This window comes from Heterocephalus glaber, unplaced genomic scaffold (genome assembly GCF_053883595.1).
Source record: "Heterocephalus glaber isolate CG9 unplaced genomic scaffold, H.glaber_assembly_v1.0 deba00001600, whole genome shotgun sequence".
Lineage (NCBI taxonomy): Eukaryota > Metazoa > Chordata > Mammalia > Rodentia > Bathyergidae > Heterocephalus > Heterocephalus glaber.
The window spans coordinates 42816782-42885866 of NW_028258372.1; the positions used below are offsets into that span (position 1 = coordinate 42816782).

Below are 69085 nucleotides of genomic sequence, written 5' to 3' on the forward strand. Positions count from 1 at the left end.
AATGCTCTCCTGGACTTTCTGTCTGACAGAGCGGCTGGCTATGGGATGGAACATTGTCCTTTGTCCCCAGTCAGGCAACAAGGCCATCAAGGCTGCCCGGTCAGTGCTCAGGGGACATGGCTCCTGAAACCTGCCTTCCCCTGACGCCTCCCACCCAGAGACCCTGGATCTTCCACCTTGATTTCCCCAAGAGTCTGACCAAGAAACAAGGCACACGAATCAGTTATTTTCCCGCAGTGCTCAAGTTCCTCAAAGTACTGGCATGCTCTCACCCCCGTTCTTCTTTTTGTGCCTCTCTCTTACAAAATTCTCTAGAGACTTTCCAGAGCTTCAAGATTTCCAAGTGAGTCATTCCTCTGCAGATGGCTAAAAGAAGTCCTGTCTTTTTCAGGGAAATTTGGGGCAATCCAGTGGCATAAATTTCCAGCTAGGAGTCTTTAGGGAGTTTCTTAAAGTGAGGAAGTATGGAGAGCATCCAACAGCTCTGAAGTCTCAGCTAGAGACCCTCAGCCCCCTGGGCCCTGCAGCAGATACCCCGAGGCACAAGCATGAGCCTATTTCAAGATGGCTGACACCCTTTGTCGGCTCTTCCCAGAAGGGCCCTGTGCCCCCATATCTGTTCCACAGTGGCTCCTGACCCTGAGCTGTCCCCAGTGGTCCGGTCACAGCCTCCAGAGAGCACTGCTACCCATCCCCTAGGTCAAGGGGGGGATGTTTCTTAGACTAGTTGCAAAACGCTTCTTCTGTCATTCTCTCTACACCCTCATATAGCTGACTTGCTTAAATATAATAAGTAAAATGGAAAAGGACTGGATCTACTTGATCACTTTCCACTCTGGCTTTGAGGAGGTATTATTTCTTCTTAAATTCTATTGAACACTATATTTTCTTACAAGATTAAAGGAGAAAAATAGCTACTAGTTAATGGATTGTTTATAAAATTCAGTAACAGTTACCTTGAGTTGAAGAAAGGTGAAATTTTGTCTCAAACTTTATTTTTAAAAAATTAAATTCAAGAAATAAAAGCTCTTAATAAAATTTTGGAGATGTTTCTGTGTTCCAATTGAGAGCTACTTGTTCAACACTGTATTAGTCCATTAGGAGCCCGGAGTGCACACATTAAAATCACACACTCCATGCTGCAATTTTATGTGAGCCTCAATCAAATAAGATGGCAACAGTTCACATTCTAGCACCTGCAATTAATTTGGGAAGACGGCAAGACATAAATAAGAAATTCATTAAAAGCTGAAGACTGTGGCTCAGGAAAATATTTGACTCCAAGGATACACATGTCAAAGCAGTATGGCAGACTCGGCTTTGGGACTTCCCCACCCCACACAAGATAATATAAAAATTGAATGCAATAAACCCCAGTTAATTTTTAAAATACATGGCTGAGATTGACATTAAGAAAAAGGAAATCCCCAGGTAGAAGAAATGAACAGAATATTCAAAATCAGTGTAATGAGCAAGAGCTAAACTCAGGGACCCATGAAGGAACCAGGATGGGACAAACCTCTTGGGGGCCATGGGTTTAACACAATTAGGTTCTGCATTTGAGAAAATACTGGCACCTAGAACAGGCCTTTTAACAAATCCAATCTGTACTGTGGAAGCTGGAGTCATCCTACTCACAAAGCCCCTGAGGCGCTAAGAAGCCAGTCAGCTACTCTGTGCTGTGCCAGAAAAAAGAAATAGGAAGTGTGCCTCGGACCCGTGCTGGGGTGTTACACGAATTTGCATGAACCTGTCGGTGTGGAAAAACCCCTCTGATAAATTCTTATTTGACGGAAACTCTTTGGGCCCTGGGAGAGTCAAACCCTGCCCCTCCCCCACTGGCAGACCTCAGCACCCAGCGCCCTGGACTCCCGTGGAAACGGCTCCTGTGGAAGCCGAGTCTCTAGGAAACTTTGTAATCCACAGAGAAGCAGAGAATTAGCGGAGAGATGAGATGCAATGAAATATGGGTAATAGAAAAACCACAAAAGTCCTTAAATTAAGGATATTTACAGTGTTCAAAGAGGAGACACTATTATGCAAGACTTCATTTAAAAAGGATCATACGTGTTTTAAAAACATTTTAAAAATTAAAAATACGATGGTTCACATTTCCACATCCAGCCAGAAGACATAACTAATGCCAGGCTTGCCTTGCTGTCATGAACACGTAAAACGTATAAAATACGTGAAGCAATTGTTTTCAGATACAAATAACAGCTAGAGCAGAATTATGACCCCTGAGGGCAGGAACACGAATTTGTTGACTTCTACAACTGCTGTGCTTTCGGTGTGGGTTTTTGGATCCCGGCAAGGACGCCTAGCCTTAGACAGAAGTCCAGGCCCAGTGGGACAGCAGGGAATTCTGGGAAGGGGACTCAGGGAGAGCCACAGGCAGATGGCGCTCTTGAGGCTTGCACAGATGGCCCCGGTCACACAGGCAGCACAGGCCCGAGATCCCCGGAGAAGGGAAGGGGAGAGCTTCACCACGGCAACAGCAAGACAATGGAGACAGTTGCCAGGCAACGGCGCTGAGAGCCTTATCTGTGAGGGAGGCTGAGTCTGGTGTAGCCAAGGTGGCTGGAATTTGCAGGGTAGAGTATCAGAGAGCAGGTTGCTGCTCCAGGACCTGTGGAGGGACACACTGCTGAGCCCTACCTGCAGGCCACATAATCATCTAAGGCCAGAGGAGCAATCAACGGAAACGCATAAACAAAAAGTTCTCACCGTTCAGCAAGGCCGGGATGGTTTGTGCTCTCACTAGCTAGCATGGAGAGGTCGCATAACGCTTGGGGCAGCAGGAAGAAACCCAAATGCTGTTGCCTTAGTCCTGAGTCTAAGTTAGTTCTAGACTAAAGGCTGTTCTGGATCCACTTAATAAAACTTCAGAACAGAAAAAGAAATCTAAGATTTTCCTTCATTGCTTGCTTTAAATTACATATAACATAAAGATTAGCACTTCACCCATTTTTAAGTGAACAGTTCAGTGGCATTGAAGCAACTCGCCACTTCGTGCAACCATCATCATTCCCGTCTCCAGAGCTTTCTCATCATCCCAATAGACAGATGCTCTGCCCACTTGACCCCCTCCCTCCCTCCAGCTCCCGTAACCTCTATTCTCTGTGAAGTCGCCAGGCCTAGGGCCTCATGGAGGTAGAGTCACACAGTATTTGTACTTTAGCAACTGGCTTATTTCACGGAGCATATTATCAATCAGTGTCCATCCATGTTGCACCACATATCAAAATATCATTCCTTTTCAAATGCAGGAGATTCCATAGTGCACATGTGCCACATGTTTTAACTCCGTTATCTACTGATGCACACTTCTTTTCATACTTTGGCTATTGCGCTGTTGCTGTGAACGTCGATCGGTGTTGGAGTCTTCAATCCCTTGAGCGTAGACTTAGATGTAGAATTGCTGGGTCATGTGATAATTCTGTGTGAACTGTTTGAGGAGCTGCCATAGTGCTTTCCACAGAAGCTGCACTATTTTACTTCCCCACCAGCTAGTTTTTCCCCTTAGGAAATAAATTCATGAATTTAACTTAAATTTTTAAATCCTTCCTGCATTGCACTTCACCTCTTCTCAGGCTCCCACAGTCACCAAGGCAGCAGCTAAGTCCGAAGGACTAACATAGGTGCTGCTGCTTAGACACTTTGTTCCCCACAGTTGTCACTGAAATGTCCTTTGCCACTGTCTGACGCCTTCAGGGCTGGCAGGTCTCTGTGGCTTCCATGCCGCACTTACGTCCTGGGACGGTGCTGTAAGGCAGAGACCCCAGCACCTGTAAATTATTCTCCCTCGATGCAGGACACTGCCATTTCCCTCTGAGGTTGTGCAACACCCAGAACTATCAGAAAACCCATCATGATCTGGACAATTAGCCCTCTGTATCTGTGGGCTCTGCAACTGTGGACTTAACCAACTCTGGATCAAAACTATTTGGGGAAAATCCATCTATATTGAACGTGCACAGAGTTTTCTCCTGTCACCCCTAGGCAATATAGTATGACAACTATGTGCATAGCATTGACAATGTACTAGGTACTATAAATAATCTAGAGGTGACTTGTAGCCTACTGGGGATGTGTGAAGGTCATATATAAATACTGTGCCATTTTCTGTCAGGCACTGAACGTCTGGAGATTGGATTTCTTTAGGGGTTTTGGAGCAATGTCCCATGGATCCTGAGGGACCCTTGTACTCTAAAATGCACAAACTCCCCACCTCCAGGAATCATTTTGTTCTCTGGAAAAAGTTTCACTGCCTACCCCCTCCCCCTTTAAATAGACTTTCAATTTAAGAAATTACAAACATTATGCCCTCAAATAAAAGACCGGAAGTCTTGTAGCTGACTCCTGCTCTTTTTGCCATGTGGTTTCTCCTACCATTTGAGAAACCATGAAACAGGTCGCAGCTAGCTATCTGATCAACTGAATAGAGAAACAGGGAAATTGGGGGGGGAAAGAAACGGAACTGTTAAGGGAAGGAACAGGGAAATGGCCGGAGAAGACAAGAGCTCTCATTCACACTTCAAAAAACTATCCAGACAAACCATCAGATTTAAAACAAAAATAAAAGCTGATACGTGTTCAGGGGGAAAATTTGACAGATGCAGGAAGTGTAAAGAAAAACGGAAGTTATTCATAAGCACACCAGCAAAGCTAACATTTTGATGTATATTTTTCCAATCTTTTCTCTCAGCCCAGACACGTGCTTTACAACTTTATGTTCATACAGTATGCTCATATGTTATCTTCCAACATTCTAGAGTCCTTCTTTCTTAAGTAGCAAAGTAAAATATTCTAAGCTTCTATCTCATTTGATTTCCAGAGTCTAGTGCCCTCTGTGTACTTCTGCATTTTCTGAGTGAGAGCACGTGCTTATACTTTTCTGATTGTTCATTTCTGACCCACTCTTTCTGGCTCCCTGTAGATACCTTGTCCTCTCCAATATGATAGTTACTAGCGACACGTGACTATTTAAATTTATGTTAGTTATATTTAAATAAAATCCATTCCTAGTCACACTAGCTGCATTTTATATATTCCGCGAGCACGTGTGGCTAGTGGCTGTCCCCTGGGACAGGCAGATCTAGAGCCTGTCATCGCACAAAGCTCTGCTGGACAGTGGGCTCCAGATGACCGGAACGGGCCCCGCTGTCATTCCCTCGGCACCAGCCCCCACTCCTGCGTTCCCCTGCACACCACAACCATATTCCTGCTGGACATGTCTAAAAACATTCTTTACAAGATTCACAACAACAAAGGTACTGTTGAAAACAAAAAACAGGGCTGGGGATGTGGCTTAATGCTACAGAACTTGCCTAGCATACACAAAGCTCTGGATTTGATCCCAGTACCACAAAAATTAAAATTTTAATTTTTTTAAAAAAGGAAGACATTAAAAAAAATCAAATAGCAGATGCCACTGCTACTGAAGTTCACTAACCTGGACTTTCCAGGTGCAATCCAAACAGCAGAGTCAACTGGCTGGGCCTCGGTTCTGTAGCAGATTAATAATTGGTTTTATTATGTTTGTAAGTACCAATAATATGTACAATGGACTATGCAATATAAGCATACAATTTAAAGTTTAAGATTATGATCACATATTCTCCTCCTTCCCTGCTGTTCTTCGTATCCAAGAAGATGGACTTGGGAACAGTGCCCAAGGACTGGCAGCATCTGCAGGCCTTCACTGCATTCTCTGGCCAAGACTATGGACCAGCTGGAGTAAGATGGTTGTGATAACTGTGATGCACACCTACTAATGAAGGGTGCCTGAAAGATGGCACACGGCTGCACCAGCCCTCCCTTCTGTGGGGTCATTGCCATGATGGGTGCGGAGGAGCCGGGTCTCCAAGGGGCAGCGAGTCAGTAACTAAGCCGGGTGGATATGCGGCTTCAGTCACTGCTCGGCTGCCCTGAGGAATCGTGCAGAAGCTGAAGAGTCGGGGAGTGGCCTGCAAATCCAGAGACACAGCTGTAAAGTGGTAGCAAGATGCAGGGCCACCAGCATCTTTGTTCTCCACCTCCAGCCTCTACTTGTGTTTTGGTTGTTGGACTGAACAGGCTTCAGACAGTCCCTGCCCTCCATCTAGGAGGATCAGCAGGCTGCTGAGAGAGCGGCTTCCTGTTGCTGGGCTGTTTCACTTCTTCTGACTGCTTCCTGGTGCAGGTGGAAGGGACTGGGGTGGTGGATTCACAGACCCTGAATCGACGGGAAAGTAGCCTGTTGGTTTTCCTACCCATGCCCATGGACAAGACTCTGGGTCAAATACCAATAACCATGACTCCCTGAAAAATTCTTTTTAAAAAATCAAGTATTCTCAGGCCTAGGAGATCAATATTTTTATTAGAAGAGCACCAAAAATGGTCAATAAGTTTTTTTCCTGATTACTCAAACACTAGGCAATATTTGAATTCTACAATGGATTTCATTAGAGCTATTTATCAGCCACCTAATTCTGCCCCATGAAGCCAGGGGACACAACCTTCCCAACAGTTTGGAAATACACTGGTGAGAGGGATTCTGGGGTTCTTTAGATTTTCTGTAATCGATTTTCTGTGCGGGTAAGAAATGACACTGGGAAAATGTCCCTCAGTCCAGTGGAGACCATTGGATCTTGAACAGTAAAGGACCAAATGGGAGCACTTGTTCATGGAGACCAGACGGATGTGGCTATTGTAATTAATATCCAAAGCAGTGATTGGAATGGTGGCTGACCACAGATATCCCTGGCATGGGCTAAATCAGGTTCTATTTGTGACTGAGATAGATGAATTTCAAGCGAATTTCTGACTCAGGTCTGTATCAGTGTACGCCTTCTGATTCTGGAGTGATTAGTTGGAATATACATACTCCACTATTTGCAGAATCCAAATGTTGTCTTTCAATCAGTGTACTGAGGGATAATAAGTACACTGATTTTTTTCCCTCTAATCAGTGTATTTTCTTGGAAGGAAAGGCCAAGTGGAAACCTTTTTAGTGTTCTCTCTTTACCAAAAGAGTAAACTGAAAACAATACCACTTTTTTGGGGGAAATTGTAGAGATTAGGGTAACTACCAAAGACCTGAAGCATTTAGAGCTTATAATTTCTACAACATCTTCAATTGCATGACCTATGCAAAAGAAAACTGTTCATTCAAATAACACTGGTTTATCATTAGTTTAATTAAAATATGACTCCGTATGATAGAGCCAATCAATAAAACTCCTCCTACCTGCTGTACAGCTGTTGATACAGAAAAACACTTTCTTCTTTGCTTGTTAGTAAAGACCACCGGGAGCAGTTTGTTTTCACTTAGCAGGGTCATTAATATTCTGTTTTAGTTTTACTTAGGGTTAAATCAACTCTCTATTCCAGTTTTAATCCAGTGTATATGGGCCTTCACCACCTCTCTGCTCCAAATATTACAGCCGTGTAGCATGGCTGAGTACAAAAAGAAAACAAGATTGTGGTAAACGTGAGCCAGACAGATAATCCAGGGCCAGACACTGCAGCTTCTGGTAACTAAAAATTTTAAGGATGTTAAACATTTTGGTCTTTAGTTCAAAAGCAATGAAAGCCTTCGAGGGCTTAAAAAGCTTTGCAGATTCATAGAAGTGGGGAGATAGCAATATTTTTTTCCATTATCTCAAAAACAATGAGGAAATTATTCTAGCCAAGAAGAATAAAATGAGAATTGTGTTTTGAAAATATCATTCTTGACTTGATGTCAAAAATGAATTAGAAAAAAAATGAATTCGAATTAAAGCCACAAAAATGAAGGAAAGTCGATTTAAAAACCACTAAGTCATTACAATTAATTCAAAATCTCAGAATTATTTCAAGATAGAGGTGGTGGTAATTTGAGCTATGGTGGCAGAAAATATGGAGAATGTAAATAGGTAGAAGAGGTACTTAGAATAAAAATAGATCTCAAAACTAATCAAATATTAGAAGGTAAAAAGAGTGAGCTGTCAGGGATGAATTTGTAAGCTGTATAGCTGGATGTATGGTGGCACCATTCAATGAGATGGGAAACTCCGAAAGAAACAAACTTCGAAGAGAAGGATATGAGTTTGATGCTGGATGTGTTGAGATGAACACATCCCTATGGGTATGGGAAACAAGACATTCAGGGTCTTGGGGTTAGAAGTGAGAAGTGAGCTGGATTCACATTTCTCAAGTCATATCCTTGGTCACAGATGAACTCTCCTGTGGAGATAGATATAAGAGAATGTGAAACACACCCAGGATTAAGCCTTAAGAAGTTCTAACATTTAATAACCAGATGAGAATAAAAAACTAGAAAAAAATTACAGAAAGAATGAGTGGTCACAGAGCAAGGTAGAAACCCAGTAGATGATAATTATCTTGGAAGTCCAAAGAAAAAATCGTTTTACTAAAGAGTCATTAATGTCAAGTTCTATCAAGAACAGAAAACTGTCCATTGAGTTTGGCAATAGGAGATGACTGTGGACCTAATGAGAGAGGCAAAGGCCAATTGGGAGCAGGCTGGACACTCATGAAGGGTGTTGCAGAGATATGTATCTTTGCCTCGAGGGGCTAAGAAGTTTGAGAGCACTGAAGCTTAGCCAAAGCCATATTGGAATGGAAGAGGTTGGCCAGAAAAGCCTTTAAAACACTTTTTTGCACCCTTAAATGTCACTGGGAATGATCCAGTGTTAGGAAGGAGTTGCATACACAGGCAAGGGAGGGGGATTATCTAGTAGTAAAATGCCCCTGAAAAAATCAAGAAAGAGTAGGACCCAAGAACTCCTGATGGCTTCTCAGTGAAGAAGGAGGCGAGGAGGCAGGAAAGGAGGAAGGGTGAGGAAAATAAAGCATAAAGTGAGCACCGAAAAAGCAAATTAACAGAGAAAAGCATTTGTAAGGGTCCCAGCAGGCTATGGGGAGGCGAAGGATGCTGTGCTGCCGGCAGGAGCATTACTGGAATTGCGTGTTACACAGTGGTCTCCAGAAACGTGAACAAAGGGGGAAAAGTGGATGGGTGGGTGAGGAACATGGGTGGAAATGAGCAGAAGGTCCCAAAGAGGTCCATGAGTATTCTGCTTGTAGAGGAGATTGTAGACCAAGAGCAGGATGCATAAATTAATGATTTTGGAAGTGGGACAGTATTACAACAACCACGTCTAGGGTGTTACCAAGGAAAGAGTTTGTCAGAAGTTTCTTCTTAAAACCATGCTAAATCTCAGTGAGTATAATTATAATCTTTAACCCTGGCATTGGTGTATATGCTATTTTAAAAAATAAATCCAATAGGGATAAGTTTGCATGTTCGGTCTCTGAATCCTTTCTCACTGACTTCATTTACATGCCTTCAACCGGTAGCAACTGTAAAAATTTATATTTAGAGTTGCATACTTCCTTTTGATAGAATTCAAATTTCTCATCACCACTTACCAGAATTTCCTAAGGCAGCCTGTGGTTCACAACCTTGGCTAATCATCAGCATCACCTACAGAGCTTACATAATATCTCAGCCTACCCACAATTAATCCGATTTAGTAGTTCACAGGTGGGGCACAGGAATTTGCTTATTTAAAAAAAATTCTCCTGGCAGTGGGGAGGTGATGTAGCTCAGTGGTAGAGCCATTGCCTACCATATGCAGGGCCCTAGGTTCAATCTCCAGCACTGCTGACTAATTAACTAACTAAATGTAGTAATAAACAAATGCCACCCAAGTGATTCTGACAATTGGTCCGGGATGACAGCCATTTTCCTGAGACATGGAGAGGTGTTCCTTTGTTATTCTGCCTCTGACTTCTCAGTTCCTGAAACTAGGCGTCCAGTTTCAGAGTGGAAGAAGGGGACACAAACTACAAGAGAACAGAGCCAAATCATACATGTAGTGGAGCTAATTTCTGAATTTTGAATAATTTTAGAATATTGAGACAATTCTACTTTACCTTCTGGTTGCCTTTTAAAGAGAGGGCTACATATTTAGTGATTTCTCTGTTACGAGACCAGCATTCAATAATAACTTATAACATTATTATAATTGCACTTTAATAATAGACTTTACTGTAAAATGATATTAGTTGTGGTGCTAGTGTCCAAGTTTTCCTATTGTATTCTCTCACATATCTGAATCTGGGAAATGGAGAAAGAGAGAGAATTTGGAAAGCTACTGTGGAAGTTTAGGTTAGAGAGGAGGATGGTGAAAACCAAACATAGCAAAAAGAATCCAAAGAAAAGAACAACTTGAAAGTGATTCATAAAATAGGATAAAAAAGTTGGGATTAGAAATAGTATGTTTTCATTTATATGAGTTCAAAACCTAACCTTCTACTACAGAAATTATTGTATATCTTTAAGTGCCACAAAGTAGAGAGCTTGTTAATTTTGTTTTTAAAACAACATATTTAGGGCTGGGAGTATAGCTCAGTGGTACAGTGCTTGCCTTCCACTGCGAAGCCCTGGGTTTAATCTCTGGCAATGTGGAAAAAAAAAATATATATACACACACACACACACACACACACACACACGTGCGCGCACACACACACATTTCAAATTATATAATTATTTCTAGTATTAGTTTATTTTTAACCACGAAGAAATTAGAAACTTACAACTAACTTTCAGACTTGCTTCTGTCACAACTTTTCACCTAAGAAGAGCATAAAAACAAGAGTTAAAAGGTACGTGCAGTGTACCTTGGTTCCTACTTCCTATGGGAACGCCTATAAAACTTTCAAGCAAAACCCAGGGGGGAAGAGAGGAAGTCAACTGAATGTGTAAGTCAGACTTACCAGAAACCAGCTAGATAAAATAGTCAGAACATGTGCCAACTCCAGGTGGAGGAAATTAAATCTTTTGCAAATTCATTTATTTATTTAGAAATAGAGTTCAATGTGTATTCAATTTGTGATTGACAGGAAGTATGGATCAGTAACCAGAGCTAGTTGGAAGATGAAGGTCCAAAGTAATATTGACCTTGGACAACTTTAAGTCAAATCTAACTCGAAGAAATGCTGTAAATTCAACTGTGAACACTAATACTTTTTAAGCCTTCAAAGGTTCAAATGCATAAGTTCAGTAGGGAAACTAAGATGGTGTAAGAGCAGCACATGTGAAAACAACATAATTAACTCAGTGTGAGGTGATGATGTGAGAAACTATCTCATTTATTTCTGCTTTCTTGGGCCTCAATATGGCACAGAGTTCAGGAAAAAGGAGGTGATCATGTTACCTTCTTTTTGCTGATGCCATTACACAAGGCTAAGGTCTGCTTTGCCCACCATATTTTAGAAGAAGCATGAGTTTCCCTCTGTTTTACCCAACAGTGAGTGAAGAAAATAATACAAGAACTTGAATCCATCTGTGTAATTAGTTAAAGGGGTAAAATACTTGATCTATAGAAGAGAAGAGCATTATAGTAGGTGTCAAATACGTGAAGAGGGGGCCAGGATTTAGCTCAGTGGTTCCACCTCCTGCCTCACAAGTGGAAGGTCCCGAGTTTGATCCCAGTACCCCAAAACAACAACAGCAACAACAAAACAACGTGAAGAAGCATCAGATCCATTCTGCGTAGTTCCAGACAGAAGGTGTCAATGGAGTCACTGGCTGAAAAGAACAGGTGGGGGCTGGGGGTGTGGCCTAGTGGTAGAGCACATGCTTGGCATGCATGAGGCCCTGGGTTTCAGGGCTGGGTCCTGAGCAACAAAGGGAGGGGCGGAGGGAGAAAGGGAAGGGCAGGTGCAGCAAATTATGCTGGTTTATACCAAAACAAGTAAGGGAAGAAAGGCTTAACAAATTTTCAAGTCCAGAGAGAACTAGTAGGGAAAGTTGAAGCATAGTGTCTTATATAAGGCAGAAGAGTGACATGTTCCGGGATCCCCAAAAGTTTTTCGTGAGCACGTGACTGCATCAGAATAGCATTAAACATACAGATTGACTCAGGGCTTCTAAGTTATTTGGATAGGTTCTGGCAAAGGAATCTGTACCTTTAACATGCTCCTGGGCCTTTGGGATGACACATTATGTTCAAAAGTCACAAAATCACTTTATTTCTAAAGTTTGGTTCCAAATCTACAATTCAAATTCTTACAAAAGATGATTCTACTGGCCAAATTACCTAAGGAAGTAATGAGGTTGAGAATTTATATTTCTGAATTTGTTATTAGGTAATTTATAAGAACATCCTAAAATATGCACTGAGAAGAGAATTTAGAAGCGCTAAGAAGAAAAAAACAAACACATTTGTTTATTGTCTCATTCTGCTAGATTTTCTGAGAGCAATGATGTTTGTCAGTTGTCATGGAGGTAAGGGTCAAAGCTAACACCCCACTACCATCCTGTAGAAAGCACCAGTGTTTCTTGGTCTGATGTAGGGATTTTCCGAAAGGAAGAAAAGGATCTTTTGTCCAAAGGTTCAGTTGCACTGTCTGATGGGCACTCGTTTAAAAACATAGAAGATAGAAAATTGCTTATGATTAACAATTCCACAAATATGAATGGCCTTTAATCAGCATGAATGCAAGCCAGTAACACTCAGAAATCATTTCTGCACTAGCTGTTCCCAACTTCTAGATACTGGTTCCTCTGGGCATCCTCTTTGGATGGCTTTGGAGAGTAATTTGTTTCCTTAGAGAAGAGCTGCTGAATAGAGAAAGCCAGGACATGGGCAGAGTTCCTACAAATGAGGCTCTAGGCCCATTTTCTATAGACCAGTCTTGAGAATGCTACGAGACTTAAACATCATAAACTGCAAGTGCAGAAAGGGCTCCTAAGAGTCATAGAGTTCAATCTCACTGTTACAAATGAGAAAATAAAGGTCCAAAGGAATGTGACATGAGCAAAGCCTTTCCCTTAGGCTGTGACAGAACTTGGATAGAACCTGAGGACCAGGAGAAGAAACCCCAAGAGCACCAGCATGAGATGCTCTGCCCAGAACAGGTGGCCCCATGTGCACAGAGCAGGCGATGGTAATGGGAGATGCAACCTTCGGTCAACTCGCCCTCAGCAGATGGTGAAAACTGGCCAGTGGTCTGCTCCACGTGTATGGGGAGGGACCCATGATGGAAGTGATTCGAGAGCAAAAGACAATAACTGGAGGCCGGATTCAGATTATTGGAATGAAAACTTAATCTGATCATTTCTGCATTCGTATTGAGTGAGACAAGGTTAACACTATAAGCAGAACATAAAAAATAGAATCAGGACAGTCACGTACAAAGACAGCATGACAAAGAGAGACTTCAATGCAGAAAACCCACTTTGGGGTTGGATGATGTCCAGACAAAAAGCACCTGCTTCCCTCTGTCACCACAGCCATGTCCCAGCACTGCCATGGAGACCCTGTGCAGTTGTAGGGCAATTTTAAAGCAAAGGTAAGTGTTGGAAGACTCTTCAAATAAAGGAGCATCTAGTAAGGGATATTATGGCACACATAAGAATGAAATTAGGCTTTTGGTCTTCTAATCAAATTGGAAAACAACCAGATGTTGTAAAATAAGACTTTATAGAAATAAGACTAAAATATAACTAGTCATTCAATCTTTTTGAATAGGTGTATGGCATCATAATTAATCTGGATAAATACATTTTAGAAATTTTTTTAGTATGTGAATATTAAGGTAATACGAGTCAATATTTTGGAAATTATTTAAAGAAAATTTAAGACAGAATAAGTGAAAAAAAGGTACACATACAGGATTGTGATAAATAATTAATATGGAAGTAATTTTAAACAACAAAGTGATTAAACATAAGATATTATTGTAACAGCAGCAGAATTATTTTTTCATTTGGATAAAGATTATGAAGGCCACAAAACACATATAGTTATTTGTTTTAAGTTGAATGGCTTGTGGGTCATTTTTAAATAATTGTTCAAATAATGAACATTTGTTTTAAATATTCAGTTAGAATCCTTGGCCAAAAGGATTAAGGTGCTTGGTAGAAGGAACTGAATGAATAGGATATAGTTTTACCATGCCATAAGATCTTTAGAAAGAATGACATTTCAGGAGTAGAAAACACATAAGGAAAATGTACATCGGAATTGTGTGATGATCTTATCAAAAGTGAGGAAGTGTGGAATTTCTTAGCAAAACTCTTTTATAGAATTAGAAAAGGATTCAGAGAGCACTTGACCAAGACAGAAAAAGGAATTCCAAACTAGTCTGAAAAAGCTGCAGAAAAAGACAAGGTCACGAATTAGGCTTTTGTGTGACATAGACAGAAACTTCCAAAAACAGAGGCATTGGCATGACAAGGAAAGATGTGTGTGTGCACTCATGGTCCTCCCAGGAGAGAAAACCTCCCTCATCATCCTCAGAAGCACTCTCCACACTGAGCACCCCAAGCAGATCCCCCGAAAACCCTGTGCAGTTTGGAGATGACAGAGTTCATTCTCTTTTTAAAAATGCTTCTCGTCATCGCAGACATCTGGACATCCCAAACGTTAACATTGCCCTTTACATGCTTCTTTCCTTGGCTTTGTCTTGAGCTGAGTTCCCCAGAGGCAGATCTGAGTGTAAGTGCTCTACCCCAGGTGATTCCAGGAAATGTTCACGGGACGCAAGTGAGACAGGGAAGTGGAGGGAACCAGTGGAGGTTCCTTTAGCACACTGCTTACCTCTGAGCACAAGCCACAGGGAGCTGAGGGGCAGTGAAAAATCCACTTCCAATTTACCCCAAAAGAGGCCAGAGAAGCTGGGGGCTTTCCTACCAACTCCCCACATGTCATTGGGTGAGAACTAGGTATAGGATCAGGGCTCTCCAGGACTTCTGACCCTGTAGGGCCCAGCGTGCTCCGTGGTAAGAAGAAAACTCCCTCCGGCCTCCCCGCCTCCTGTGACTGCTGTGAACAGTCATAGCGTGAGGAGGTGAAATACCCAGGGTACCCGTGGCCACAGCATCTTCTGCCAAGTCCCCTTCACGCAGGACTAAGGACACACAGGCTCTGCGTTGTTATTCTCCGTCCATGTGTTTGCCAAGAGATGCCACCTGGCTGCTTGTGATTTCATTTCCCTTCTCAGTGTCAAGCAGTTTCAGTCCTCATGTCATACCCTAAAATCTCTCCCAAATCTTGGCCCCACACCCCTGGTTGTGACAACACAGGTCCAGCTGGATATCTCAAAGTCAACCTTCAAAAGTCTAAGTCCCTGCTCATCCTTTTACAAATATTTTATTCTTTCCACAAGTGTTTGTTGAGCCCTAAGTATGGCGCCAAGCATTGCCTGGCTGATGAGGATTTGCCAATGAACAATCTAGATCTGCCTTCACAGGGATTTTGATGTCTGAGGACAAACACAGGAATAACGGCAGATGAGCAGGTGAATCTAAGAGAGAAGTCCTGGCATGTGGCTGAGTCCAGAGTCCAAGGGAGGTGGGGAGGAGCACATGACCTGCACACGAGGAGCTGGAGGTCCTTCTTGGTGAAGTGAAGCCTAGACTGAGGCCCAAAAGATGAACGGTACTTCATGGTTTCTGTAAAAGCTATTTTTCCAATTTCGAGAACAGGGCCTAAAGCAGAGTAAGCTCCTCATTAATTTTTTTTAACTGTATATCCTTTTATTGGAACATTTTAGGTATACAATATAATGACATTCGTCATTGGAAATTTGCACCTTTACATAACCTCTCTCGGTTCTTATTTTTCCCCCTTCCCCTGCCCTCCCTTCAACCCCTCCATCCCTCCCTATTTACAAAGACTTTGTTTCCATTTTTTCATCTTCTCATATTAATTCCATTCCCTTCTTTCCTTTCTCCTACCCCTTTCCCTTTGCCCCTTTTCTTCCTATTTCACATTATCTATTACACCTTTTAGTCCTTCTTTACACTTGCAGTTTCTCACACTAGAGAAGCTATTCAGTATTTACACATGTGTGTCTTATTTATTTCACTTAAGAGTACCTCCTCAATGTGCATCCATTTAGCTATAAATTTCTCTAATTTCTCATTTTTTATGGCTGAGTAGTACTCTATTTTATAAAAAAAAAAACAACCCACATTTTCTTTATCCAGTCTCCAGTTGATGGGCATTTAGGCTGTTTCCAAGTTTTAGCTATCACAAACTGTGCTGCTATGAATATGGATCTACATATATCATTGTGGTATGATTCTTTTGATGCTTTTGGGAAGATCCCCAGCAGGGGACTAGCTGGATCAAATGGGACTTCCAGTCCTAGTTCTCTGAGGTATCTCCATACTGATTTCCACAATGCTTGCACCAGTCTACACTCCCACCAGCAGTGAAGCAGGGTTCCTCTTTCCCCACAGCCCCGCCAGCATTTGTTATTGGTTGATTTCTTGATAGCAGCCATTCTTTTTGGGGTGAGGTGGAATCTCAGTGTTGTTTTCATCTGCACCCTTCGAATGAACAGTGACATTGAACACTTTTTCATATGTTTATTTGCCATTTCTACTTCTTTCTGTGAGAAATGTCTGTTCATTTCAGATGCCCATTTTTGGATTGGGTCTTTAAATTTGGGAGGTCTGATTTTTTTAAGTTCTTTATAGCTTCGAGATAGTAGACCTTTGTCTCAGGAACAGCAGGTGAAGATTTTTTTCCCACATTGTGGGTTGTCTCTTCACATTGCTGGTGGTTTCTCTTGCTGTGCAGAAGCTTTTTAGTAAGAAGAGATCCCACTTGTTGATAGTTTGTGCTAGTTCATGGGCAACTGAGGTTTTGTTCATAAAATCTTTTCCTACACCAATGTTTTCAAGAGTTCTACCTAACCTCTGTTCCTGCTGGTTCAGCGTTTCTGTTTTAATATTTAGATCTTTAATCCATTTCGATTTTAGTTTAGTGCCATTAATTTAGTTTAGTGCCTATTAATTTTTGCCAAATGTATGAATGAGGAAAAGGACATTTTGGACAGAGATAAAAATACAAGATACAAAGTTTTGAGAGGAAGCCCTTTGAATTTGGGCAAATATTCTGTATGGCCAGAGAAGGAATGAGTCTCCACATGAGCTGAACGCTGGTGGAAAGGGAATGCTCCATCTCCATAGACAGAAATGAGACTGCACGCTTTTAGCTTTTAGCATCCACTGGGCACCTCATTCACACTCCAGTGACATCTAGAACTGTTCATCAGTTAAGGGCACTAATCTAGTCTTGGAGAGTAGGGAAAGCTCTCAGGAGAAGTGAAACCTGGGGTTAAAATCTGTGAAATCAGGTAGGAATTGTCCAAAAGAGGGGTAGTGAGTGTCATGTTGGGGGAAAGAGGTGAAAGAATATGCTAGAGAAAAGAAACGTTTGTTCAGGGACAAAAAAGCTCAGAGACTTGGCAAGTTCAAGCTGTGATGTAAGCAATTCAGGAGTTTGGAGACCACAAGAGCAAGAAGCTGGAGGATCCTGACCATTAGTCCCACAGATCATGTCAAGGTATTTCAGCTTTACTTGAGGGTACTGAGAAGTAGAGGGACTTCATATGGAGTGAAGGGTTCAAGTAGAAAGAAAATCAGGCTGGCTGGTCACTCAGATGAGATTTCTCACGGTTAGTGTGTGTGTCCCATATTCTAAGGTGTGGCCCTTGATTTCCCACTTTTCAGAACCTGGATTCCATTGGTATGAGGACCATGCACTGCTGTCTAGAGGAGACTCACACGGACAGAATTCCTGAGAAGTTGTTCTTTCAAAACATGTGAATTTTCCAGGGACCAACATGTTCATTTCTCTGCCCGAGTCCTCTGCTCCCTTCTCTGGATCAAGCCTACACAGCAGAAGGTCGCTGCTTAAACTAGAATCACGGAAAAGAGACAAGGAAATCATATTGAGGAATATTTCACCCAACTTCACCTAAGCCTGTGGCTCTCAAACTTGACTGAATATTAGGGTCACCCAAGGAGCCCCCTCAGAATAACTGAACCCAAATATCTGAGCATGAACCCCAGTTTACTACTGTAAACCTCCCAGGTGAGTTTTTATGCAGCCCCACTAACGACCCTGCTGACCCTGATGGGACAGCACCTCTGGGAAAGAGATGTCCACTCCAAATTAGTGTTTGCCTTGCTGGACAAGAATGGATGTACACTGCCAACTTTCTTGTTTCTGACTCCAGGTTTTCTAGTTTCTACTGCAAACTACCTGTTTTTTTGAAACATACTTTGTTTTTCATTATATTTCAAATATACATGAAAATAGTGAGAATAATGAACAAGTGTGAATCAAATACCAAATTTCATTGTATGTCATTGTTTTGTATTAGCTTCAGGTTTTTTCTGAAAATAATAAATATGAAAAAAAATTTTTGTTTTTTGGTACCAGGGATCGAACTCAGGACCTTGCGCTTGCGAGGCAGGCTGTGGCACCACTGAGCTAAATCCCTGGTCCTGAAGTTTCTTGTCCACTCCAATTTCCTACCCTTTCTGCTTAAAATTAAGCACTATCCCTACAGTGGAATTCATCTTTTCTATGCACATTTTATCCAAAATTGGATAGAAAAATAGCACTGTTTTGCATACACGTAATTTTTATATAAACAGTATCCTGCAACTCTCCATCTTCGCACAAGAGTATATTTTAAGAATTATTCATGGGGCTGGGGATTTAGCTCAGTGGTTCCAGCGCCTGCCTCACAAGCGCAAGGATCCGAGTTCAATCCCTGGTACAAAAAAAAAAAAAAAAAAGGAACTAATTCATGTAGATACTCGTAGCTTTAATCAATCATTTCCACCGACACATAAGTTACCTAAATTTGTATGTAGCTTTCAGGCTACGGTTTCTCCTGCCCGGGAAGGGGCAGCAGCCTCCCTCTCCACCCCTGAAGGCAGCCCCTGGCGAGGCTGGCGCTGCGACGTCTCTGCTGTCTGTGCGTCTCATCCTTATTAAAAAGTAATTTAGTTCCCCGATAGTTAGCCAACATTCTACCAGACTTTCTCTTCTGTAACGGGTTCGTTCCTGTAGAAATAGTTTACCAAGCAGTTAATCTAGACACGGAATACTGAGAGAAGGAAAAGGAGTGCGAACAGGTGAGTCACGAGGTAGCAGGTGAAGAAGCCGTGGCCCCGTGTTGCTCGGCTGATTAGGAGCCAGTTTCTCAGCCAGAAGCAAGAAGACCTCAGGAAAGAGCAGTGGAATCACAGCAATGTCTCCTTCTAACTGAATGAATTTTGACAGTTGAAGGGCTAGTAAGATAAGAGAAGAGACTGATACAGTGAGATCACTCAGAAGGAATGCAGGAAGGATGAATAAACAACAATAAAACCTTTTACTAAGGCCTGCAGCAGAGGCTCCTTTTTTTCCCCATCAAGTTTACTGGTACATTTTAGGTATGCAGTACATTTACATTCATCATTGGGATCTTGTACCTTTACATGATGTGTCTTGGTTCTTATTTTTTCCCCTTCCCCTGCCCTCCCTTCACCCCCTCCACCCTTCCCTATTTACAAAGACTTTCTTTCCATGTTTTTCATTTTCTCATATTTTTTCTTTTCCCTTCTTTCCTTTCCCCTATGCCTCCCACTTCCCCTACTCCTTTGAACTTTTCTTCCTATTACACAATATCAATTATACATTTTTAAATGACAATATCAAAATTTGGAGGGCATTACCACAGATTTTACAGAATTTAAAAGGCTGTAGAAAGCATATTACAAAAATCCTTTTTGAAATAAATTTTACAATTTGTCTTTTGGAAGACAAATTAATGAAACTGACTCTGGAGGAAATATAAAACTTGAATAGCACCTATTAAAGAAAGTATATTCCTAGCTTGAAAACCTACCTATATGAGAACAACAGGCTCATATACATTTTAACTGATGAATTATATCAAACATTTAAAGCAGAAAAAAGAAGGAACACGTCTCCCCTCATTTTAGGAAATCAACATTGTGCTAATATTAATACTGGATAAAGATAATAGAAGAAAAAAGTATGAACACAGATAAAAATGTGTTTAACAAAACAAACTATTAGAAGTCAGGTCTGGCAGTATGTAGAAAGTGGTTTTATTATAGGGATGGCAGTGTTGGTTCAGCATTGGAAGATCCACCCCCAAAAGTCATCGTTTTAACAGAGGAAAGAAAAAAGCCATACAATCCTGTCACTAGTTGCAGAAAAAGTATTGGACTAAATTCTACAGCTGTTCATGGTAAAATCTATCAGGAGACTAGAAGTAGAACAGAACCTTCTCAACAGATTAAAGACATGTACTCCATACTTCCAGCGAGAACACCTTATATGAATGGAGAAGATACAATGCTTTCTCCCTAAGGTGGGGAACAAGGGCAGATATGCCTACTCTTCATCTGTCCGTTAAACTTTGAAACATAGGCCCAAACCAAAATACTCTGGCAATAAAAAGAAACAATCAGCATAGGATTGGCAAGGTATAAGTAAAATCTTTATATGTAAATGAAATGATTATCTACAGAGAAAATACTAAGAAATCTCTAGGAGCCCCTAGAGCTTGTATTTGAATTTAGCAGGATTAGAAAACACAAGGTATATATAAAAATTCAGGTTTATGTATACTTGCTATAAATGAAGAATTGGATATTGAAATTTAAAAGTTATGTAGGAGTACAAAGGAAGTAGAAAAGTAAAAAGAAAAAAAAGTGTTGGAAGACATTTATTACCTGATTTTTTTTTTTTTTTGGTACAGGGGATCGAACTCAGGACCTTGTGTTTGCAAGGCAGGCGCTGGGACCACTGAGCTAAATCCCCAGCCCTTATTACCTAATTTTAAGACTTCCTCTAAAGCTACAGTAATCAAGGCAGTGTTGGCATAAGGAAAGACATGTAGATCGTTGGAATAAAACAGAAAATCTGGAAATAGAACCACATATATATGGTACACTGAGTTTTGAAAGATTAACATTAACATTTTATAGAACATAAACTCAACTCAAGAGCAAAGGAAAGATAGTATTATCAGCAAATAGTACTAGAACATCTGTTACCTGTATGTAAAAAATTAACCTCAACCCTTTATTTCCATACATAAAGATAACTTGAAAGGATTTATAAACCTAAATATGAAAGACTAAAACTATAAAACTTTAAGAAGAAATTATAAGGGAAAATGTTCATGAATTTAGGGTAGGCAAGAATTTCCTAGGATACAAAAGCATGATGTATAAAAGAAAAAAATTGATAAATGAGATTCTGTCAAAATTTAGAAGTTTAAATGACATCATCAAGAAAATGAAAAGTAGTCTGTAAACAGACCAAATTTATAATACATATAATCTATGGCGAGAATATATAAAGAACTCTTACAGCTCATTAATAGACAACCCAATTAAAAAGTAGACTCAAGAAGGTGATAAATAGCCAGTACAGCACATGGAAAGGTGTGCAACACTAGAATCATAAAAATACTAATAAATACAATAACAATATTGTATTACACTCATTAGGGAGATGAAGTTAAAAGTTTTAAAAGAACAGATGTCAGCTTAGGTGTGAACCAGTTAGAACTATCGAATACTGCTAATGTGAATGTAAAATGATAAAACCAGTTTGGAAAACAATATAGAAATTACTTGTATTACTGTTAAGAACCAACAGTTCTATTCTTAAGTTTTTACTTATGAGGAACAAAAACACGTGTTCATAATAGATTTGTACATACAAGTTGACTATCTCTTATCTGAAATTCTTGGGACCAGAAGTGCTTCAGATTTTGGGTTGAAATCCACTTGATCTGCAAAGAGGATAGCTACTCCTGCTTATTTTCAGGTTCCTGTCACATGCAGTATTGTTTTCCACCCTTTAACTTTCAGTCTGTGAGTTTCTTTTTGAATTAAGTGTGTTTCTTGTATGCAGCATATTGTTGGATCTTGCTTCTTGACCCATTCTGCCAATTTCTTTTGAATGGTGAATTGAGACCATTAACATTGATGGTTATAACTAATACGTATTGACTTATCGTTGCCACGACTTTTCTTCTTGTTGGATTCTCCCCCTTTGCATTGCATTTAATTTCTTTCTTTTTTTTTTTTTTTGGTATCAGGGCTCGAACTCAGGTCCTTGTGGTGCATTTTATTTCTTGTTGCACCAAATGGATTAATTCTGCTGGGCTTCCTGGGGTTGTGATCCTCATTGTCTTTTCCTAGGGTATTGTCTAAGATTTTTTGGAGTGCCGGTTTGATATTCACAAAGTTCCTGAGGTGCTCTTTATCATGAAATTATCTTATTTCTCCATCAATTTTGAAAGATAGTTTTGCAGGGTACATCAATCTGGGTTGGAGGCTGTTTCCCTTTAGGGCTTGAAATACATCACTCCAAGCTCTTCTTGCCTTGAGGATTTGCATTGAGAAGTCTGCTGTGATTCTGATGGGCTTTCCTTTGCATGTGATTTGTTTCTTTTCTCTCACTGCTTGTAGAATTTTGTTCTTCTGTTGAATTTCTGGAATCCTAACTATTATATGCCTATGTGTAGATTTTTTTGATCAAGGCTATTTGGAGTCCTATATGCCTCACTTATCTGTATGTCAAGTTCTTTTCCCCTGCTTGGGAAGTTTTCTGCCATCACTTCTGTGAAGTTTTTTATGTCATCTGCACTCTCCTGTTTCTTCATTGACTCTGATCAGTCTTATGTTATTCTTCTTTGCATCATCTAGCAGCTGTTGGATTGATTTCTCATGGTCTCTTACAATTTTAAAGCAATTTTTCTTTTCCTGGTCACTAATTGCAAGCTTATCTTCTATATCTGAAATTCTGTCCTCACATTGGCTCATTCTGCTGTGTAAGCTTTGAATGGAGTTTTTATTCTCCTGGAAATCTGTTTGTATCTGTTTTATGGAGTCCATTTGTTTCCTATGTTGGGATTCCATCATGTTCCTCAGCTCCTCTACTTTTTTATCTGTGTCCTCTCTAGATTTACTAATCGTATCTTGCACTATGGGCACAATCTCTGCTGTTATCTGAGAAGTTATTTCTGATTTCATTTTTCCCAGGTCCTCTTATGCTGCCAGTTCAGGGAGTCCAGGTGGTTGAGTTTCAGAGTGTTCCATCTCATTTCCCTTTGGGTTTGCCTTAGGTGATATGGAAGTCTGGTTTTCAGGCTGGTTTACATGTTTTATTTATTTATTTCGGAGGTGGGGGTGCTGCTGGTGCCCACGTGGCTCACCTCCTTGGTGCTGGGAGTGGTGCTATTGAAGCCTCCTCCTGGACACTGGGAGTGCAGCAGAGGCTCTTTCTGTAACTATGCAGCTCTGCTCTGCACAAAAGCTGAAGCAGAAACTCAAGTCCAGCCTGGGGCAGGCTTCCTGGCACAGAGCCCCTGCTGCCTGGAAGGACCTCTGCTGTAGATGCCTTTGGGAAAGTGCTTTTAAGTCACAATCAGCAAATCTTCATGATTGCTGCCAAGCTTTCAAAATCACCATCCAAGAAGAAACAGTGGCTTGTACCATGAGAGATCCTCAGAGAAAACTGCATGTCTCATCACTTTCACAACTCCACATTTTATTACTTATGCTACGCCTTACACATGGGGTTCAAAGAAGTCAAACTGTTAAACATATGGTGGACACTATACTTGGAATAATTACCCTTTACTTCTGATTTCTGAAAACATGCACTAGGTTCAGAGATAAATGATTACTAATAAAGCAGGGAGTTTGTTAAGGTACAGTGGTTCATTAAAATATTCATGCATTATTTAACTCTGATACATGAACTGTTTTCTAAACATTCTGAAGAAAATTGTTTTCTTTGATTTGCTATATAGTGACAGTGGAACTTGACTATTAGCTGGCAAGAATGTATATGCTTTCCAGAAGTTCACAGATTATCTACATCTCTTACCTACTAATAGCAGCTGCTTTTACATATCTTTTCTGTATTAACTGGAACTGGAGACTGAATGTGTGTGGATGTGCTTTAATATATGGATTCCCTGCTGCCCTGTTATTATAAACTACAGGCTATATCACATATTTGTGTATTATACTTATATATTGTTCCTTGTCTGACATAGTATTGTTACTTTTTCCCTCATTTCTATATTCCTCTGTCTCGATATCATACATATTATATATTACATATATCATATGCTATATCATCTATCATATACTATACATTATATACATATAGTTATTATACATTTATATGTTAACATAAAATACATGAAAATAGCATAACTGAATTATTTTGTGCTGCACATGCTCTACAAAGTTTAAAAAGGGATCTCTGATTTATCAAATAATTTATTAGTTTTATTGTTGCAGTTTTAATTGCTTTTGAGTTTAGACAAAGTGCTTTTACACTGATTTTTAAATTCAGAACTCATAAATATACTGACTTGGAGTGTTTACGGATATTTTTAAATTGATTTAACTCATAAATGTATATTGTTACTCCTGTTATGAACAAATTAAATTTTTCACTGGGTTAATCATGCATTTTTAATATTAGTTACTAATTTGATAGCTTATTTTGATGAAATTCAAAACTATTTTTTATTACTTTGTTTTATTTCTAGGGTTGAGAAGTAATCATTCTAATGTCTCTTACTGTACCTGAACTCCAATTTATGAAACCCACTTTTGTTTCGCATTAGAGTATCAAATGCTCCTGGGCTTAAAAAATGCCTTTCTTAAAAATCCCACTTTGTTCTTCTTTGTAAACTAAAGTATATATATTTCAATTAATTACTAATATTGTATTCAACTTAGTGCTGTCTTTAGTCGATCTTCAAATTTTCAGTGAAAAATTTTTAAAATATACTTGACTGCTGGATAAATTATAGAAAGTGAATTCTCAGTAGCACAATTATGTTTCAAATATTTAGAATTTAATTTAGATTCATTCAAATTTAGTTTATTAAAGTTCTTTTTAAAGTGAATTCTATGTAAGGAACATAAACTAAAGGACTCCTCTTGTCAGGGAGAAAGGGAAATGAAGATGGTGAGACATAGCAATCCCCTGTCTTCTTGAAGCCTAAGATCTTTGTTTAAACAAAAAGTTGGATAAACTCCAAGTTAGAGAAACAAAAGCGCTGCTAAGAAAGGGTAGCAAAGTCTGGGAAGAGCTCACAGGATCCCCTCTCCAATGCTTACTCCACTCCAGGAGGCCAAGACAAGATGACTAGATGATGCCATCGTGTACATTCTCAGTGGCCTCAGGAGTGACGTTTACTAAGGTATTCTGCACCCCGCAAACCGTGAGTAGTCAGTATGCCACAAACACAGATCTGAAATAGGTTAAATATAGTAGAATATGACATGAAAATCCATAGGTTTTTCAGGAAATGCAATTCCAAATGGATGAATTTCTGCCTTGACCCCCAAGTAATGAAAATACAAATGGTGATGAGATGCTCACCAAGCTGGGCATCCTGGGAAGGCCCTGCAAACGTCCCTGTCCCATCCTCTCCCCAACACACACATCACTGTCATCACCAGCACTGCCACCTGGTCTCAAGGTTCTGAATTGCAAATAGATATTCGAGCATCTCCAGACAGCTCACTGTCAGCATTATGTGGTGGATGTGTTCTGAGGTAACTCATTACAGAGCGAACTCAAGACAAAAATGAAGTGGGTAGGGAGGGGAAGGGACATATCCCAGCCAGGATCTAGACACTGATTCTCCTCAGCCTGATACCACATTAATTCTGCTTTCCAAAAGGGAAAGAACAGTCCTTATGTGACTCCTGAATAAACTTCTTTCACTATTGAGGGAATCAACAGTATCCACCCCTATGCCAGGCTGGAAACCCCCTAAAAGGAGCAGTTCCTCTTCCACTTTGTAGGTTAAATGACCAGAATGTTGTTCCAGGAAATCTCTAGGAATGGATATCTTTTTCACATGTAACTTTTATGTTGTCTGTAAGATACTGGCATTCCAAGTAATGCAGATTACTTGTAATTAGAATACATCCTAGCTGTTTTTAAACTCCATGTTATTGTCATGACAGGAAAGGTTAACCAATTTTCAAGAAGTTTGAGTTGGGAAAAATGAAATGTAATGGAAAATGGTGTGTTTGTTTTGCAGGCTTCTGTGAGCTGTCTCCCAGGCTCCTGTACACACCGTCCATAGGTGCTCTTGGCAGCAGGTTCTGACTCCAGCCCCATCAGCATGAGAACCACAGCCTGCAGGTCTGCAGCCCCTTCTGCAGCCCCTTTACACAGTGAGGACCACATCTACAACAGTTCAGGTTCATCCATCCTGCAGCCTGAGGTAGGCAGGTGAGAAGGTGGGAGGGTAGGTAGATACACACACACACACACACACACACACACACACCCCAGCATTTGGAGTTGCTTTTTAGTGGAAATAGTTCATCCAGTTAATACCAGTAAAAGTAGATTTCTATTCATTTGTTCATTTGTATTGATTTTTTTTCTGATTGATATCTTGGAATTCTTTTATATGATTCATAATAATCTCATTTATTTATATGTGTTGCAAATTTTTTATATAGCTTATGTGGTTTTCCCTTTTAATAGTAGTTTTTAATGCAGTTCTTAACTGTAATGCAGTGGAATTAATCAATCTTTTCCTTTATCGTTTGCACTTTTCATGACTATTGTAAGACACATTTCTTTATCCCAAGGTTATAAAAATAGTCTCATACATATTTTTTTCCTAAATATCTTAATGACTTTCCATTCATTTTTAAACCTCTGTTGGGATTAGAGTTAATGTGTATGAAGTTGGGGTCCAATGTCAGCATTTCATTAGCTGTAACTAACTGTCCCCAAATCCTTACTGATGGGCCCATCTTCCACCAGTGACTTACGTCATGTGTCAGTTTCCATACCTGAGTGAAGTCTTTCTTTTTTTATCATCAAATTTGACCACCCATTGACCAATACCATCCTGTCCTCATGACTGAGAATTCATGTAGTGAGTCTTGATGCCTACGAAAACAAGAATCACCAAGGATCCCTTTGACTGTTCCTGGGCTTTTGCTCCTCCCTCTACATTTCAGAACAACATAGCCAAGTTCCTGGGAAAAATGTTAAATTTTGACTAAAATTGCGTTAAATGTACAGATGAATTTGTAGGGTGCTGATGTGTCTTCTTTATCAAGTCTTCCATCCATAAGTGTGCCTATTTAGGGCTTATTCCATTTCTCTAAAGAACATCTTGTGATTTTTAGCCCTATGATGCCCTTTCATCACTAAAAATGCTTATGCATTTCAACTTCAGTTTTGAAATGGACCCAATTTAAAATAGAATGTCTCTAAATATTACCCTATAAAGTAATATTTGCTTTAGGTCTTTTGCAGTTACCTTTGTCAGGCTGAGAGTTTCAATTTCTACTTAAGAGTTTTAAAATTTATTATTTTGTGAGCATGTTAGTGATTGATTGGTTATTGATTGATTGATTGATTGAGACAGGGTCTCATTACGTAGTTCAGGGCTGGGCTTGAACTCACTGTGTAGCTCAAATTGCTCTCAAGTTTAAGGTGATCCTCCTGCCTCAGCCTCCTGAGTGCTGGGATCATAGGCATGCGCTACCACACCCAGCTCTTAGTGGTTGATTTTAATTTGTGCAAGTATTTCAGTCTCCAAGGATTCCTTTTGAGGAGAGATGTGTTTCCTTCAATTAGAAGTCACAGTACTATAATTGCCCCTTTTGGTTACCCTGCTTAATTTAAGAATTTTAGGTCAAATTTTAGGTCTACATTCAGCAAATCTCTACGTATAAAGCTTAGTTTCTTGACTATAGTAGGAACTGACATTTTTCACAGGACAGCTTCCTTTTGCTTACACCTAGAAAACGCTGCTCCAACTCTGGTTCCATTTAGTCTTTTAAATTGTCACTGACTCATATGTATTCTAGATTTTTAATACTATAAACACCCATAAACTCCTTTTAATGCATACCTAACGACTTAAGTATAGCACAAGATGAAAAACCAATGCAGAATCCCCATTCCCCCAAAGGAATCTGTGTATCTGTTAATTTAAAAACATTTCTATTGAGTATCTAACACATGCCAAGCAATATTGTTGGAACTACGGGATTTGGGCACAAAAAACAAACACAGGGACAAAAAGATTCTGCCTTTGTGTTATTACACATTACATAAAGAAAAACACAAACAGTATCCTGTCAAACACACACTATGCCTCTAGAGCTAAGTAATAAAGGAAAAAATTTCGACCAAAGAAGTGGGTAGGAAGGCAAAGGAAGGTGGGGACATACAAGGATATCTGGAGACCTCACGGAGAAGGGGCCTACGAGTGAGACTGAAATAAAGGAGGAGCCTGGCCCTGGGGTGATGGGGAAAAAGCACACAGAGCAGAACAAAGGAGGCTGAGGGCCGAGGACCTCGGCAGAACAGATGTGCGCACCCCAAAACAGCAGAGGCCACTGTGCCAGAGGAGGAGAAGGCAGAAGTGGAAGATGAACTTAGAGGCATTAAAGGGGAGCAGATCACACCGGGCTGAGTGAGAAGCAGACAAACTCGGAGGTTTGATTTTTATCATGGTATGGAGTTAGCAACTCTAGAACTTCCTTCTCTGTATTGTAGGAGTAGAGAGAATAAATAGAGGGTGAGGCCAGGCATCTCACTGTTGGAGGAGGGAGTTACAAATATGGAAAGAGGGAAGAATAGAATGAAATCTGTGGAAAAGGGCTGGAACTGGGAAAACTGGCATAAATTCGTGACAGATATAATATAGACAGAAGCAGATTTAAGCAGACCATGGATATGAATTCACTCTTTCCCTGTTTTGTCTACTGAGAGGGCAAAGATGAAATGGTATTCCAATAGCAATGAACACATTTAGCATCCAGATCTTGGTTTCTAAATACCATTTTCTACCACAAAGAATCAGCATTCCTTGGAAAAATGGCAAATTTCAGGGCTGGGCCTGAAAAAGTAGAGCAAGTCGGGCATCTCATTTCTCCAGAAAGTAAGGAAATGTTCAAAAATGCTAAGAAGAGATCAAACTGACACTGGAACTACTTTGAGGGCTTCCCCTGGGCCAAATAAAGAACAATTTGAGCAAAGAAATAAATAATGATAGTACAGATTGTAGCATATTGAATAAATAAAATTCATATTGAGTACATGATACCGAGCACATGATAGTAACACACATAAACGAAATACAGGGGAGAAGAGAAAGCTTTTATTTATAATAGATGCCAGCTCATGAATACAGAAGTAATGATTGAATTAGAAAGAATTCATCTGGCGATCATAACAGTGATAACTGTTTCAGACAAGAATTATTCATGTATGCTAAAATTAGAAGGTGAAATGCTGACATAAAGATGAGGTTATTTACATAATTTTACAGTATATACCCACAAAATCCTTATTACTTAAAGGGAAGAAGAGTAACTTTACACTCGACAAACCTGGCAGACACCAGCTTAATTGAAGGGTCAAAGTTACTGCCACCTTAAGTGATCAGAGTGATCACTGCTAGTAACAGGGCCAGTAGATGACATGCGCCCCCCCATTAAGGACATAGCATCATGAAATACATCCGGGCTTATGCCCTTCATGATCTGGGAGAAGCCAGCTGCCTGCCGGTCCTGAGAACACTCGACACTCCTGCAGCCCAGCAGCCACGCTTGTTTGGTGGAGAAATGAGGCATCTGGTCCACCAGCACCTCCGTGAGCCATCCTCCCTGCCACCCTGCAGTCCTAGGCAGCCCCTCGGGGGGCCGCAGGGTCTTGACTGCAGTCTTCGAGGGACCCCAGGCCTTGCTGCGCTGCTCCCAAGTTCCTGCCCACAGAACCTGTGCAGTAAAGCAAGTGCTTATTCTTGCTTTAAGCCACTAAATTTAGGCAAACTGTTTCTATGCAAGAAAAAACAAATTTAAAAGTTGTTCTACAAAAATAATTACCAAGTCCTCTTCAAGGTCGTGAAAGACAAAAACAAAGAAAAAATACCTGAGAATGTCTTCCAAATTGAAGAAGAAAAGGACGATCAAATGCAAGGTGTGATCTCGAACTGAAGGAAAAAGTTATTGTTTCTGTCGCTGTTTTGCTGTAACAGAAGCCATTAAGATGATTGTCAAAAATTAAACAGGCACTAGAGTATAAAAGAGCACTGTCCCAAAGTTCACTTCTTGTTTAGGGTCACTGCATCGTAATTATGGACGAGAATGTCCCTGGTTTTAGGAAATGCACATTGAAGTAACTGGAAGAGGTATTAAATGCTTACAACTTACCTCAAATGTCTCTAAAATAAACTATGTAATTATAATCACATACTCACATATATGTACTTGTATATAGTTTTCATCTCCATCCAGAGAGAGGATGGTATAGAAAATACAATAAAACTTCAACACTGCAAGAATCCGGCTGGCCAGCCCAGGGGAATTCACACGGCAGCGTTCCTGAAAGCTATCTGCAGAAATTACGTGGATGTAAAAACGGACAGCATAGCAGAAGTGGCTCTGTTCTAAATGTCTTACGTGAACAAACTCTTCTGTGAAGCTGAAGGTTGAATCCACTCATAGGTGAAATGAATTTAGTGGATCCAAACCAAGAGGGAAACAAAAAAAAGTCTGAGGGGAGGCCGGTACAGGGGCTGAACTCAGGGGCTTCACAGTGATCTACACAGCCAGCCCTTTTTATTTGTTATTTTGAGCCGGTCTCGCCAGGTCGCTGAGGAGGCTCCAGCCGGGTTCAACCTGGGATCCTCCTGCCTGCGTCTCCCGGAGGGCCCGGCCTGACACCAGGGCCTGCGAGCGTTATCAAAAGCATGGGACAGCAGAGCCCACAGGCACTGGAGACCAGCGCGGCTGAGCGCTGCTTCTTGAAATGGTTTCAGTTCCACAGTGAAGGTAAAGAAGTGAACACACTGGTTGCCCGGGGCAACCGAGTTGGAAAGCGCGGCGCCCCCTACCCCCCCCCCACCCCCCGGCCGCAGGTGCGCACGTGGTGCCGGCAGCGTTTAAGGCCCGGGGCCCCCGCCTGCCGGAGCGAGGCTGCGGGCGGCGACATGGGCGCCCCGGGCCCGCGCTGGCTTCTCTGGACTCTGCTGGCGCCGGGCGTCCTCGGTGAGCAGCGGGGCGGGCGTCTGGGCTGCTGCGCGGTGGGACGCGGTGGGATTCGGTGGGACGCGGGGGACGCTGCGCACCGCTCACGCACGCGCGGCTCCGCACGCGGGACCCCAAATAAGGACGCTGTCTGCTCCCCGCGCCTGGTCCTCAGATTTTCTTGAACTTCGATCGGATATTGGTAAACATCTAGACTTATTTCCGAAAGTTGAGGCCTGAGTTAAACTATGGTTTTCTTCGTGGCGTTTACCTTCTGTAATGATGTGAGAGTCCAGGTTCATTCAGCATTTATGATAACTTTATTTTCCAGATTGTCTTGATTTTAAAGAAGTATTGTCACTTGATCTGATGAGCGTTTCTTGGTTGTGAGTCTTTCTCATTTTCTCTGAGGTACAGCTAATTACTGGTTTAAAAAATGCTTACTGTAAACAGACCTCAATAACTGGGTGACTTTTGCCAGATCTCTCAGCGCCCGACCCTCAGTGTCTGTGTCTGTAGGGTGAAGTCAGTAATAAGATGCCCTGCCGGCCCCTGAGCTGCCCCAAGTGTCACTGTCAGGTGAAATTGGGTGGACGGGGAACGGGGTTGGGGCTCAGTGGCTGAGCGCTGGTCTAGCACGTTTGTGGCCTGGGTTGGAGCCCCAGCATCACCCCCCCGGGGAGGCACCCCAAAACTTGGCAGGTGACAGTGAGATGTTACCACTCCCACTCGGTATCAGTAATCAGCACGAGTGGACCTGTTTATAGCAGCTGGAATTTATTTTTTAATTTTATTTATTTATTTATTTATTTATATTTTGGGGGGGTACCGGGATCGAACTCAGGTCCTTGCACTTGCGCAGCAGGCAGCGAAACCACTGAGCTAAATCCCCAGCCCTTGCAGCTGGAATTTAAATGACCCCCCCCCCCAAGGTAGCTGAGACCCTGCACCTATTGGTTCTATTAAGACTCACGGAGCGCTTTCCTGACACCTTACTATCTCCTGATGATTAATCGAACATTTCTCAAAATTGTTACCTTCATCTCTTGTCGTTCTACCTGGTCACTCCCTTTCCACAAGTGCACGTTCACCACTTTCTCCATCACCTGTGTGTGGCACAGCGCCAAACTAGGCTTCCATTGGCGTCCCCTCCCTAACTCCATATTTCAGAGAGGATATTATCCATTGAGAAGTAAATTCTTCACTAGCCCAGATGAAGCACCATGCCCTTCAAGTATGCACCCAGTACCTGAGTAGGACCAGCAGCTCTGTCTCATACTCTACATCTACCATCTGTCCACCCTTAGAGTTAGCATCCTCCTGTCAGTGATCTTATCAAACTTACATTCCAGTCTGAAGCATTCTAATTACCTGCATAGCAACCTCCTCTTCCACAGCCACTCTATGTCCAGTCTTTAACTTCTTCAGTCATCAAAACCAAAAGTGTGTATGTGTGCGTGTGTGCATTATTCCACTCTCATGCTCCAAAATCCAAATGAGTTCCCTGCTGCCTGTGAGAGAGAGTGCCACCGTCAGCCAGACCAGCCCTCTCTCGCTGGGTCTCACCTCCTTGCGCCCTGTCATGCAGGTATGGCTCCTCCTCTGCACCTGCCTGCCACTCCATTGGTCCAGCCTTGTTCCTTCCCCAAATCATCTCCTGGTCATTTCCTGCACTTGCGTGCTTCAGAACCCCCTGGAGTACCCGTGTAGTGTACAGATGGTTGAGTTCCCCCTCCCTCCTCTGGACAGGCACGGGAAGCTGAGGTTTAACAAAACCCTGCAAGGTTGCGGAGCAGGATCTATAGCACACACTGTTGTGAGCAAAGTCAATAGGACATAATTTTCATTCTTTGGATGTTTTCCCACTTTTTCCTTGTTTATATGCATAAATGGATTCAGATTTCCTGCACAACTGGGTTTCACTGGCAACTTAACTTCAACCTACACTAAGAAAACAAAGCCATAACATAAGAATTGCCTTTTTCCCCATCAGTTGATCTACAAATCTACCTTCATCTGGGATCAGAACTGCTCTTCTCTGCTTCAGACCTCCCAAGGGCTTTGCGTCACCCCAGAATAAAATCCACATCCCTCATCCTGGACACGGTCTCTGCCTTCCTGATATTCTCCATGCCCCCATGTATATTGATATTCAAATATACTCCTGGGAGGATGTCCCTGTGAGATCACAGGAACTTCCTGTGCTGCAGCCACACCGCTTGCCTCTGAGCCTGATTCCTTTACTGCATCACCTGACTTGTTTGTGGGATTTATTTATGGTCCTTGTCCTTTTGTTAATATAAAGTCTGGGAGGCTATGAGGTCCCTGATGTCCACTGATGAATTGCCTGTGCTTAGCACTGTACACTGGTTAAAGGCATAATCACCATTCAAAACTTATTTGTGAAATAGCCAAGAAACCTAATTTTTCTTCCTACCTGCTTTCTGAACAAGCTTTTGGCTTTGTTTTTATTATCTTACGTATATACAGCCATCATTTATTTCAAGTGATTTCTAAGCCATTTTAGGTGGAGCCCATTGTAGGGATCTGCATCCCTGTTTTCAAGAGAATACCCTGCCTGTTTGATTATTAACATGGTGTGAAGCCCATGTGAACGTCTCGCCATTATCTCATATTTAATTTAAAGATCTACTCTAATCTTTACTCCTGGTTGGATATAGCAGTAGGTGCCTGTAATCGTAGCTACGTGGGAGGCTGAGGCAGGAGGCCACATACCTTGAGGCCATCCTTGGCAATTTACTGAGGTTCTGTCTGAAAATTCTGAAAGGGCTGGGAACGTAGTTCAGGGCTCCCAAGGTTCAGTCCCCAGCACTGCCCTTTACCTCTGTCTGAAGAAAGCTGTGGAGAGGGTACAGCGACCCTCAGGAAAATTCATATTACTTCTTGGCTCATGGACTAACCTTTCCTTTTCTGATTGGAAAGAAAACTGATCTCTGAAAACTGACCTGGGATTCAGGCAGTTTCATTGCTAATGAGGACCAGTGGCTCAGATGAGAGTCCATGCATCTCTATACTAGAGCTGGCTTTTCCATTATTCCTCATCCAAGAGTGCAACTCTGACCCTTCACAGTGGAAAGTCAAGAAGCGCCCTTTGCTTTTGCTGTTTCCAGACTTGGTTCAATCTTAGCCTATGCCATTGCTGCCAGTTCAATCTTAGGTTAGCTTCCCAGCTGTGGAAGATACTTTGCTATTGTTCTTATTGACATTTGACAATTACAGGTTCAGCCCTCAGCACTGAAAATAAAAGGTGCCTGGTCCTTACTCCTGCCTATAGACAGAGGATACCATGACTGTCATGAAGTCATACCACTTTCTTTTTTTTTTGGTACCTGGAATCGAACTCAGGACCCTGCACTTTCGAGGCAGGCGGCAGAACCACTGAGCTAAATCCCCGGCACCACTTGCTGGCTCATGGACTAAACCCCTTGGAAACGTGTCCAGTGGTGGAGTTTGTAGTTTGTCCTCATTGATATCGAATTCTCACTTTCCCTATAGCATCTTACTCTTTTGCACAGAGCACACACTTGAGGAGATTTGTGAGGAAGGAAAGGAGAAAAGGACCCGCAGTGACACCTGGGTGCCAGTAGCGATGGCATCCCGACATTCTCCAGTAGAAGCCTGGGCCCGGAACGGCTGGGTCGGGCTGCAACTCAGGAGCTCTGTGAATGTGGCTGGGGCAACGTAGGTTTACTCTCCGCCTTTCATCTGTACCTGTCTCTGACTTGTTTGAAAAAAAAGATTTATAAATTTGATATTCAAATATACTCCTGAGGGGTGTCGCTGCGAGATCATCATCTGGTCCCAAAGAAGAGCGAACGTCTTGCTCTCAGCATGTAAATTGAAGGAGTTGAAACTTGAATTCTCTCTCATATCTAGAAAAAATGACTTTTCCAGGGACATCCTCCGGGATACAGTTATTACAGGTTTTTGTACCTGTTTCCTAAGAAAGCAATTATTTCATCATCATCATCATCATTATTATTACAGGGTACAGAAAACTATGTTGAACTCACTAGTTCCTTTTCTCTAGCACTCATCAGAAAGTATCTATTAAGCTCTCTTTGGGATTATATTATTCTACGAGGTTAATAGAATAAAATAATGAAGAATAGTAAACATTCTTCTGGATTCTAAAAGTTTAATGATTAGGATAAATTAATTTAGATAATTGAATGATTGTATAATGATTAAGATACATTTAATTAAGATAATTTAAATTCATTAAAGTAATTTTAAATGATCATACGTGTGCTACGCCTTCATAAGACCTTTGATATACTTCAGTTTCCTGTACTATCCCCCAAAGTTTTTTCAAGATTTCTACTTTTCAGATTCTAGTTGTTACTCATCTTTCTTATCCCATTTAAGAAATATTTTTGAGTAACTAGTAAGTATGAACACCAGACTAGAGAGACAAAAATGTTAATCTGATAGTTTTTACCTTTAAGAAATTCCCTCCCTAACTGCAAAGACTTACTGCAATATATGTTATACTACATTATTTCTTGTATTATAGAGAAGTAAACAGTAAATGATGCTGCTTGGAAGAATTAGGATAACCCAAGCCTTGGGGGCAGAGGTTGTTTTTGTATATGCAGAAGCAGAGAGGTATGAAGGACCATGATGGCTTTGGAAAATACAAAAAGAAGGCATGGTTGGAGTATAGGTCAGGGTACATGGTGAGGAATAGGAGTTGTTTAAATGGACTGGTGCTGAACTATAAAAGGACATGCATTTTCCCCCTAAAACAATGCTAAGCCATTGAAAGTTTTGAAATGTGGGCATGACCACACCTGTGTTTAAAAAGAGAATGTGACAGTTCTATGGAAGATGTACTGGCCCAGGGGAGATCAGTGTTAGGTGAATTATGTCACTCAGTAAGGCTATAGCAGTGGCAAAATAGTCTGTACACTTTGATCACTAATTGGATTAAAGGCAAGGAGTAGAGGGTGAGTTTCAGAAAGGAAAGGCCGACTGTGAAGTCTTTAAATCCAAGAGCCATGACAGATTATGCCATCAACTGGCAGAATATAAAAGGAGAACTGGGATGATAAACTATAATTGACCACAGATAAAGTTTGCCTCCATGATCAAAAGTGTGTTTTAAACAGTTAATGTTCTAGAACTGACAGATCTTTTACAGTTACAAGTTTTATAAATGACAAGACTTGGGCCAGGGATTTAGCTCAGTGGCACCACGCCTGCCTGGCAAGCACAGTGTCCTGAGTTAGGTTCCTGGTTCCAAAAAAATATCAAGAGTTGTTTTGAATAAATAAATAGGCTCACCAGCAAGTCTGGTTGATGTGGGATTCATATAATACATAAAACGTCTTCTAAAACCTAGCCCCAAATCCTGCTTTGTTACATTCTGCTTTCCCTTGTAAGCCAGTCATGTATGAATCCTGGAGAACTCCATGGCTCCATGCTTATACCCCTAGGTTTCCAGTTGGGGTCAACAATTGTGTATTCTTGTAGTGAAGGGAGATTGGCAGGGACATCTGCAGGGTATTCAACACTAGAGCCGGACACCACGGGTCTTCCAAAAGAGGCCTGAGTTTTTAATCACCCACACCTTGGAGTACAGAACAAGACGGATGGAATCCCCCCTCATCTGCCCTGGAGAAGATCTCTAGAGGGAAGGAAGTTTGGGCGACTCTTCTTCAGTTTTAAATCTCCAGTGTGACTTGCTAGGAGGTCAAATTTCATTTGGCCTCGGATTATTGAATCTTGTGTATGAGCCCTGAACCGATCACATGTGATACTCTGGTTTTTGTCACTCTTTCAGTAGGGAAAGAATGAGGCATTTCTAGAATGTAAGTGTAGCTGGGAGATGATTGCTCATTTCTGTGTCTTCAGAAATTGACTCATTGGTGACTCATATGCTACCTGCATTGCCCTAGACAATTCTGCAGTCTGGGATAACGGCATGCCTCTCTGTGAGTGCAGCAAAACCATCCTGTTATGGCATCCTATTTAATTCCTCTGGGCCCCTTCTATCCAGAAGCTGGGCATTTACACATCAAAATGAGAACCTGGGAGGGTTACCCTGGCTCGGGACGTTCTGGGCACAGATGTGTGACCCACCTTCCTCTGTAGCCCCTACTCCCATCACATTTTCCTTCAATAACCGTCCTTCGAAAGTTATTTCATAGTGAATGAATTCTTAAATCTAAACCCTTCTGTGAGATTACACATTCGACAGCTTTATTCCATGCAAAAAGCAGGTCAGCCTCATTGCCTCTGTAACAGTTTATCTGTACTCTACTGTGGGGACTGAAACCCAGCTCACAGCTTTTTGAGTTTTTGTTAACCAGTTCCATGTGTCTTCCTGCCTGGCTACTTCCTGGTTCGGATCATTTCTGAGATCGGGATGTAGACTTTCAGGAACATGGATAAATTGCAGGCTGAGTGGAAGTTTGGTTTATGTGAGCAAAGACAAAATTCTCAGAAAATGTAACATCTAAATACCTTCTCTATTTCCCTACCTACCCCCTAAAAAAGCTATTCCTTGTAAGTCTCCCCAGCCATCTCCAGCGGGGATTCTACAGCAGCATTGGAAAGACCTTTCCCTATGGAATGGGGATAACCTAGCATTGCCGTGGTGGGTGGAACAGGGAAAACGGTCTGACTTTGTGGGTGAGAAGCCAATTTACTGTACCAGCAAAGGTAATTGAGGTGGTACCTGGAGCAGCCCACCCCTCGGTGCATTTCTCAGGCCAGAAGCCCACTTCCAGATTGGAAACGGAGTTATAGAGCCCAGATTTAGATCTTCATTTTCATTAAATGATGCAGTGATATTTGAGTGTAAGCCTGGCTTTGCCACGAAGGGGAGCAACATAGTATGAGGCTGACCGAACAGCCAATGGAACCCTGCACTGCTGACATTTTCAGGGGTGAGTCGGGCCAAAGTCGGGGGTATTTGGGAATGAATTTGGGGTTTGGCAGATGAGTACAAAGAATCTATGGGGAGGATAGGAAGCAGACAGCATAGGTGGCTGCATTTTCTGATTAAAGAATTTAAAAGTAAAATTTTGTAACAATACCTAAATATTGAAGAAGTAGGAAATGTAATTATATTTGGGAGCAATACTAGATCTGTATTAATGTAGGGAAAATTACAAGACATTTTAAATATTCTCAAAATGGATTTAAGTCTTTAAAAGTTAGACAAAGCTACCAGAAGAAAACATATATGAAGTGCTTCAGGACATTGGAAATGGAAGGAGTTTTTATAAGACCCCACTTTTTCCAAGGAGTTTTTATGAGACCCCTTTACTTTTGTCTGTAAATGCAAACAAAAACAGACAAATGGGCTAACACAAACTGAAAATCTTCTGCACTGAAAAGGAAACAATTACCAAGTGAAAAGGCAATACACAGAATAAGGAAAATATTTGCAAACCACGCATCTGGCAAGGGGTTAATATCCAGAATATTTTAGGAATATTTGAGACAAATAATAACAAGACAGCAACAACAGCAAATAGTCCAATTTAAAAGCGGGGAATAGACATAGAGGGACATTTCTCAAAACAAGACACAGAAATGGCCAACAGATACATTAACATCACTAATTACCAGAAAAATGTAGAATGGCTGTTGTGAAAAAGCAAGACCTTTTATGAAAAGTTCTGACAAGGATGTGGATGGAGAAAAGGAGGCACACTGTTGGAGGTTCCTTAAAAAAATCAAAGACAGAGTTGCCACGTGACCCGGCAGTCCCATTCCTGGGTCTGTGTATATGCAAAGAGAATGAAATCAATCTGTTGAAGAGGCAATGCGCTTTGGTGACTAGTACAGCTCCGTTCACAATAGCCTTGAAATGGAAACAGCCTGCCCACCAACCGATGAGTGAATAAGAATGTGGCGTGTATCCAGGACGGAATAGCACTCAGTCATAAAAAGGGGTGAAAATTCATCATTGGTGAGAACCTGGGTAGAACTCAAGGGCATCATGTTAAGTGAAATAAGTCAGGCACAGAAAGGCAAAGACCTTATGATCTCACTTGTGTGTGGAATCTACAAATGTTTATCTCAGAGAAGTTGCTGAGAGTAAAACAGTGTTTTCTGGAAGTTGGAAGAGTAGTGAGGAGACAATGGGGAGACTGGCCGACGGGTGCTAAGTCATGGCGAGGAGGGGTGAGTTCCAGTGTTCTGTGGACAGTGAAGTGTCTGTATATGATGATGATGTGCTGTGTCTTTCAAAAAAGCTACCAAGAAATGATAGATGTTTAAGAAGATAGATATATTTACCCTGATTTAATACTACACAATATATTCATGTATCTACACATCACATGCTATCCCATACATAGGTACAATTTTGCCAGTTAAAAGATAAGTACTTTTTAAAAGTGGATGGCTCCAAAGTCGATAATTAAGAGATTTTGCTGTATGTATATTCATATATATGTATATATATGTATGATTAGATTTTATTTAAATGAGGTTTAAATGAACTCTCAATCCTGTTGGCCATGTCAGTGGGGGAAACTGGTTGAGATCAGATTTGATTCAGAATTCTATGAACAGCATACATTTTTATACCGAAAAGTGTAACTTTCATGGAAGAAGGACAGCAGTCGGATCGAGTCCCTGCCTTCCCTTCTCCCTTCTCTCATACTTTTTTCACAAGTACTTGACTTTCTTACAATCCTGGCAGCATGCAAACCCATTTCAGAAAGCTCAGATACCTTTTTTGGGGAGCAGAGAGAATTAGATTTTGGTGTTGAAGATATACTACCGGCTGGGCGTGGTGCTGCACGCCTGTGATCCCAGCACTTGGGAGGCTGAGGCAGGAGGATTGCCATGAGTTTGGGGCCAGCCTGGGCCACATAGTGAGTTCAAGGTCAGCCTGAACTGCATAGGGAGACCTTGTCTCAAAAAGAAAGAAAATGTACTACAAAAGTTTGGTTCTTTTGGCAACACTATTGGTGCGAGGGTGCAGAAGACGCTTTAGTTGAATAAAATGAAAATGATGAGTGTGATGTTTCATCGTGTCTGAAAAGAGTAATGCATGGGGCTGGGCTCTCTTGGACCCTTCATCCCACCCGACCAACCCCAGACTGGCTGTGAGTGAGTTGTAGATAAGAAGTTCTTATTTCAGAAATAAAGGCCTTCTGGTCCTGTTCTTTGCCCAGAATATCTATCACCTCCAAGTATCCACCATGGTAATTACAGCAAGAGAGATAAGGAATTCTTTGCAGTTGGATGGACAGTGTCCTGCAGCTAGCTGGGAGCCTGGCTGTGCTCTTGTTGGAACTCACCTTGTGTGCAGTGGATTACTGGGGACCTGGAGCCGTGCAGCCCCTAGATGTGAAAGTGCCTAGAGCTCTATTCCAGCTGAAGGAAACTCCGCCCTCTCCCGACTCTTCGTGTGCCTGCCTTGTGTCTTTTTTCCTGGTGAAATCAGGCGATGCCATTCCAAACCAACTTCTAAATGGCTGCGTGGTTTCTCCTCCTAATCTCCAACTTGGGCCAGAGGCTTCCTTTGTTTGTGGTCGAGGGTGAGTTTGGGGTGAGAAGGCCAGCCAGACACCTGCCCACAGCTAAGCACCAGGAAGCATGCACTGTAAAGATGGTGCATCCTCTTCTTTTTGATTGTTTTCTTTGCCCTTTACTATGAAGAACTCTGACATAACCAAGTCCTTTTCATTTTCTCCAAGTATACATACTGTGCATGCTGGCCAAACTGGGAATTGTCCTTTCATCATTTGAGAAAGCAAAGTTTTGAAGCTAAGGTGCTTATAATGGAAAATGAACGGATAATTTGGGTGCAGTAAGAGAGGCTCCTTAAGAATGAATGTGGGGAGCAAGGTCTTTGATATTTTCTTCTTTAGGATCTGAGGCTTTCTTTCGTCAAGATGGTCAAGAGAATGTTAACATTTGGCTGGCAAAGAGGAGAGTGAGAATTTTTTAAAAGGAAAATGATTCTCAAAATTTGATTCTCTGGGTTTTTTTACCTACTCAGAATTCACTGTGTAGTCAAGCAGTGTCATAACCTCAGACTTTTCCTCAAGCCAAAAATGCTTTAAAATGTAGATCCTATTAATACTTGAGAGAAGTGATTAATTCCATGGAACTGAGAATTGGTCACTTCTGGTGATGATTTGCCACACCTTATTGTTTAAGGTTCTGGTTTAATGGCAAATCTTGTAGTCAGTGTGTCCCAGAGGGAGGGACAGTACACTGGAATAATAAATTTCCTGTCTGTGAATGTGAGTAGAAAACAAAAATAATCAAAAACAGATCTTGCTTCTTGATTTTGTGTTTCCATACATTTTTCAACCCTTATCTGTGTGTGTACTTTGAATTTATATTTGCCACTCTGTTTCAGAATTCAGACTGAAAGTGTCACATTTATTGCATATTATACTGTGGATTCCCTATGTGTAGAGATAAACGCTCTTGAAAAATTTGCCTGTACCAAAACCAAGCTTGGCCCGGAGGCACTGAAACGGTTGGGCTCTGACCCTCTGTGTCAGTTCCTCCACTGAAGAGCTCCGCTCAGAGCCAAGTGGAAATGAACTAGAAAGTGTAGATATTGGGCATTTTCCCTCTATTCTGAGATTTTTCCCAGAAAAAGTATGTTTACACCAAAATAGCGATGAACAACTAATGTCCTTTATGCCCACCAGGACATATAAATCAGTGCTATGAGTTCATTATTCAAAACTTCTGTTCACTTCCTGTGGCTCACGGGAATCCAGCACTGAGGGACGACAAATAGCCTGCCAGGCTATGGCATCTTCCATGGCACTGTTAGTGCCAGAGTTGGTCCTGCTGCCTGTGCTGCAGTCCTGTATTTGAAACAGGGACTGAATAATTAATAGGTTCCACGTATTGTCCTTGTCCTTTTCACATATCTGTGCCCCGTTGGATTCTCATCACACCTTATAAAGGCGCCTTCATGTCATACAGACCAGGAAGCTGAGGCTTAGAGAAGATGCAGCTTGCCTAAGGTCACACAGCTCTTGGATGACAGTGGGGATTTGAAATCAGGTCTGCTGAGCCCAGATGTCCTAAATCCATGATGTCTCCCCAGATGTAACTAGCATATCATTAATGAGTTCTTTGCATGTGCTAACTTTGCCTTTTGTGTATTAAAATTGACTAGACAGAGCTTTTGGATACATTCTGTTTCATTGTTACTGTTTAAGCTGGTTTATATTGATTTGTTTGCTGAAAATCAAGAGCGGTAAGAATTTAGAATCTTAGGAATAAACAGACTGTAAGTAAGAAATAAATCATATCTATTTCTAAGTCTGATTTTGAGAAAGTGACATGATCTGTATTCAGATCTTTTATTTAAATTTTAATCTTTTTATTGTCATGACCAGCATGCCCACATAGGTGTTTTGTTTCCTACTTTTCAGGGATTTCTTGTGACCCTCCTCCTTCTATCAAAAATGGCCGGAAAAGTGACCATTCTACATCCATACCTCTTAATACTGTAATTGTATACACATGCTCTCCTGGCTTCCGAATCATTGGAGAAAAAGTTATTTATTGTATAAGTAAAGATGAAGTGAATGGAATCTGGGATAAAGCTCCTCCTCGATGTGAATATTTCAATAGAAATACTGTTTGCTCTGAGCCTGTTGTACCAGGGGGACGCAAAATTAAAGGAAGACTGCCGCCATACATACACGGAGATTTTGTGACATTTGCGTGTAATACCAACTTCACCATGAAAGGAAATAAATCTGCTTGGTGCCAAGAAAATAAAACCTGGGGGCCAACGCCACTGCCGATCTGCGAGAGTAGTAAGTCTGGGGAGAAAACCTAGTGGAGGGGCTGGGGCCTGGCATTCCTTCAAGGATGAAGGAAGAGCAGTGTGGATGCGTTAACCACGGGGGTGGAGGCAGGAAGCAAGAGAAAAGGTGAAAACTAGTTTCCTTCTTTTCTGAGTTGTGGAGAATTGTAACTCTTCGCCTGAAAAACATCAACTGAGCAAAGGTGTGAAAGTATTATAGGAAAATGTAGTTGAACATACCTAAATATTGAGTGGCAAGAGTCTCCCAAAGATGGGGGCCAGAGTTTATGTAGACTCTGGGAACTGGGTGGTTTCAAAGTGTATATGTGGGTTATGATTAAAGTAAGAAGAAATGTGGGATTTGACAGCAAAATACACCCAAAGCATGTAAAACTCACCTAGGAGCAGCCGTTAATCTGGGCTGGTTCAGGTGATTCTGTTCCCTGTGGCCTTGGCAGGCAGTTCTGAAATGACTCTTTCCACGGCTCACCTCTTGAGCCGTCACATAGCAAATGACTTTGAAAATAAAATTCTTCATTTTCTTCTCATCTGGTTCAACCTGTATTGATAATGAGATCTGAATTGAAGTATAAATTCTAAAGTTTCAAAGATTAGCAATATTTAACCAAACATACTATCAAAATTAGATATTTATTCCTTTAATAAAGAATAATATTAATAAGTCCTAAATGAATTAAAAAGCTGAAAATTTTTAAAATTATTTAAAAAATCTGATTCCACCTACCTATCAATGGATTGATCAGTCAGTGGAAGCATAGTTAAGTCTTGGAGGAAGATGAGCTTAAGATGGTCCCAGAATGGATTTGCTATGGAAAACAAGTGAACCTTTATAAAGACTTAGGCAGACCTATATGCACTGACATGGAACAATATAGATATACTGTGTTACTAAGTAAAGGAAGCAAAGCATACAATAATATGTATGAGGACCTACACTATCCTGTATATGTGTCTGCAGGTGTCATATATAGGGTGCCAATAAATTATATTATTAATGTACAATAGAAACTTCTAAAGGATATGGGCTACACGTGGAACATAGAACAGACTTACAGATAGGGTAAAAATGGACTTTTTTTTTGGTACCGGGGATCGAACTCGGGTCCTTGTGCCTGCGATGCAGGCGGCAGAATCACTGAGCTAAATCCCCAGCCCTTGGACTATTTTTTGACTACTGAAATGTTTCTCAAGGCAAAAGTCATTCTTATAGTGTGAGTCAATTTGAGAAATACAATGCTCCACTCACTTCTCTGGGGTTACATTTCTGCAGCACCTGCAAATTGTGAAAAGCTTCGAATTTCAGATATGATCAGAAAAATACCTATGAACGCCTATTTTTATGGTTTAAATCCTAAATATGCTATGTCTTCCTCAGTTCTGTAATTTAATTTAGTAAAATACTGTATAAATAAAGTCTTAGAAGGTGCGGGGCATTTTGGTGGCATCTTAGGGATCTTAGGGCTTTAAGAAGAACAAAACCAAGAGCCCTCGAGACAGCTACACGAGGTGCAGCAGCCTGTATGCGGGAAAGCTGGGGCATCTGCGGAGAGGGGTTACAGGCAGCAGCCAATCAGCAGCAAGGAGAACCGAATAACGCTCTCGGATTGGCTACTTGCAAACCTCCTGCCCAAAGAACAATTGCGGAAGGTATTTGGGATGAACTTGGGGGGGGGGGGGCGATCCGCAAATAATTATTAGGTTCTAAGGGAAAACCCGTGAAGGACTGAGGCCTCGAACTCTGAACAACTTCCGGAGGCAGGGGGTACACAGTAATGCAGTAGCAATGGCATTAAGTGGGTACAAGTAAAGCACATCCGTTCAATCCTTCAGAGGCTGAGTTGAAAATTGCAGACGGCTGGTCGCCATTGGCTGTCAACATCTAGACTGTAAAGGAGATAGTATCTGATGGGGTTTCTCGTACTTGTGTTTGTAAAGATTTCCCTCTGGAGTGCCCACCACTTCCCCAGATTGCCAATGGATACCACACGGGGAAAAACATTGACCACTTTGCCCCAGGACTGTCCGTGGCTTATGGCTGTGACTATGGTTACTTGCTTGAAGGACAAAAGACAATTCAGTGCTTATCTTCAGGAGACTGGAGTGCTGCCTTTCCGGTGTGCAAAGGTATCCTAAAGTTATAATCTCTTTTAAGAAACTGGGCTGCTCTGTTTTTACCCTGCTTCCTTATGCTTGGTTTGCTTTTTAGAGGCACAGTGTGAACCTATAGGACAGTTTCCCAATGGGCAGGTCACGGAGCCCCCGAGTCTTCGTGTTGGCATAACTGTGACGTTTTCCTGTAACGAAGGGTGAGTGTCTCGAGGGTCTGTGAGATCTGACCCACTGGGATTATCTGTGCCTGGTGTGAACCGTAAAACCTGCAGAAACCTCAGCATCTGGGGACAGCTTGAATGAGGGTGTGGGGGAGAGGGCTTTGAAAAAGAGCAAGTGCGCACAAACTGGGTGAACCTCCCTTAGAGTTTGAGTAGAAGTTGTTCTTCAGCAAGAACTGCCTGATAATTCCAAGCTATAACCCTCTGTCTCCAGGTACAGATTACAAGGCTACGATGCCAGTCAGTGTGTGATTGTTAAACAGAGAGCTACTTGGACCAAGAAGCCAACATGCGAAGGTAGGAGAGACAAAGTAGTTTGTACGGAACCACTGGGGTTCAAGAGAACACTGCATTCTCAGATGCATTAAAAAAATGTTGGTTCAGGGCCAGGGATTCAGCTCAGTGGATCTGCCACCTGCTGTGCAAGCGCAAGGACCCGAGTCCAATCTCCGGTACCAAAAAAAAAAAAAATGTTGGTTCATTATTAGCATAGACCCTTACAAAGCAGAGAACTCCTGGGGACCCTATGGAATGTAGTCTTCACGGAAGCCCCCTTCAATGACCTCTTTTGTTTCTGCTTCCTCAAATCAAATGGGGTTCTTAGGCTTTTCCTTCTCTGAAAGCTATGCAGACTTCCTAAGCCAGGCCACATACACAGCCAGGCCATGGACAAAAAGGAAATTGTATATTTGTTAATAGGAATCAAAGGATCAGCAGAGCAGAAGTATTCACCAGTCAAGTTGTACAGTCACACTTTGAAACAATACATTAGTTGCCATGATTATGACAAAATGTGACCGTCCTGGAACCTAGGATGCCAGAGTGGCTTCAAACAGCCCCTCAAGCTCTGCTCCTACTTGCAGCTGTCCTGTTTCTGTCATTTCTCTAGAAATCCTTTGCCCACCACCTTCTCCTATTCGCAATGGAAGACTCAGCTCTCCAACAAATGTTTCCTACGGAAGCTCCGTGACTTACACTTGTGACCCAGACCCAGAGGAAGGAGTGAGCTTCATCCTTACTGGGGAGAAAACTATCCACTGCACCATGGATAGTCAGAAGAGGGGGACCTGGAGCGGCCCTTCTCCAGACTGCAAACTTTCTACTTCTGCGGTTCAGTGTCCTCATCCCCAGATCCTTAGAGGTCAAGTGTTATCCATGCAGAAAGATCAATATTCCTATAACGACACTGTGGCCTTTGCTTGCGAGTCTGGCTTCACCTTGAAGGGCAGCAGGAGAATCAGATGCAACACCCAGGGCATGTGGGAGCCGTCAGTGCCCGTCTGTGAGAAGGGTAGGTATGCAGTGCTCCACAGTGCTACAGAGGTATCATTCTGAGAAGTCACAGGGAGGCCTGGTATGCTTTAAATTTTCCAGCTCCACACCCTGGGCCATCCTAAACATGGTAGACGTGAGTTCTAGCGAGGGCTTCTTAACATTACCTTTCCACCATTGCTTCATTTTGTGGAAATATGCTTGGGGAGAAAATGTTAAGGATTTCTAAGTTTTGCATTTCTTTAGGGGAAAAAGGGGAGCAAAACACTTGTTTGTCTTTAACAGGAGTTTCTTAAAAGCCTTCACTCAGGGGTAGATCAAAATCTCCATAAAAGCACCCAAGATGATTCCTTAAGAAGGAAAGAGATAGGAGAGAAGTTAACTGAGCAGGATCTGAACAAGGTTGGCAGCAGCCTAAGAGCAGAAAAGAAGACAACACTGATAAATAATGATCTGAAATTCCCCCAAAAGTGGGCTGTGCTGTACCCAGAGTGGAATTGTAACATTAATGTCGACTTCTTTGGATCAGTTTCTTTCCATTGTTGTTTACTTAAGATTGTTTTGGGGTTTTTTTCCCTCTGCTCTAGAGTGCCAGGCCCCTCCTCAGATCCTCAATGGGCAAAAGGAAGATGGACACGTGCTCCAGTTTGACCCCGGCACATCTATAACATACAGCTGTGACCCTGGTTATGAGCTGGTGGGAGAAGAATCCATCCGCTGCACCCCTGAGGGGAAGTGGACACCCACTCCCCCCCATTGCAAAGGTACCAGGCCTCAAGGACAGATGCTTTGCTGGTTTTCAGTTTTCCTGGAGCTGATTTCTCATCTTCGTCTCTTTCCTTAGTGACACAGTGTAAACCATTAGGACCTCAACTCTTTAAAAAGCCTCAGGATAGATTTGTTAGACCAGCTGTTTATTCTACTTGTGTTGAAGGGTGAGTGAGGGCTACCTCTGCCCAAAGCAGGTCTGGATTATCCGTGCACACTGCAAGCTTTATGTGAGTTCATGGCAAAGATCTTCTCCTGTCGTGTGCTCATAGAGTGCTGATCACGCCAGTCTTTCCATGCATGGAACCTGTGCAATGGATGCATGGTATGGAAACTGGCTGTGTTGTTGTCCTTGTTGCTTCTTGTCCTGAAAGTGGTGGCTCTGCTTTAGAGCCAGTTGTCCTCGCTTGGCTTAGGGGTTGCCAGATGGCCAAATGAAATGCCGCTCTGTTTCTAGGTACCGATTGGGTGAGAATGCTTATCAGCTGTGTCAAGGAGCAATTCCGTGGTACATGGAGATGCGTCTTTGTGAAGGTGCGTAGCAAAAATGACAGGGGATCTGAAATGATGCAAGATCTATGCATTTTCAGCGAGATTTCTGTTTGAGGCCATGCCATGGGATAATTTATGATATTCTATTGTTAACTTTGCCAGTAGTCATAGTTGCATCATTTTGCCACGTCTTTCTGTTGTTTCCTTTTTCTACTTCAATCAGTTAGATTAAATGTACTTTCTTACCGATGCTCTTCTGTCATTTAGAATTATAAGAATGATGACAGTGATGAAGATATGAACCACCATCCATAATCTAGGACATACTACTCTAGTGAAGACATTAGGGGACTGGTGGCAGATACGAACTCAGATTCTGTTCCTACTGCTTTGTAGTTGTATGACCTTGGGCAATTTGTGTAACTTCTCTGAATTCTAGTCTCCCGTCTGTAAAATTGGCATACAACTAAGACTTCAAAATTATTGGAATTAAATTGTGTTATTCCTACTTTCGGCATAATGAAACTACTTTTCCCAAAGTAGGTGCTCAGTCAAGAATAAATATGCTCTGGTAATCATATACATGATCATGTCATCTCAGCACAAAGGTAGTCCTCAAAAAAGCTTAATCCTTTTCCCCTGTACCTTTCATTCTCCTACTGGCTATGTTAAAAGAGTTCTTCTTTTCATTAGCAACTGACTATTGGGCCTTAATGCTTCATAAGGTGGTGATCAGTATGTTTACTCTTAGTAAAGATTTTCTTCTGTGAAATTAGTTTAAATTGAATTTTATATACATAACAGAGTTTTGGTATAACTCATGTTATAAAAATTCATCTATTCCTTCCTGAAAACGAAAAGGTCATACTGTGTTTGGCTTCTGTTTCTCGATGTTTGGCACTGGGACAGACTCACACAGCATCTTTCTGTCTCTCTAGAAATCACCTGCCCACCACCCCCTGTTATCCAGGACGGGACACACACAGGGAGTTCCTCAGAAAACGTCCCGTATGGAACCACGGTTGTTTACACGTGTAATCCTGGGCCAGAGAAAGGAGTGCAGTTCAACCTCACCGGGGAGCGCACCATCCACTGCACAAGCGATGATCAGGAGAGAGGGTTCTGGAGCAGTCCTGCCCCTCTCTGCACACTCTCCCTCCCTGCCGTGCAGTGCTCAGTTCCCCACACTGCACATGGGTACAGGATAGCCGGCAAGGAAGCCCCGTACTCCTACAATGACAGTGTGACATTTAGGTGTAAGAGTGGATATGTTCTGAAGGGCAGTGGTCAGATTCGCTGCAAAGCTGATAGCACCTGGGATCCCGAAATACCAGTTTGTGTACAAGGTAAAAGGCCCATGGTGTGTCAGGGGTGTTTACTTTCTTACTCCCCTGTGTCACCTCCCACTCGGAACCAGAGTCTCAGGGAAGAGCAAGGGGCGGTGTGTCACTCTCCCATTTCTTTCCACGCTCCAAGAGATTGCTCTGAGAGTCGCGTGTGTTCTCGGGTAAGCGCCTCCTTGGACTTGGACGTACTCAGGTAGAAACTGAGAAGTCCTTTGCAAATGAAGCATTCTGCTTCAGGAGAGCTTCCTGGCCCTTGACCTCGGAAAGTTGCAGACTGCCCCTGGACTGGAAGTGCCCCTGGTGTTGCTGCTGGTTTTTGGGGGCCCCGCTGTGGTCAGCACCTGGGGAGCAACATGGTCTTTGCTGTCTCGGAAGTCTGCACGCAGCGCCATGACCCGGGCCCCACGCTGTGAGACACGACAAACACTGTCTGCCTTTCGGACACTGGAGTCCTGCGCGCGGGCCCAAATGTCCTTTCCGTTCCAGGGCTGTCTTTCTCCTTGCTATGAGGCGCCTGTAAGTAATCCCAACTTTGTTCTTGCAGAAGGCTGTGAGCCTGTGCCAGAACTTCCGGGCGGCTCCCAGGCGGAACTCGTGGACACGTCCTGTGGAGAGGGGTGAGTCCCAGACCTCCAGTTCTGAGAAAGGGGTGCACTTTGGAGTAGGCGTGGCTCTGTGCGCAGCCTGCCCTGCTGAGTCCCCGCGCACAGAGGACGTTCGGTCCCAATGGCCTGACCAGTAGCTCTGGCCTTTCCATGCTGTCGTACATGGGAAAGGCTTTGCTCTGAGTGTCTCTGGGTCTAAAGTAGTTTTGCATTTGCCGGACCCAGGGTTTTAGCTTCTCTGTGCTGAAGTTGGTTAGAAGTGCCATGGGATTTATAGTTTGAAGGCGTCAGGCTGCAGAAATGTGACAGTGGGCAAAGAAAAAGGACTGGGTCACCATGTGTCTCTCTCTAGGTCCCAGTTGACTGGATATACTTATAAGAAGTGTCGAGATGCCAAGAACAGAGTCTGGTTTCAAAAAAGTCCGCGCTGTGAAGGTAAATTGGGAATGAAAGAGCTAACTGTGGACATATGTGGTCAGAGAGGGAAGGCCACTAAAGAACTAGCTTGTTTTGATATTTTCCTTCTCCTCAGTGTACGTAAGCTAATGGAAAATCTTTCCGTGTCTGACCAGTACTAGCGCTGGGAAACAATTGTGAATTAGAAATCAAGTAGTTGCCATACACCTGCTAATTTTGTGAAACATAAAAATGGCCCATATTTTTGGGTCACAGAAACATAGGTGTTTTTCTTTCATATACTTCATTGTTTTCTGGATTTTTTGGAATAAATATGTACTACTCATATAATCACGACATTTCTGAAGTTGCTTAAGAAACAGCATAATCCAGGTTTCAAAGTTTAAACAACCGGTGGTGTGAGGGGTAATGCAGTCGCATGCGCCGTCTGCGTCTGAAGGGAGACGGTCCACTGTGATGTTCTGGCTGAAGCCGAATTCCCTAAATCTCTTCTGCAGCTATTCACTGTCAGCCTCCACCGCAGACTGCCAATGGGAGGCCCACAGGCGTGACAGCAAAACACTTTCTGTATGGAAATGAAGTCTCTTATGAATGTGACCGGGGATTCTACCTCTCGGGAGAGAAAAGCTTACAGTGCAGAATGAATTCTGAAGGTCAGGGATCTTGGAGCGGGCCTCCCCCGCTGTGCTTACGATCACCTCCTGGAACTCACTGCCTGAACCCAGACGTCAAACATGGATACCCACTCAACAAAACGCGTTCTTCGTATTCTCACAATGACACAGTGCATGTTGCTTGCAATCCCGGCTTCATCATGAACGGCAGTCACTTGATAAAGTGCCATACAGATAACACATGGGTACCGGAGATACCAACCTGTATCCGAAAGGGTAAGACAGTTTAAGGGATGAAATATGGGATGTTGCACAAAATGAAGGGTTTTGAACATGGACTTGCCATTCCACCCAAAGAACAGCATTTAAAAGCTAAGATGGTTAGGTTGTTTATAAGAAACTGCCTCATCTTCTCTCCCAATTCTCTGTTTCCGTTCATCTCTCACTGTGTACGCTGAGCAGTTGTACACAAAAAGACAATGGTGAGCTTCCAAATGGATGGAGTCTCCACATTTACTATTCTTATGAATTTAGAATAGGAAAACTACTCATGCTTTTTGTGCAAATGTTTGGCAGCGATGTCATTGAGAATTTGGTCCTTGAGGCTACCGCACCAGCCAGAAGGCTAATTTTTGTGTTGTGGGGAATGAACCTGGCCTTCGGCACCACTGAATTTTCTTTCGCGTACTCTTAGTTGCCAATGGGCAGCTTTATTCCTTTCAGTAATTACCTCTAGCCCAGGCTTCCAGCTGTGGGACCCAGTGGAACTCATCTCCCCAGATCGGTTCTCTCTGGCCAGCACAGTGATCTTATTCTAGGTGAAATCCATTCCCATAGCCCTTAACAATGAAGCCACCAACAGTGAGGTCTGAGGGGCTGCCCCTTGAGGAGCACAGGCTCTGTCTAGTTTGTCACATCTGGCGGCTTCACTTCCTAGTTCCACTTGAATGTGTGCTGCTTAGACTACAGCCTGTTTGCTACTTAAAGGGAAAAGAAGAGAATGCTTTTGGCTGCTTCATTTGGCTTCAGTATCTCCATCTGATGCATTTCCTCAGATCATGTACGATGTAGGTATAAAGTGCACATCTTCCCAGCGTTGCTTGGTCTAGTTGGAATGCAAGTTTCTGGTCACCAACTAATTGGCTAATATATTGCCCATTGCCTTTCTGGGTTGCTGTCACACAGAAATGGTGTCATCCAGATAGTCTTTGATGCTACATTAAAGTTCCTTTCTCACTGGTCTCTAAGCTTCCGTAGAGTGTCCGCCTCCGCACACAGTCCTCAACGGGAACCATTCTGGTGGAAATGCAGCTCGGTTTCTCCCTGGGATGTGGGTGCTGTACACCTGCGACCAGGGTCACGTGCTGGTGGGGGACCCGCTGAGCCTGTGCACACACGAGGGGGCGTGGAGCCCCACCGCCCCATACTGTCAAGGTGCGTGCTCTAGGGTTCCTCTTGTTGTTCTTCTTAGTGCATCACATGTTCCAGATAGGCGTGTTCACAGTTAGGTACTTTCAACTTAGAATAGCCAAAGAAATGCATTAATTGGGCCATTTAGTTAAATGCATTTGATTGGATTAATTTATTACTTTTAATCAAGTATCTCAAAATAAGAAAAATAGCTTAGGCTGTAGCCTGACTCGCAAATGACCAGTCTATATAGAAAGCTGAAGTGCTTTCTAAAACTAAAGCACAGTTTGTTGCTCCTGTGGTTATCATTAATGATAAGAGTGCACTTGCTAAAATACCAATAAAGAGCTCGATGGCCCTTTGAATCTGTTTCCTCTGAATGGCGGTGGGATTATGCATAGATTTTTGTAAAAGTTTCAGAAAGTCATATGCATGATCATAAACAGTGTGTGGAATGAGCAGTAACGTCATATTGATATCACTGAACACCTGATGAATGCCAGATCCTGGGTGTCACCCTTTACACACACGATCTCATTCAGTCTCCATAGGGTCCCCAGTAGGTTGCTGCCATTGTGATCCCTGTGGTCCAGGTAAGGTTCAGTGACCTGTGACTGACCTTGAGTCACATGGCCAGGAAGGAGGAGCATCAGGATCAACTCCAAGATCCTGCACTATCAATCCCTACACTGAAACGCTGAAGGAAGAAATGAGGAAGCACACACATGGTGCAAAGAAGTAGAGCATACACCAGAAGCAGAAAAAGACAGCAACTCAGACTAGTCCGTGTGATTCCTTCTTTGACCCTCACTGCTTCTCTCAGAGGCCATTAGAATCCTCCGCTACTACCAGCATAGACATAGAAGCAGAAAGAAAGCCATCTGGCTAAAACCCCCCGGGGTTATTACAAGAGATTCCTGACACTGCAAAGGCCATGCTTAGGACATTATTTCCTGAAGCTCTGCTTCTGAGAGTGAAATAAATTGGTTTTGTGAATGTTTCCATTAAGGGCAGTTTCTGCTCTCTTGCTTCATGTGGATTCCTTCATTGCAGAGGTCAACTGTAGTGCCCCCGAGAACACAAATGGAGTCCAGAAGGGGCTGGAGCCTAGGAAGATGTACCAGTACGGGGCCATCGTGACCACGGAGTGTGAAGATGGGTACACCCTGGAGGGCAGCCCCCAGAGCCAGTGCCAGGACGACCAGCAGTGGAACCCCCCTCTGGCCACCTGCAGGTCCCGTAAGTGCCCAGGCTTCACTGCTGCTTCCTTTGACCAGGAAGAGCAGACAGCAAGGGGTCCCCTCAGCAGGCTTTCAGCTGACACATCCAGAGCCAGTGGTGCAGTAGTAGGTGAGCTTGCAGCTGGAGCTCCATGCTGGAAAAGCGCAGCTTCGCAAGGATGGGGAAATAATATAAAAGAACAAAAAGGAGAGGAATACTAACTCAAAAAGAGCAAAAATGCTAAACTAACAGCCTTCCATGTAGAGTGGACTCGCAGCAGACTTCCCTGCTTGCTAAATCTTGATTTCTGGGTGCTGACCAATTTGACAGTGCCACACACACACGTTAACTCACCTGTGACCACAACTAAAATCTGCACTGGATCCTGGGAAGTTGCCGTTTATAAAGCCAAGTACTTCCTCTTTTTCTCCCTTGGCAACCTGCCCACCTAGCTAAATAAAGTGAAAAGAAAATACAGTGAGGCTTTATACAAAAGCGTGCTGTAATGAGGGCACTGGTTACACCCTGAATAGAGACCTGAGTTCTGGGACAGAACCAGAGGATGCTGGGAGTTGGGCCACACTGAATTATGCTGCTACACTGACATTTTCCTGGTTTTGTGTTCTCCTTAGGTTCCTCTGATCCTCTTTTTTATGGTAAGTTTCCTTAAATTCTTAAAGAAAACCCCTTATCATGCTTTATACATATATGTGTATTTTCTATATCCTACCTGTTAGTATTTTTTCATTTTAACTCAATAGTTATGGTCGTCTTTGATGTTTTAAAGATATTTTAATGTACATGTCACATTACAAAATGTCCCTTTGGATTAGAGTTAGATAAATATTTAAACAGCCAACTATCCCTGATTTTTAAATTCAGAGATTCAGTCTGTTAACTCTCGGTGTTTTGCGTGATCTGGTACTATTGAAATAGGTTTTCTTACTCTGCTGTAGTAAAATGTGTTTCCAACTGAGAGTCAAATGTTGTTATGCAAAATACGGGACCCTCCTGTCCTCTGCTCCTGATTTCAACACAATGACAAGAATGTTGCTAATAAAACTGGAAGGACCAGAAAAACTCCACAGAAAATGGACTTGAACCTGTGCTTATGTGACTGGTGCTTTAGTAAAATGCAGACTGACTCAAATCAGAAAAACCGTAAGCCCAGTTATGATCATTCGAGAATTCAGTATTTATGACTGAGGAAAGTGAAGTATAAGTCATATAAGTTTCCCTGCCCCGGGGCCATCATGGGTCCCTAACACGGACTTCTCGGCCTCTGACACTCACTCTTCCCCTCCCACAGGTATTTTTCTAGGCCCCGGACTACTTCTTCTGTTGGTTATTGCCGCCTTATGCATGATATCAAAACGCCGAGAACGGTAAGTGCAAATGTGCAGCCAAAAGGCACAACAAACGTTGGCTTCTCTAAACACATAAGCACAAGTTTATTAGATGCGTGCTGCAGTGTGCTAACTGGTATAGAGCGTCTTGTGATATATAGAAGGAGAACAAACCTCTCATAAGGATTTAAAAGATACCAAACACTTAGCTTATTTTGTCTAATGATGTTTATTCGGGTGGTGTATCATAAAATAAAATGAAACAACCTAGGAAATAAAAAGAAAAACCCACACATAAAAGCCCCATGGTGACAACTGCAGATATTGCTGTATATTCCTCTTGACTACTTCTATTTGTCCCCTTTTCTTCCTGAGCTGAAATTTTGGTAGTATAATTTCTCATCTTGAGTTATTTTTCATTTAGACTAATGTACATTTTTTAAAATCATGTTTTCTTTATAGTTAATAGCTATTTCTGTGTTGCAGAAATTTTAGGTTGCTTCCACATTTATCTTGATAATAAAGATACAAGGAATAGTTTTTGATAAACCTATTTCTATATGTACTTATTTCAGATTTCAGAATTACTAGGGAAAAGCTTGTGAGCATTTAATGCATTTAGTAAATATTGCCTATTGTCTTTCCAGAAAGTCTGTTCTAACTTGATTAGCTATCAAAATAATTAATGTAACTGAATGACCTGTGTTTCTTGATCCCTTTGCTCCTTCATTGATCTGTTATTTCACTGCAAGCCACTTTGTGTTTCACTAGGATAGATTTATCCTACTATGATATCTAATAAGACAAATCCCTCAATATAATTTTTAGGACTTTCTATTTCCTTCTGTTTTTTCTTACAGGTGATTTTTTGGAATCATTTATCATCTTTCTAAAAACAAACATGTTGTGATTGCATTTAAGTCTATTGGTTAATTTCTGAGAAATTGGCCTCTTTTCTGTGATGTCTTCTATTTCAGAAACACACTAGGCCTTTCCATTTATCCAAATAATCTTTTCTTTTACTCGGTTATTTTCATGATTGTCTAAATAAATATACTATTAGGTTTCTATTTTTGTTATAATGTTTTATCCTGAAATTAGACATACTTTTACATTTTATTTTTAACTTTTTATCATTTGAATCTGGAATTTATTTTGTGGTACTGGTGGATGTAACCTCACTGGCACTTTTTTCCTATGTAGTCAACTATTTCAAAGCCTGCTTTGGAGAAACCATGCCTGCCTCACTAGTTTGTAATGCTTTTGGCTACATCTTAAAATTAGCTTCAAATGTTATCTAGGAAAGTTTGTCTTAAAGAGGGACTTATTCTCATCATTTTTTAGTGAATTATCAAGTTGTCTCAATAAAAAACTGTATTTTCAGCTAGGCTCGGTGGCACATGACTATAATCCCAGCTACTCAGAGGCTAAGAGGATCACAAGTTCAAGGGCAGCCTAGGCAACTTAGCAAATAAAAATAAAATAAAAAAGAGGGCTGAGGGTGTAACTCAGTGATGAGCACTTGCCTAGCATACGTGAGGATATGAGTTCAATTCGCAGTACAAAACCTCATATATACACTTTCTACAGAGTATTATTTTCACACCATTTCCACTAGCTGTACATTTTTAATTACTTATTTATTGTTGTCTCATTTTATTGCCTACAGTGTTAAGTTAATAAATGTCAGCTATTTGCTATAGATACTTCTATATGTTGTTTTATCTAGCATAGAATACATGGCTTTTTAAGATTTGACCAAGAATATTAGAGAAATAGAAGGGATATGAAGGGGGTAATGATGATGTCCCTTCATTTTGTTCTTATATAGTAACTGCTGAATGCCTTCTATAAATTCAGAAGAGGAAAAGATCTCAAAAAAAGTATATATAGACATAAGGGCTATCATTTGCATAGCTTTCCTCATAGGAAGTTAGAAGATAATTTTAGCCAAGAGTAGTGAAAATTTTAAATAAGTAGGAAATGTGGTCTCTATCTCTTTCCTTCACGCTACTGAGTTTGCTAGCAGAGTCTTGCATATGTGCGAAAATTCGCAATTTGGGAAATACCTAAAAGTAAAAATAATTCAATGTTTTAATCTCCTTATTAGCATGTTATATACTATATTTAAATGTCTTCATTGATGTGACCCAAATAGATATGTCAAACTAAATTCCTAAGTGTCACTGGTTTTATTTCCATTTTTAACCTACTTCAATTTATTTTCTAATAATTGATACAGACATTTGAGCTGCAATGGAATACTTTTTGGTAAATGAAATGAGAGAGAACTCATCAAAAAAGGAACATCTACTGGCAAAACTGAACATTAGGAACAGTCAGCGCCAAATGTTTCGAAAAGACTATGCTATTCTTCTCTGTCATCTAAGACGTCTTAGCAACATCTAAATCTCTCATTGGCCTAAAAATTTCCATTAGATAATACTTTTAATGTGTGTCCTATGAGCTGACCTCTTAAATATGGTAGTGACAAGCTATAACTAGCCTTAACAGTAATCTTCCCCAGCAATTTGTTTCAAAGCTGACAATGACAGTATAGTCACATTGTACTGTCATTCACTCGTTCCAGTCAAGGGGTTTTAGAAGTGCATTCCTGCTGCAGGGAGAGCTCAGTGATACAGCACTTGCCTAGCCTGAATGAAGCCTTTGAGTCCATCCCCAGCAACACACACACACACACAAAGCATATGTACTTTCAAAAAGTAAAATTAAAAACATTCTCTTGAAAATTGTTTGAAGTTTGTAGTGTTGTGTGAGTATGTAAAGATTTTGTGTTAAACTTGAAAAACACATATTTCCTTTTAAGTTGGAATGGAAAGTTCTGTGGCCCACAGGGCCGAAATTCTGATCATATGGTGAAATGAAGGCTTTTTTCAATTTATCTCTTGAATTTGAGAGTCATGACTGTTAGTGATTAAAAGTCCTGGATATGGTAAAGCTGGGTAGTGTTTGCTTCTGACTTGAACATTTATCAAACCATCAAGTTTTACATAGATGTTTTTACACAGATGTTTTTACACAGAAACATGGATGACTTATTTGGGTGAGGTTTTTTTAATTTCCAGAAATGAGATCATAGTGATAATTAAGACAATAACATAAAATCATTTGTGAAAAACACTTACCATGTTTTGGAAATTATGGGGAGCAAACAACTATACAGCTTTATATAGTAAATATAAAGACTTTATTTTTTCTTATTTCTTTGATGTAGCAATTATTATACAAACACAAAGCCTAAAGAAGATCTTCATTTAGAGACACAAGAAGTATATTCTGTTGATCCATACAATCCAGCAAGCTGATCTGAAGGCAAACTGGTATGAAATTGAAAATTCTTATTAATTTCTGTATCAAGATTACCTTTCATTTTTAGCAATAAGCATAATATTAAGTATTTATGGTTTTGACTATCACAATTGTCTTACTATTGTTAATTTACCTACTTTATATTAACAACTTATGCTCCCAGTTTCCTTTAAACTATATTCATCCATTCAACAAGTATACTAAATAGCAAAATGGTTAAGAAAAAAATAAGAGGATAAAGAGAATTGAAGCAGGCACCAGGGATAGCAGGAACAGGGTGGTGGCAAGGGAAGAGTCCTCGCCTGGAAAGCAGCAGTTGAACAAAGACCAGGGGGAAGAAATCAGCCAGCCACGTGGCTGCCTGGAGGAAGAGCTCTCTGGGAAAGAAGAGCGGTAAGGATAAAGGCACCAGGCAGTGGATTCCTGCTGCGTTGGGAGCACACCAAGTTGGCCAGTGTGGTCTAGAGCCAACAACCAAAGGGAAGGGTGGTAGAGGGGATGAGAGGAGAGGCACAGGAGAGGATAATCGTGTCATTGTAGTGAGTTTTTACTCAGATGGGAACCACTGGAGTTTCAGGTAAACGAATTACATAGTCACCTCAGCTGCTGTATTAAAAGGGAAAAAGAGAGACTATAGAAAGCCAAGGGAGAAGAAGATGGTCAACAGTGAAAGGCTACTGCAATAACCCAGGCAAGAAATCGTGAGCGGATACCACCAGGCTTGAGAGAAGAGGGCAAAGTCTGCATGCACTTTTAAGATGGTGACATTAGGATTTGCTGACAGTATCAGAATATGAGACCCAGAGAGGTAGCAACGGTGATGGTTTCTGGCCTAAGACATAAAAGGATAGAACTGCTAGTAATTGAGATGTGAAGAGCAAGATTGGGGAGAGAGGTCCGGAGTTGCACTTCGCAGCTGTTAAGCATGAAGTGTCTCATACACATCCAAGAAGAAGTGTCAGGAAGGCAGCTGATGTACAAGTGTGCATTTCCAGCAGTAGCCAAGGCTGGAGATCCCCAGTCAGAGCCTGGATTCACATAACAATGAGACTGCATAAGGCAGTGAAAGAGGCTGGGGAAGAGGGAAAATCCAAGTCCTGAGCCTCAGATTCTCCAACTTTAGCAGTCATGGAGTGGGAAGGGGCCAACAAAGGCTCAGAGGAGCTGCTTCTGTGTGGGAGAAAAGCCCCATGGTGTGGTGCTCCAGAAGTGAGGTCCAGAAAGGTGGGGAGAAGGGAGTGACCACGACTGTGCAGTACTGATTTAGCTTAAAAAGATGAGAATGAAAACCGACCATTGGTCAGGGTCAGCACAAGATTTGTTGAGTTTTGGAGGAAAGTAAGGAGGTGGAAGCCTGACCTGAATGAGCTTAACAGAGAATGAATGGAAAGAAGTCATGGATATCAACTATAGACCGCGCTCCCTGGGCATTTTCCTGTAACTGTGACCAGATGAAAAGAGATAGCAAGAGGTAGAAGTATGGGTAAGAAGAGGTCAAGGGAAATATTTTCTGACTGTGACTTCAGACTGCTACCTCTTGTGTAATCTAAAAGATATAAAATAAAGACACCACCGCTACCCCCTTAGAACTTACTTTATAAGATAAATAAGACTTAAGGGATCACAGTGTAAGAACAAAGCACTGCGAGCAAGGCACAGAAGAGCTGCTGCTGATTCTTGCTGCTGGGGAGACAGAGACAGGAGGACACCATGCCCTCCAAATCTGTGTCACCAAGGGCCCAGTGGAAACCCATCACTTAAGTAGTTGTTGAATGAATATATGAATAAGTGAGAATAAGAATATTTTTCCATTTCTTTCTTTTAGTTTTATGTATGTTTATCGATAGGAATTACAGCATTATTTGTTCCAGAGTATGTTGTTTGCAGAAGCACCTGTAATTGAAGGGTGTCTTCTAAGGTGCTTTATAAAGGTTGCACTTGATATGCAGACAGAATGTTAACACTCTTTGTTATTTCAGCTTTTGAATTTCTCTGCCACTATTCATGCTGCTGCCTAAACAGAAGTGATCTGTCAGTGGGCCTCCTGGCTTGGAAACCAACTGAACATTGACTGGAAAGAAACCACTTTAATATCAGCAAGTCTCTCTGTGCAGTCTCGAGATCAGTGTGATGACTTTTACAAGCTGTCATTTCCTGTATGCAGCCATTCTCATGCAGAACAAAGAAGGTTTGCCTGGCAGTAAAGAGGGAGCCCAGTTTCACAGCCATGTCAAGGACTCTGAAGCCTCGCTTATGATCTGCCTGAAGTCAAGGTGTGGTTATAAACAAATACACGGCTCAAAAATTGTCACCTTCCTAAGGAAGGCGCTAAAAGTGCTGTCCTTGTACCTAGAGCCACCTTCATTCCCAAACAGCGAACTTACAATTACCATATGCTTTTGGTTGTGATGTAGCTTTAACTATTTAAACCAAGTTTGAAGCACTTCCTCTGGTTGTGAAGGGACCTTCATGGAGGACCAGCTGTGCCTAGATGGTAGCTTCCCTCCTCTGATATGGCTAAATGTTTCACTTTTCCCCCAGTGGGCTGTGGACTTTCCCCACAATACTGTATGTTCTTTGCCTTTCTATAGCCAATGATTCCAATTCATGCAAAGTGTTCTGAAGTCGTAAGAGTCAGGTTTTTATTCTAAAGATCTGATGTACAAGTCAAGCTTTGGATCGTCCTTCACAGTTTTCTCGTGAGCTTCCTTAGTAAGGTGTATATTACCGTTCAGATAAACTGTATTTTAAAAAACCACTTGCCTTATGTGATTTTGTTTTTCTGGACCCCATGAAAACAGACATAGTCCTAGGGTTTTTAGAGTTTATGATTTATCAGCTGTTCTTTCTGGATCTATACCATGGTCATTTTAACTCAACTTTCAACCCACAGATCTAATTCCCTCACCCCAAGACTTTGTCTCATATTCGCAGCCAGCATCTGTGCCTGTCCACACACCCTCTCCTATGCACTCTAGATCTGGCTGTCAATTTTCTCTGTGCAAGCAGTTAAACTATTGAGAAAGCAAAATCTTGCCCCAAGTGACCACGAATTTCCTCTCTCTCTACTTTCTCTTATGATGATCAGCATCTTTTATTTTGTTTTTTTTTAATTGTGGTTAACAAAAAAACCTCACATACATAACATGAAATTTACTATCTTAACCATTTTAAGTGTGTAGTTCAGTAGGGTTAAATATATTCACATTATTGTACAGCAGATATCAACAACTTTTATCTTGTAAAGCTGAAACTCTGTATCCACTAAACAACAAATCACCATTCTCCCGCTTCCCAGCTCCTGGCAAACACCATTCTACCTTCTGTTTCCCTAGATTTGATTACTTTAGGTCCCTGATATAAATGGAATCATACAGCATCTGATTTTTTTTGAGATTCATTTAGCATAATGCCCTCAAGGTTTATCATATTTTAGCACATGACTGGATTTCCTTCCTTTTTTAAGGTGGAGTAAAATTCCATTGTGTGTTGTTACATTTCTATCACTGTGACAAAATATCTAAAAAAAAACCCTTAAAGGTAAAAAGGGTTTATTTAACTCACTTTCAGGGTTTCACTCCATGATCATTTGACCCTCTTGCTTTGGACCTGTGGTGAGACAGTATATTGTGGTAGGAGTATGTGGTGGAGGAGTTCTTGCCCTCTCGTGGTGACCAGGAAAGAGAGAAGGAAGGGGCCAAGGGCACAATATCTCCATCAACAGGACATCCCCAGCGACCTAATTTCCTCTACTAGGCCCTGCTTCCTACAGGTCCTACCACCTCCCAAGACCACATAGGCTAGGGACCAAGCTTTTACTGCATGGGCTTGTGGGGTACTTGCAAACCACAGCCCATGCATAGATCACATCTTGTTATCCATTCTTCCACGATGAACACTAGGTTGCTTCCAACTATTGGCTATTGTGTTACGCTGCTGTGAACATGGTTGTACAAAATTCCCTTCAGACATTGCTCTCAGTCCCTTTGGATACATACTCAGAAGCAAGGTTCTGTTCACCGTCCTGTATTCATTCACGCTCAGTGCCATTTTCACTCCGCTGTATCGTCTGTTCACCTGCTTCAAACCATCTACCATCGTCTGCCTTCATCTCGCCTTCCTCTCTTACCTGCTACTGTAAACCCCAGAGGGTTATCCTCTCAGCTTCCTGCCCTCCACTTCCAGGCTTATCTAGATCCACTCACCTTGCTTCCATCCACCATTTCTCACAGACCACATCATGCTCATCCCATTCAGTCCCTTCCAGTACACCGCTCCTTCAGTTGACATCCTCTTCTGCCACTGCCTCTTCTGTCCCATATACAACATCCTCAACCCAGGACCCATTTGGCTGCGAGTGACAGAAATCCATCCCACCCTGGCTTATGTCACACACAGAGCTTATTATATCACATAACTGAAAAAGCCAAGGGTAGAGTTGGCTTTTGTCAAAATAGGAATTAAATGTTCAAGTCATGTCCTCAGGAAACTGTCCTATCTCCCATGCTGCTTTCCTTTGCTGGTTTCATTCCTCAACACACACTCCCCCCAAAATGGCAAAATATTTGCAGACAATGCTAAGCCTATATCCAATTAGCTTAGCATTCTAGTACGAAGGGCTCATCTTGTTGACGTCTTCAGAAGTCCATTCACTAACTGATTTGCTCAATCACATGCCGCCAAATGAACCAATACCTAGGTGAAATAAGTGAAATAAGCAGAGATGGCAAGGCCTGAGTTGGGTAGAATTGAGCTTTGGGGAGCGTTGATCTACCCCAGTGGTTCTCAGGAAAGCAGTTTTAACCCCAGAGGACATCCGGCAGCATCGGAAGTCATGTTTTGGTTGTTACAATTGGAGAAGTGGTGCTACGGCCTCGAGTGGGTAGAGGCCAGAAAATGGCCAGACACTGAATAGTACAGTCCCCCAGAAGAATCTGGTACAAAATGTCAATATGATTGAGGTTGAGGACCTACCGTCTATTGGAACCACGTGGTACCAAGGGAGTGAGTAGATTTTCCAGTGGAAAAATTTGGAGGCAAATTCTAAAAGGGACTTATTTAAAGCCACAGAAATCCATCATGCTCTCAGTGATGGCTAAGGTGTCAGCTGGACTGGTCTGAGAGACTCTGGATATGTGACTGGATGGGGGGAGGCTATCCTTACCATCACCTCAATCCACTGATAAGCACAGCTGCATTTGCGTTAGGAGATGGGGCCCGTTAGGAGGTGGGTTGCTGGGGGTATTCCTTTGGAGGGTGTATCTCTTGGTGGATTTCTTTTCCTGAGCTCTATTTCCTGTTCACCATGAAGTGAGCAGTTTTTCCTGCATTTCCTCTATTATGTCCTGCATAGGAACCATGGACTATACCTTGCAAATGTGAGCCACAGTAAATCTCTCCTCCTTTAATGGTGGGTGTCAGGTATTTTATCCCAGCTGACTGTCCTATCCCACGAAAGCTGACTAATGTATCCTCCACCTGAAAACAAATCCTTTCCAAACTCTTTTAATCTCTCTGTTCTCTTTAGCATGGTACTTTCTGAATGAGTTGTTGACCTTAACCATCTCAACCATTTGAGTCATTCATTCAATAAATAAATATGGAAATCCTTCTGTGTGCTAATCCCTGTTTTAAGTCATGGGATATATCAGTGATAAACTAAGATGTCCTCATATAGCTTTAATTTAGAGGAAAAGAAAAACAATAAACACATCATATGTAATAAAATAAAACATAAGAATAACTTTTAAAATTATATAAGCAAGGGAAGAGGGTAGAATATTCAGAATGGATGTGTTACCATGGAAGGGGCCAATATAATCCAACCTCTTGTGTATGATGAGGAGAGAACTGCCTAGTGTTCACCCAGTAGAAAGTGGCAAGCAGTTCCATTTAGTGACAATCGTGGGAAGCTGTGCTCGGGCAACGTGATGCACAGACAGAAAAAGGTGACATAAAAGTAAAATCACTGCACATGGGTCACAGCACCAGAAACAGCAACCACACATGTATACACCAGGCTGTCAGAATGTAAAGGACTTGCACTTCAGCCCAGGTGCCTCCCTCTGAATATCCAGGTGTGATTGACAGGAATGATTGACAGGTGCTGTGTTGTCTCGGTATCTCTCAACACTCATGCTTGTCCCAGAATCCACTCTGATCTTAATTACATTTATGACATCTGATACATATTTATAACTACTTGATGAGCTGGGAGCAAGTCAGGCTAGGAGATCCAACATATGTGTGCTCTCACCTGGATTTTTATTTATTTTCTACCCCTCTTAGGACTATGAAAGGAGGAATAACTGTAGGGTACTGTTTAGAATTAAATGGAGGGAAGGGAATAACTCCCTCAGATCCATTGTTTTTAATTGTCCTATTTCTCCCTGACAGTCCTAGTCCCCAGAAATCTTTAAGGGGTGTTAGAGGAAGTCCTGTCTTCTATGGCTACTTCTGGCTGAATATCACTGCTTGCCCTACCTACTTGGAGACCAAGGAACCCTTGATTGATTGATCTATGTGACCCTACCCCTTCGTACCAGCTCAGGCAATGAGGGAGGATGGCCTGTGGGTTATGGAGGGCACAGACAGGACATACCTTATAGACTTGGGTTACAATGTTATGGACTCCAGGCCCTATAAAGAGCCTGTGTGCCACAGCAATGGTGATGTTTCACCCTAGGTAGAAGGCTTCATGTAGGGACTTAATGACTTTCCACTGCACTTGTGGTGAGAACAGTTGGTTTCCCACATACCACCACTGGCCCTTTTGAACTCCTTTATTTTGAATCATTTGAAGCTCTTCTATAGAGTACCCTGGTTCTATGCCAAGGTCCTGGAATGGGACCATGGGTAGAGCTGCGGATGGGCAGAATTATATTGGAGAGCAGCCTGTTTGTCAGTGGAATATGCTTTAGGGTTTCCCTGGGAGACAGGAGCCAAGGAGGCTGGATGTCTCCAGCAATGGACAAGTGTTATCTCACTTGGGAGATTTGAGGTTCTCTGGTCCAAGTTTTACTATAAACTGGTGACTAGTTAAAAGCCTTCTTTCCTTGCAGATGGCAGTATGTATATGTAAGACCAGAAATGCATACTCGGAAAAAATACGTATATATATATATTCTTGCCCTGGGCAAGTTGGAGAGCCTAAGTGAAGGTAATGGGTTCTGCCTTTTAGGCATAAGTCCCAGGAGAGTGCCCTTTTGCCTCAATGACCTGGCCGGGGCTAACTATTACACCCTAATACCATCTTTTTTGAAACTGCTGCCATCATTGAACCACATGCTAGCCATCTCTGTCAATGGGGGCAGCTGATATAATTCTGGGTAACATCTATTCACACTCACGTTCTATCTGTTGGTTAGCTGGGAGGAGGGTGACTGAGTTTAAAATAGTACAAGAATGAAGAGAAACATCTGGGTTTTCAATAAGAATGATATGTTTAATGAGTCTTTAGTCATCCACAAATGTCCCTGGTATAATAACAGAACCTTATCTTGATGTGGGGTTAGAACTAAGAGCTTTTGTCACAGGATTATCATAGAACCTTCTTGGACTAAGAAGTTCCATAGCAGCTACTGCTCACAGGCAGCTAGGACAGCCCTGTGTCACTCCATCTAGTCACTTGGAAAAGTAGGCAACTGGTCAGTTGTCCTTCCCCCAGACACTGAGTTAACACTCCTGTGGCTACTCCCTGTCTCTCGGCCATGAAGAGAGAAAAAGGCTTAGTTAGGTCTGGGATTCCTAATTCTGGGGCCTGCATCAGGCCCATTTTAAGGCTTTAAAAGTCCTTGAGTGGCAGCTGTCCATTTCAAGCATTTAGTTTCTGGTTCTCAAGTTGCCTCATACAGGGCTTTGGCTATTACTCCACAATAGGATGTCCATATGCAGCAGAGGCCTGGTATTCCCAAGAGAGCCCTCAGCTGTTGTTTAGATTCTGGAGCACCTGGACAGAAAATTGCCTCTGTTCTCCTTGGGGACAGCTGTCATTGTCCTGGAATTAAAATATATCCCAGATAGGTCACTTTTTGTTGAGAAATCTGGGTCTTATGTTGGGACACCTTGTAATCCCTTTTTGCTAGAAAAAAAAGAGTTCTAATGGTGTTTCTGTCAGATAACCCATCAGTGAGGCTATGAATGAGGTGGTCATCTATGTACTGTACAAGGTCTCTCTTTTTGAACTTTAAATCTCTCACATTGTGAGCTAAAATCCATGTAAACAGTGGGGGCTGTCCCTAAAATGCTGAGGCAAGATAGTCCAAGTATATCATTGGCAAAATTTTGTTTGGGGACCCTCCCACTCAAAACCAATCAAGTATTGGGAGTTAGGATCCAGAAGGACAGAGAAGAAGGCATCTCTGAGATCAAGGACAGAGAACCATTTAGAGTCTCCTAGGATCTGTACTAAAGGGTGTGTGTGTGTCTGTTACTAATGGGCAAATAGTCCATCTTAGCCAGTGCCTCCCTTATGGCTCTGAGATCTTGTACTAGGTGACAGCCTCCTGCTAGCTTGACTATTGGTAAAATGGGTGTACTGCACAGGGACTGGCATAGAATCAGCAAGCCTACAGCCAAAAGTTTCTCAATAATGGGGTTTAGCCCCTGCCTAGCTTCTCTCTTAAGGTAACACTGTCTTCTATGAGGGTATAGATTAGAGGCCTTCAGCTGAATGACTGATGGAGTGGCCTTGACAGCCTCCCCAGTGTGCTGTCATACCATGCTGGGGGATCAACTCCCAGCAGACATTAGGCCCCACAGGGTCAGGCTGGCTGAGTCCCTAGCAACCAGGACACAGGTTGCCAGAGGTTTGACCATCAGAGTGGCCCTGAGGAGAAAGAGTGTATCTCCTCCAGTGATGGGTGTGGGGGACCCCAGTATCACCAAAAAGGCTGCTTGGAGAAGGAAATCTTCCAACTAGCAGTTCAGAGTGGGGTAAAGGAAGCTGACTGGCTAACTCCTTCCAGGCCCACAGCAACTTTGGAACAGGATGAAAGCTCACCCCAATAGTCAGAAACTAGAATTGAATAAGTCATCCCAGTATTGCAGAGAAATGTAATTTGACTGCTACATCTGGAGCCACCTGAGGCTTCTGCAAATTGACTGGAATATTCTTGTGTAGTGCCTCGTAGGCTGCCCCAGGCACCTCCTCTCTGGTCACCATGGTGAGGGATGACCTCACCCCTCTCTGGGAACCGGGGCAGTCTCTCCTCCAATGCTGCGGGTCTTCTTCCATGTTCTGACAGGCCAGATAAGTGTTAGGCAGTTTCTGGGGGCATTCCTTTGCTCAGTGCCCTGATTACTTGCACAGGAAGCACTCTGCTTGTTTCTGTCACTCTTTGGATTACCTCAGTTTCTGTTAGAACTGAAGACTTTGTCCTGAGCCTTATCAAATAGGGTGAGTTTGGTTTCAGTCTGCCTTTTCCTTATTCAACTATCATTTGTCCTCTGCTTCATCATGGTTATTAAAGACTGGATAAGTGACATCAACCAGTTGACTTATTGTGGTTTGTGGGCCCCTTTGGAGTTTCTAGAGCTTTGTCCTAATATATGGAGCTGATCAACTAATAATATACTGCCTTCAGGTCATTTGATGTTCTGTAGACTCAGAGTCTAAATTAGTGTATTTGTGGAGTTCTTCAAGCTGGAGCTGAAAAACAACTGGATTCTCATTAAGGCCTTGGCTAATAGACATAAGCTTGTCATAGTTCACAGGTTTGCACAACCTTTGTCACATACTCACTAAGATGATTTTGATGTCTAACTTCTGTTTAGCTTCTCCGCCCCTGTGTTATAATCCCACTTAGGTCCCTCTTGGGATCCCAGTAACGTAGCAGTTGGTTGATAATCATCAGGGGAAGCTGTGAGGGCCTTCTCATTAGCCTGTTTTGCAGCCCTTATAATCCTTTTCCTTTCTCCTGTTGAGCAACAAGAAATCAGGATGAACCAGACATCTCTCCAGGACAGATCAGAAGCCACTGTGAGAGTATGGAAACCATCAGTGAACTTTTCAGGATCTTCAGGGAGTCCACATAGTTTTTACTTGCACTGCTGAATGTCCATAGCTGAAAAACCTGTGAGAAGGCATTTAAATAGAGTCAGGTGGCATCAATGATGTATATCCCAAAATGGGTTTTGAGGACAGGAGTTATGGGCAACCCAATAGGCGGACCCCTGAGTCAGTCTTGATCCATTAGTGGGGACTGGACAGGGAGTCTCCTGACTTAAGGTTGTGGGATCCTAACAGGCCTTTGCCTGATCCACTGCAGATATTCCTCATTTAGAGACTGACGTGTATAACAACGTTCAGTCTGATGACCTGCTGCTCAGACTTACAATGCAGGAACTTGAGTGGCAGTGTGGCTGTATGGTGGCTCCTTCTGCAGTGCAGCACTGTAGTTTTGCTGGTTGTACTCTATGGTACAGTACAGTAGTTTTATGTTCTGTTATACATTGCAGTGCTGCATGTAAAAGTTATGCCAAAAAAAAAGCAAAGTCATCAGGTTGGAGTTTCCTTTGATCATTTCTTTGTTCTGAATGTTGTAATGTACATACTATATACAATTCCTCATTTGGTGACCAATTCATTTAATGACCTGGTTGCAGGAACACAACTCAGTCATTAAATAGGAAGGCCTGTAGTTGCACTGACAGGGCATCACTTGATAGTTCCAAGCCTCTTAGCCCCAGGGCAGTGGCCTGATAAGGCTGAACGTCTCAGGAGTAGGTCCTACAAGCCTTATAGAGCCTTTCCCTTATAGAGCCGTTCTAGTGTGGGAAACCAACAGAGCATCCTCTAGATCATCTGTAACCCATTTCTGCTTTTATCAAAGCATTCCCCTGGTAAAATGTAAAGCCCCTGGGGACTGGGTGTCTCCAGCCCTGTGTGAGCTTTGCACCACTTTTCCTTCTGAACCTTAGAGTCTCCCCTAGGTCCACAGAGTCTAGACAGAGTCCAGAAATGGGGTGCCTTATTGGCTGGATGCCTCTTAACCAATTCTAAAACCACTCCTAATATCCTGTTTAGGCAGGGGTAGCAATTGCCTTGCTCATCAGAACCTCAATCCCTAATAATTCCCCATAGATGTGGTTCTCACTGCCTTCCAACTGATAAATAAGCACTTCCACAGATGATGTCCCAATAACTGGCAGACTAAGAACAGGGAATAAATATCACTCTAGAAAATCCTCATCTCACTAGATCAAGCATACTTGATCTCAAAATGAAACCTAGGCATGATGTAAATTCAGTCAG

General features: G+C 42.0%; 1 protein-coding gene and 1 pseudogene across 2 annotated transcripts; both read left to right on the forward strand.

Annotated features, from left to right (window-relative positions):
* Positions 1-5655: 5655 nt before the first annotated feature.
* LOC101705358 (transcription elongation factor SPT4-A-like) lies at positions 5656-6003 on the forward strand (annotated as a pseudogene).
* A 24556-nt stretch (positions 6004-30559) lies between these two features.
* Cr2 (complement C3d receptor 2) lies at positions 30560-60604 on the forward strand. Of its 2 annotated transcripts, none has more exons than XM_087194184.1 (19): positions 30560-30688; positions 42280-42669; positions 44616-44804; positions 44887-44986; positions 45225-45307; positions 45900-46301; positions 46870-47046; positions 47127-47217; positions 47508-47584; positions 48481-48888; positions 49433-49505; positions 49846-49928; positions 50408-50800; positions 51773-51958; positions 52988-53173; positions 53788-53811; positions 54465-54540; positions 57737-57842; positions 59811-60604. In XM_087194184.1, the coding sequence occupies exons 1-18, from the start codon at positions 30607-30609 to the stop codon at positions 57825-57827; spliced, it is 3111 nt and encodes a 1036-aa protein (XP_087050310.1). In that variant the 5' UTR covers positions 30560-30606; the 3' UTR covers positions 57828-57842; positions 59811-60604. The 2 variants fall into 2 exon arrangements, with proteins under 2 accessions (XP_087050310.1, XP_012934046.3); XM_013078592.3 differs by lacking the exon at positions 30560-30688 and adding an exon at positions 30789-30904.
* The last annotated feature ends 8481 nt before the right edge of the window (positions 60605-69085 follow it).

Excerpts from the sequence above, each read along its gene's own strand:
- Cr2 (XM_087194184.1), top strand. The coding sequence starts at position 30,607 with ATGGGACAGCAGAGCCCACAGGCACTGGAGACCAGCGCGGCTGAGCGC. Across the intron at positions 45,308-45,899 it reads CAAGAAGCCAACATGCGAAG|AAATCCTTTGCCCACCACCT; the intron begins GTAGGAGAGACA and ends TCATTTCTCTAG. Across the intron at positions 49,506-49,845 it reads GACACGTCCTGTGGAGAGGG|GTCCCAGTTGACTGGATATA; the intron begins GTGAGTCCCAGA and ends GTCTCTCTCTAG.